The following is a 72,089-nucleotide window of genomic DNA, read 5'->3' as shown; positions in this document are numbered from 1 at the left end:
ATGAAAACTGTCATAAAAACATCCTTTTTGTGGTTACTTACATTAATGAAGTTGTATTTTCAATTCTGTTTTTGAAGTTCAGAATTTTTGCATTTCCTTGGCTACCCTGCTTTTAATACTTCCAAAGCCTGAATGCTTCTACTGCCTCTTGGGGTTGACAGCTCTTACAATCAAATGATGTACGGCTGGAGCCATGAAGCAGAACCAACTGGCTTTTGGTGGGCCCGATGACAGAGTTGAGTAATTTTTGGCAAGCTCCAGGAATAAAAATGTAGACTGTATGATTTTTTGAAGGCAGAGAGAGAGAGAGAAAGAGAGAGAAGCTTAATTTTTTACTGTATTGTCGAAGGCTTTCACGGCCGGAGAACGATGGTTGTTGTGGGTTTTCCGGGCTGTATTGCCGTGGTCTTGGCATTGTAGTTCCTGACGTTTCGCCAGCGGCTGTGGCTGGCATCTTCAGAGGTGTAGCACCAAAAGACAGAGATCTCTCAGTGTCACAGTGTGGAACAGATGTAGGTCCTTTGTATCTACTCAGGAGGGGTGGGGTTGAGCTGAGTCAACCTGTAAAAGTTTCCCAGGGTGTGGAATGCTAATGGCGGGAGGCTTCACTGTATCCTGAGGAGGTTCTTTTGCATATGGATTGGTACTTGATGTGCTAATCTTCTCTGCAGGGCTATTGTCAGGGATAGAATGTTTTGTTAGCCTGGTGTTTTTCAGAACTGGCAACCATGCTCGATTCATTCTTAAGGTTTCTTCTTTCCTGTTGAAGTTTTGCTTATGCTTGTGAATTTCAATGGCTTCCCTGTGCAGTCTGACAAAGTAGTTGGAAGTGTTGTCCAGTATTTTGGTGTCCTGGAATAAGATACTGTGCCCTGTTTGAGTTAGGCTATGTTCAGCCACTGCTGATTTTTCAGGTTGTCCAAGTCTGCAGTGTCTTTCATGTTCTTTTATTCTTGTCTGGATGCTACGCTTTGTGGTCCCGATGTAAACTTGTCCACAGCTGCAGGGTATACGGTATACTCCTGCAGAGGTTAGGGGGTCTCTACTGTCTTTTGCTGATCGTAGCATCTGTTGTATTTTTTGGGTGGGTCTGAATACTGCTTGAAGGTTATGCTTTTTCATAAGCTTTCCCATCTGATCAGTAATTCCTTTGATATATGGCAAAAACACTTTTCCTGTGGGAGACTGTTTTTCTTTGGTTGTTTGATTCATCCTGGGTTTGATTGCTCTTCGGATTTCATTTCTGGAGTAGCCATTTGCCTGAAGTGCGTGGTTTAGATGATTAATTTCCTCATTGAGAAAGTGCGGCTCACATATCCGTCTTGCACGATCCACTAATGTTTTCATTATGCCTCTTTTTTGTCGGGGGTGGTGATTGGAGTTTTTGTGTAGGTACCGATCAGTGTGAGTTGGTTTCCTGTAGACCTTGTGACCTAACTGAAAGTTTGCTTTGCGGATGACCCAGGTATCCAGGAATGGGAGTTTTCCCTCGATTTCTTTCTCCATGGTGAATTGTATGTTCAGGTGTATGTTGTTGAGATGATTCAAAAACCCCATCAATTCTTCCTCCCCATGGCTCCAAATGATAAATGTATCATCCACAAACCGGAACCATACACTAGGTTTGTGGGGTGCTGATTCTAGAGCTGTTTTTTCAAAATGTTCCATGTAGAAGTTTGCTATAACTGGGCTGAGTGGGCTCCCCATGGCCACCCCATCCATCTGTTCATAGAATTCGTTGTCCCATTGGAAGTAACTGGTTGTCAGGCAATGGTGGAATAAGGCTGTTACATCCTCTGGGAAAATCTGATTAATAAGTGCAATAGTGTCTTTTACTGGAACCTTGGTAAACAGGGATACAACATCAAAACTGACAAGTATGTCTTGTGGATTGAGTTTCAGAGAACTGATTTTGTTGATGAAATCTGCTGAATCTTTGATGTAAGCCGAGGTTTTCCCGATGTGGTCCTGCAGGAGATCTGCCAGATGTCTAGCTAATTCATATGTCGGTGAACCAATGGCACTCACAAAATCTGTCAGATTGATGACAGATTGTCATCAATCTGACAGACCGTCAACTCTCACCAGAAGAAACCTCCATCTTGGCAAAGGGAGGAAACTTTGCAGTCACCCCCACCAGAATTCCTGTGGAAGACATCATTGCAAATGTAGAAGCTGCCATTCGTCATCTACCTGAAGAGGAAGCTGAGGAAATAAGAGGAGAGACAGCCAGGATTCTACGAAAGGCAAAGCTTCCCACCAGCAATATAACACGCAAAGAGAAAAATGCCATCAAGACCCTCAATGCAGATCCAGACATCATCATTCTACCAGCTGATAAAGGCAATGCTACAGTGATCATGAAAACAGAGGAATACAAAAAGAAGATTAAGGAACTCCTGGACCCCTCCACCTACAAAAAACTAAAACGAGATCCCACTTGCAAAATCACCAGGCTAACAAATGCGCTGATCAAGAATTCCTCACTACATCCCGACACGCACAGAAAACTATGCAAGACTGAAGCACAGCCACCTAGACTATATGGACTCCCCAAAATACATAAGGATTCAGTCCCACTCCGACCCATTGTGAGTGCCATTGGTTCACCGACATATGAATTAGCTAGACATCTGGCAGATCTCCTGCAGGACCACATCGGGAAAACCTCGGCTTACATCAAAGATTCAGCAGATTTCATCAACAAAATCAGTTCTCTGAAACTCAATCCACAAGACATACTTGTCAGTTTTGATGTTGTATCCCTGTTTACCAAGGTTCCAGTAAAAGACACTATTGCACTTATTAATCAGATTTTCCCAGAGGATGTAACAGCCTTATTCCACCATTGCCTGACAACCAGTTACTTCCAATGGGACAACGAATTCTATGAACAGATGGATGGGGTGGCCATGGGGAGCCCACTCAGCCCAGTTATAGCAAACTTCTACATGGAACATTTTGAAAAAACAGCTCTAGAATCAGCACCCCACAAACCTAGTGTATGGTTCCGGTTTGTGGATGATACATTTATCATTTGGAGCCATGGGGAGGAAGAATTGATGGGGTTTTTGAATCATCTCAACAACATACACCTGAACATACAATTCACCATGGAGAAAGAAATCGAGGGAAAACTCCCATTCCTGGATACCTGGGTCATCCGCAAAGCAAACTTTCAGTTAGGTCACAAGGTCTACAGGAAACCAACTCACACTGATCGGTACTTACACAAAAACTCCAATCACCACCCCCGACAGAAAAGAGGCATAATGAAAACATTAGTGGATCGTGCAAGACGGATATGTGAGCCGCACTTTCTCAATGAGGAAATTAATCATCTAAACCACGCACTTCAGGCAAATGGCTACTCCAGAAATGAAATCTGAAGAGCAATCAAACCCAGGATGAATCAAACAACCAAAGAAAAACAGTCTCCCACAGGAAAAGTGTTTTTGCCATATATCAAAGGAATTACTGATCAGATGGGAAAGCTTATGAAAAAGCATAACCTTCAAGCAGTATTCAGACCCACCCAAAAAATACAACAGATGCTACGATCAGCAAAAGACAGTAGAGACCCCCTAACCTCTGCAGGAGTATACCGTATACCCTGCAGCTGTGGACAAGTTTACATCGGGACCACAAAGCGTAGCATCCAGACAAGAATAAAAGAACATGAAAGACACTGCAGACTTGGACAACCTGAAAAATCAGCAGTGGCTGAACATAGCCTAACTCAAACAGGGCACAGTATCTTATTCCAGGACACCAAAATACTGGACAACACTTCCAACTACTTTGTCAGACTGCACAGGGAAGCCATTGAAATTCACAAGCATAAGCAAAACTTCAACAGGAAAGAAGAAACCTTAAGAATGAATCGAGCATGGTTGCCAGTTCTGAAAAACACCAGGCTAACAAAACATTCTATCCCTGACAATAGCCCTGCAGAGAAGATTAGCACATCAAGTACCAATCCATATGCAAAAGAACCTCCTCAGGATACAGTGAAGCCTCCCACCATTAGCATTCCACACCCTGGGAAACTTTTACAGGTTGACTCAGCTCAACCCCACCCCTCCTGAGTAGATACAAAGGACCTACATCTGTTCCACACTGTGACACTGAGAGATCTCTGTCTTTTGGTGCTACACCTCTGAAGATGCCAGCCACAGCCGCTGGCGAAACGTCAGGAACTACAATGCCAAGACCACGGCAATACAGCCCGGAAAACCCACAACAACCATTAATTTTTTACTGTTTCTGGAAACTGGTCCAAAAGCCAAGGGGATAAAAATACCTCCACTAATCTTACTTTTCATTACTTTATTCTGCTACATACTTAAATTTTGTTGTTTCCAACTCTGATAATACAATCCTAACCATCTAAATGCATTGAAGTCAATGGGTTTTAAGGTTGTAACTCTCTTTAGGATCGTTACATTGCAATCCTAAACAGAGTTACTCCAGTCCAATGGGCTTAGATTGGAGTAACTCTGCTTAGGATTGCACTGTTAAATGCTACAAAGCTGCTGTTTATTTTTACTACAACAGATTTGGAGAAATGATGTGGCCTCACCCAATCTAGATACCTTTTCTTAAAAAAAAAAATCTGTTCTCATAATACCAGAAGGGTAGCCATGTTAGATTGAATTATGAAAATGGAGATTTTAAACTGTCTAGCTTTGGTAAGGCTGCATCGTTCCTCCAGATTCCAGCTCTAAATCAGTTTGCCATTTTCTATCCAAGCTGCTAATGCAAAAAGGCATTGTGGGGCGGGGTAGCACATGGGGTCTGAACACATCCCACTGACCCCACACTGAGGACTCAACCAGCTGCATTATATTTAGCACAGTGATTAGAGAATGAGAGGCGTGTCAGGTGCAGCTGCTGCCCAGGGGTGGGGGGAGAAGAGAGGTGCTAATTCGCTCAGTCATGGGTTGGGAGTGGCAGCCCAGGTGCCCCCCGAGATTCTGAAAAGGACAGAGCTGTTGTTCCGATGTGCTGGTGTCCCCACTGGGGCCTCTCACCTGACCCCGTTACGTAATGACTCATTAGCAACTAATCCTGCCACCTGTCCTGGCCTTGAGGGGACCAGAGGCACATGTTGCGGCACAACAATCCGTAAGATTGCACATTGCAAGGGCATGTGCAGTGTTGCTGCTGCAGAAGGATGTGCTATGTTCTTCATTTCTTTCCCAATTGTCATTGTGAATGTATCAGTTCTCTCCTTAAGGAAACAATCAGAGAAAGGCTGCACAAGAGAAGCAAGAAATGTTAAGGGGAAAGCCTCATGGTGAACAGCACGATCTGAGTCCAGTGGCACCTTGGAGACAAACAAGATTTTCAGGGTGTAAGCTTTCAAGAGAGTCTTTTTCAGAGGGTCAGAGCTCCCTTCTTCTTCCCTTCTGAAAATCTTGTTGGTTTCTAAGGTGCCACTGGGCTCAAATCCTGCTGTTCTACTGCAGACCAACCCGGCTACCCATCTAAAAAATGTCAGCTAGAAGCTTGATGCAGAGAGCTAACATTAAGATCAAGTGTCTAGTTCTCATTTCTGAAACTCCCCAAGTGGCAGTCAAATTAACAAGAAGAGTTGGATCCAAGATTTTACACTTGTGGAAAGGAGAGGAGGGATTCCCTTTGACCACTCAAAAAAGGCTATGCTGGGGGGCAAGGAAAGCAGGGAAGCAGGGAGAGCAGGAACAACCTGACCAACTGTGCAAGATCTTTGCTGAGGATGGTTCTTCCCCTTCAGTCTCAGGTACATTGTAAAGCCTGGGTAGGGCAAGAAGCGGGAGCTAAAGGTCAAGAGCTGAAGGGCAGCTGGCCCTTTGGCTCTTAGCCTCCGGTTTACAGCTAAGGCACTCAAGCCAGCTAAGGAGTTCAGGAGGACTAGCTGGAGATGAACCTGTTTGTTTCCTCTGTTTGCTTGCTGTGGGCTGGTTTATTCATGTATGGTTGTAAGCTACTTTGCCTCCTTTTGTCAGCAAAACAGAATATGAATTCTTAAATACGAATGTACATACACATATAAATCAGGGAACCTGCATGGCCAAAGTCATGTGGAACATGGGTGGCTGTAGGGAGACAAGGGTGAGACATGGGTGAGACAAGGTGAAAAAGCTGGCTGGATCCAACCCATAATCTATGCTATTTCCCTTGGCCATTTTCCTGTCAGCCCTCCCTGCCCCTTCACCATTATCTCTTGGCTTCTCCCAATGTTTCCCTCCAAAAGCATGAATGATCCTCCTCCCCTCTGTTCACTGGGCTGCCTCCCCTTCTTCTTCCCCTTCCTTTCTCAGCTGAATCCCCACAACAGTAGATATCACCCTGTAGTAATCATTTGCCTCCTGCATTTTCCTGTCTATCCCTGCGACTAACTTTGTCATTGCTGGCCTCTCATATCTCTGCTGTAGTCTGTCAAACCAGATGACAGGCTGTAGAGCTCATTTCCAAAGAACCAGTTATTGAGCCCTGAACTTAAGTAGGTGAAGAAATAATCAAGAAGAGAACATCTCCAAGCTTAATGAAAGGTCTAAAGTAACTGCCCTATCCCTGTACTTTGCCTTTTTACGGAAGAGGGCTTCCCAAACAGAATATGTTTTTCAGACAGACTTCAGCTCCAGCACCTCTCATTTTAGAAATTCAAGCTCTGTTGAGGAGTATATGTGGTGGTTGCTTAGTAACCCTCAAGTGGTTCCTCCTGCAAGGAGACAACACCACCTCACTGGGGCCAATAATGTGCCAACACTGCTTCTTGTGAACCATATTCAAGAAGACCAATTGTACCAGCCCTAATTAAGAAAACATTCAAAGGACATGGCCACTGGAATGAGGTACAATGCCGTAAGCGGTACACAGAGTGAGAAAACAAGAATCCCAATGAAATAGCTACAGCTGGGGGGCATGAATGTCTTGCCTCTCCTGCTGCCCCCAAGGCTAATGCCTACGCAGCAGCTGCTTGGGCCTTCTTCTGGTGTGTTGTGGAACGTCCTTCTGTCAACAGGCCTTCACTTGGCGTGGCCACATAGGTGGCTATTTACAGTCCAACACTTCTATTTTTACTTCCTACCGCTCTGGCCCTGTTGCTTTGCACTGCCCCTTAGCCGTTTCATTCCTTCTCACAGCTCCTAGGACGTCATCAGGAAGAATGCTGCTATCTCCTTTGCGATGGGACAGGGACGCCAGCACTGGCCTCAGAGGTACATGGTCCCACACAGGCAATTATGGCCTTACAAGGCAAAAATTGTCTACGCTGCAGAGCTCAGAGACAAGAGAGGTGGAAGAATTGCCGCAATACTTCCTTGAGTAGCCAGCCCCCATCAGATTAGGGATAAAGAGTAACCAACCATTGGCATCGGGGATTAAGGCCCCAAGCAAGTGATGAGGGACCTGTGCATCTGTAGGTTTGCAAGCATCTGCCCTATTTAAGGCTGCCAACCTCCAGGTAGGGCCTGGAGATCTCCTGGAATTACAACTGATCTCGAGATGACAAAGACTAGTTCCCCCTGGAGAACATGGCTGCTTTGGAGGGTGGACTCTATGGCATTAGAGGTACCTCTCCTCCCCAAATCCCATCTTCTCCAGGCTCCACCTCCAAATCTGCAGGAATTTTCCAAGCTGGTGCTGGCAACCCTTGCCCCATTTCCCCATATTACGACTGATAATCAAGGGATCTTTCTTTTCCTTATATTAAGGCAACACTGTCCAGAGGCATAGACTGTTACATTGCAATCCTAAGCAAAGTTACTCCAGTCTAAGCCTATTGGAATAAATGGGCATAGACCAAGGTAACTGTGCACAGAATTGTGCTGTTAATTGTTAAAGCACCAGAAAATGGCATTTTGGATTTTTTTCTATAATAGATTTGCTATAGCATAAACTTTGGTAAATTTACCACTAAAGCCACACCTAGCAGAATTTAAAAATTGATGGCTCATAACCACACATTGATCAAATCCAGCTTCCTCTCCATATTCCCAGAAATTAAGCTTTTTACTTTTGTCCTCCTAACCTTCCTGGAAGAGAATCCAGGAAGGCCGTTTCCACATGTCTTTCCCTCGCGCAAAATTGCACAAAACTCACAGAACGACGGCGTCTTCATGGTGTGATTTCCCGACCTGATTCCATTTCATGGTGCGATTTCTGACATCATTGCACCACAAAATGGAGTCATGACAGGAAATTGCACCATAAAGATGCCATTGTTATATGAGTTTTGCACAATTTTGCTCAAGGGAGAAAGATGTGTGGAAATGGTCAAAGTCTCAGCCAACTCAAATATAATATCTGCATAGCTACTGGGTGAATTGACACTTCTCTTACCCATCTTGTCCAGGGCCGAATCCACACTTCCTTTTTGTTTCCGCGCCTTTTTTGCAAGCAGTGCGCTGTTCATGCAGATACTCACATGCTTTCCCATTCCGCGTGTTTCCCACCATCACCGCGCCACAATTGCGCCTTCCTTCCAAACCATGTGATAGTGGCAGAAATCCATTTTCTCCCCGCCTTTTTTTTTTTTGGCACAGTGCAGAAAGGTCAGTTTACCGGTAAACCAACTGTAGTGAGCAGCGGTTTGCGCGGGAAAAGAAACGGTCACCGGAGCATGCGCATGTCACACGGAGACCGTTTCCCTACTGTGTCCTGCCATTTTTAAGAGCGCAAGGAGTCAAGCCGAGCAATCCTGTATTTCCAACAACGATCGTCTCCAGTAAATGGCAGGTGCGGAAAACAAATATATTCCTGAAAGCTTAGGATGCAGGTGGGAGATTCTACCATGTGCGAAAGACAGAATGCATCATCTCGTGGTGTCGCGTGGCTGTGCTGCGAAGCATGCCAACCACAATCTGAGCCATCATCACAAATATCACACTCTGAGCATCCATGTTGTTAACTACTAAAAGCAGAAAACCACTCTGAGCAGCAGAATTTCCAGACAATGGTTGTTGCGGGTTTTCCGGGCTGTATTGCCGTGGTCTTGGCATTGTAGTTCCTGACGTTTCGCCACAGCTGTGGCTGGCATCTTCAGAGGTGTAGCACCAAAACAGACAATGTTTTTAATGTGACAATCTAATTTCAAATTTGCTCGCCATACCAACCAGCCAATTGTTAGAAAGTGGTCTGTGATGAGCAAAAAATGACCCAATCAAAGATGAGGGGGAGGGTACATTGCTATTTCTTAAAAGTCGGAATATCGGTATACCGGAAAATTGACCTTTTTTTAAAAAAAAAAAAGGGAAGTGATGTGCACCGTCAATTCAGACGGCGGAGGATGGAACCGCCCACTGTAACGCTTTATTCAGTGGCATGTGGAGAAATGATTGCGCCATGAAGACGCACTGGAAGGGTGAATGTGATGATGCACAGCATGGTAGCGGAATGAACCTGATTGCCACGACTGCGCAAGATAAGCGGATGGATTCGGCCCAGATTTTTAAACAACAGGCAATGTGATCAAGCAGACAATGAAAAAAGGTTAAGAAAATCTGGGTTCATGCCTTACTCCTAACTATCAGCAGCCATATTTGGGGGTAAGCTTTTCTTTCTTAGCTGTAGTTTCCCATCTGTAAAATGGAAATAAGAGTGACTTACTTCATAGGAGTTGTTGGATAGATTCTTATCTCTCTCGCACTCATTATTTTGATTTATTTTTAATTTCATAGTTTAGGTATTTAACTTAGTTGCCTCCAAAACCATATTGTGAGAAGGTGTAAGGTATGCATTTTAAATATCATTGATGGGTAGGAGTGTTTCCAGGTTGCTCTGATGTGGTTTTTAATGTAGGGGCTAGAAGTAGTAGTTACACAGTAAAAAGATTAATTTTGGCTCTCTAGGCTGTCTGGAAAATCATCCTATAGTCTATCCCACAATCCTAGAGCATAGTGTGGGCTATGGCTGAACAAAAACCACATGAGCAGAGACACTGTTTTCTCCTCTTATTGTTTGCCTTGCTCAACTCTGCTGCTGGAAATAAGTGCTGGGAATAAACTCTCCTCTGAGCATGAAAGTGGGCATGTGAAACGCTTTGCTTTCTTAGTGAGGCCTCTTTCTCCAGTCTGTTCAACACCCATCAATCTCCTCAGAGTGAGTAAACAAATTAACCCAGCAAGCAGAGGCAAGCGGGTACACGGAAGTCTTTGCGGGCAAATGACCGCATGCCTGACCTTTCCAGGTGCTGCTAATGTGGTGTCAAGTATTAATTACCCTCCAATGAGGCCAGAAGGGTAAGGCTGTCTCTTTCCAGAGGGAATGAGGGAGGAGGGACAAAAAGAGTCCTTTGGGAGGGCATATTTTGCAGTTTGAAATATGGTTTTATTGGTGTAACAAATTAAATAGATGTTGAAGAATATGAAAGCAGCAGATTGGGTAAAGCTACAAGATGATCGCTGTGAGCTGCATAACCCAGGCAAGTCCAATCTCATCAGATTTTGGAAACTAAGCAGGTTCAGCCTTGGTTACTACATAAGATGATCTCTGTGAGCCGCTGGGCCAAACTGACAGTCAAAGCTAGTCCTTGGTCAACAGCATTCCCATCATGGTAAAGGTTCATGGGAAACCATAGATCATCATTGGAATCCATTTTCAGTGCCATGGATAAATCTTGGACCACTTGATTGATTAATTCATTCATATTTAAAAAGAGCTTTCTGGAGCATGTGCAGAGTGTAGTTCTCACTCCACCAAGAATCACAAGTTGTCTCCAGGGATGTCGAGAGCCCCTTGGACCTTTAGGAAGTGATTCCTTCTGGGAATCCCTGCACATGTAAAGAAAATTTAAAGGAGAGGGACAGAAGAGCTCCCAAATTCTTAGTAGAACAGAGGAGGGAAAAATCTTCTCTAAGAATGCGTGGTTGTACTCTTTAACATGGGAAGGGCTCTTTTGCTGGGGCAAAGCTCTTGCTTGGGATTCAGATCAAGAAGCAAAAGGCCAAAATGAGCAATTATGGATTCCTGGAGAGGTAGTTTCAGAAACTCCAAGACTGCAGGGATGGTGCTTGTTGCTCCCTTGTTTGCATATGATACAAGATGATGCTGGTGAACTATCTGGCGTCTTGGGCACCTACAGCAACTTCTGCCCCTCTGAGCAGCTCTGGCTTACTGTACAAATCACAGATCTTCAGATCTGAGAGCCAGTTTGGTGTAGCAGTTAAGAGTGGCAGAACTCTGCCTGAAGCCAGCTGGGTGACCTTGAGTCAGTCACAGCTCTTTTAGAGCTCTCTTAGGCCCATCCACCTCACTGGGTGATTATTGTGAGGATAATAATAACACACTTGGTAAACCACTCTGAGCATGGAATTAAGTTGTCCTGAAGGGCAGTAAATAAATCAAATGTTGTTGTTGTTAAAAACTATGGCTAGGATACATTGTGTATATAAATACTCCTGTTCATGGTGAGCTTTTCTCCAAATTGTTTGGGAAAAGTTATATATTTTTTCAACCACTTTCCTATAAAAATAACTTAGGTTCGTGTAAAAACAGGGGGTGGGGTGGAATAGATATTTAATATTTTTATTTTAAAACATTTTAAACATAAAGTAATATTATATGCAGCAATAAAATATGAAACAGCACATAGTCATCAACCTAAATAAAACCAAGAAGACAAGAGTATCCTTAGTGACTCACTGGAAAGGCCTGGCGCTGGCAAGGCAACTCTACAAAAGTGTCTTTCTTTCCTTACGAAATTAAAAACAAAGCCATGTGGGCATTCCAGCATCGAACGGCACAACTGACAAGTGCTGGAGATCTAGAAGAGATAAACAGAATCTTTTCCTCCCCTCGTTCCCACAGACCCATGGTGGACAATGAATAAAATCATCTGGGTTGAGTAATTTTAATATCTTCCCTGTTGGGTTGCCAGCCTGCCTTGCCTGAAAAGTGGGGGATGGGTGGTTGATAGGCAGGCAGAGCCCCCCAATCCTCCTGCCTGGCATGTACTCCAGAGGCCCCGATGACGTCACTTCCAGTTGAAAAGTAGACACTACGGGGTTTCAGAAGGGCTAAAATTAGCCTGATTTGGCTCCACTGAGACCCCATAGCTGTAGGGTTTTCAGGTGTCCGCTGGTGGCAGGCAAACTCCTGGGGGTTTGCCTCATTGCCAACTGATCCACCAGCAATCAGCTAGAGGTGGCAAGCCCCCCGGAGGTCATCCACCGTTGGCAGACACCCCAGGAACACGTGTGGTGCAACAATGTCACTTCTGGAAGTGATGTCATTGAGCTGGCCACAGAAGTGCTCATGTGCTTTATTTGGGGCTGATTTTGGCGCCAAATGGGCAAAACTGACCCTGTGCAGAGTGTGGGAGCATTCCCATGGCTGGCATGATGATGTCACTTCCGGCAAAGGCCAGAGCACATGCGCGAAGATGGAGCATGCAACAGACACGAGGTAAGGGCCAGATCCTTCCCACTGGGAGGAACCTGTCAACCCTATGTAACTGTCACTTTTCAACCAGAAGTGCATCATCGGAGCTTCCAGAGTGCATATGTGCACCATTTCCCCAAGTACTACAGTGGCTCCTGGCCAGGTGACCAGGGCCAGGGTGCAAAAGGGTAGGGGCTGGCATCCCTACTTCCCAGCATGTTTTGCTTCTCAGATATATAACATAGAGTTGCCAGGTCTCCATACCCTCCTGGTGGGTGGGTGGGGACACAGTATTCTTTGGCATGGACATCTTTGCCCATGTGATCCCATGTGAAGCACAATGATATACTTCAGAAGTGAAATTGTAGCGCTCTGCCAGAAGTGTACCTGCTACGTGCTTGCTCAGTTTGCCTGCTGGTGGCAGGTGATCATTGGGCAGCTTGCAACTTCCCACTAATCTCTGAATGGTGGGCAATGGGGTAAACCACTGGGAGATCGCCCTCAACCAGCAGGCACCTGGGAACCTTAGTAACCTTTCGAGGCCCAAAAGCACCCCTCACCAACTATAGCTAGTCCAGGACTATGATGAAGCTTTCTATGGTAAAAACTTCAAGCTGCCTTGATAGATTGCTGAATAATGTTGAGAATTGGCCAGTTTAGAACTTTGGTGAGGCTGCCAATGTGAATGTGCAGCCAGATATTGCAGACCCTAGAAGTCCTCTAACGTACCCTCCATAGGATCAGGTAGGCTATAGCCAAGGCAGTCCAAAGCTCCCTGGAACAACTCCCAGATCTGGAGACATAATGAAATGATTTTCAGGAATTTAATGGAGCCCCTGCTGGCTTTTTCATGTTTCTTCCCTGGCCAGTCTTGGCCCTGGAACTGATCTTGGCTAATTGCACAGTCTTTCTTGGGAGGGAAGTTTTAAACTGCAGCCATCCCTTATGCTGGTCATTTTGTGATCCATGTTCTGCATTCACTGCTCCTTATGTCTTGGGAGTAGGATTTCCATCTCTGGGTTTGGAAATTCTTGTAGACTTTGGGGGTAGAGCCTGGGAGGGTGGGCTTTGGCAAGGGGAGGGACCTCAGCAAGGTATAATACCATAGAGTCCACACTCCAAACCAGCCTTTTTCTCTAGGGGAACTGATCTCTGTTGTCTGGTGAACAGCAGGGCTGGATTGAGGGGGGGCAGGGGGGTAGTCTGCCCCCGGCGCCACCAGGGAGGGAGCGCCGGGATCAGCAGCCAGCTGGCGCGGGCAGCAGCGCGGGCAGCCTCGCAGCCCCCCGCACTGCCTTTCGCCTGCCCCGCAGGACAGGGGGTGGCCGGCTTGCTGCGCACCCCCTATCCTGCAGGGCAGGCAAAAGGCAGCGCGGGGGGGCTGTGGGGCCACCCGTGCCATTCCCCTGCCCCGCAGGACAGGGGGTGGCCGGCCACCCCATGTCCTGCAGGGCAGGCGAATGGTGCGGGTGGCCGTGCTGCCTTTTGCCTGCCCTGCAGGGCAGGGGGTGCACAGCAAGCCGGCCACCCCCTGTCCTGCAGGGCAGGTGAAAGCAGCGCAGGGGGCCGTGCTGCCTTTTGCCTGCCCTGCAGGGCAGGGGGTGCCTGGCAAGCCAGCCGCCCCCTGTCCTGTGGGGCAGGAGAAAGCAGTGTTGGGGGCTGCGAGGCCGCCCGTGCCATTCGCCTGTGGGGAGGCAAATAGCACGGGCGGCTTCCCAGCCCCACACGCTGCCTCCCACCCTGCGTGATGATGTCACCGAAGTGATGTCATCACACAGCGCGGGGAGCGCACGTACGCTGCGTGCGCACGCGAAGTGGCCGGCCAACGGTTGACCCGGGCGTGGGCAACCCTAGATCCGGCACTGGTGAACAGTTATAATTCCAGAAGATCTCCAGGCCCCACCTAGATTGTGCTAGATTCCAGCCAAACAGGTCATGGCCGTTTCCACACGGCTCCCCACTGCTCATAACAACCCGGAAGATTGCGCAAAAGACGCAGAAGATCATGTTTTCTCACACGAGAAAACGCGATCTTCCATGTTTTTTGCGCGATCTTCCAGGTTGTTACAAGCAGTGGGGAGCCGTGTGGAAACGGCCCTTGTCTGGACTGTGCTTCTCAAAACTCTGGTCCAATAGATGCATTTATTATAATTTTATCCATTGTTTTCCCCTCAGGAAGGGTTAGTAAGGGGGGCACGTTTGGTTGCTTGCAGGGGAAATTCAGGAAAGGAATTATTTTCACTGTTGTTTGGGGTTCTGTGTAGTTTAATATTTGGTTTGTTTTGATTTTCTGCCTTTCCTTTTCTGTGCTTCTGAGCAGTTTGTTTCTTGTTTTTCATTGTGGGCTTTTTTCTTAGTTTGTTGGCTTTTTTGGCTGCCTTCTGTTAGTGGGTTACCTGTTTTTCACCTTTTTGCAGAGTAATTAGTGATTTGGGGGAACATCACTTTTTTCATTATTTAGGTTTGACTGGACCCCCTTTCCTTTTTAAAGGTTGTTTTAGCTTGTACTGTATTGGGGCTTTTAATATTTTAAAATAGCAAATATTGAACTGGAAAGTTTTAACAACTAATACTAAAAACTAAATGTATTCACAATAACTAAATTTGGTTTTTAAAAAACCTCTCCACTGCAGAAAACAAGTGACCATTTTCACAACTCTGCTACAGAAATAGGTCTACACAAATAGAAAATTAGCACAGCAGGAAGAAGGCCATGCTAGTTTTCTAGCTGCAGAATGTTTTTTCATGGAGAAAACATTCAAAACTTATTATTACCCAACTGAAATCAACCTGTACAGCCTGCTCTACCGTCTCATTCTACTGCTTATGTAAACCAAGCCATATAATGTTCAGCAAATCTCATAACAAAGAATGAATGCATACTGGGAAAGGACCAGCATCATGGGGAGTGACAGTAGAGGGGTGAAGAAAAGAGAAGAAAGCACAGGAAGTAGGGTTGCCATCCCAGCTCTGGCAACCCACAAGAGATGGGGAGGGGCACAGAGTCATGACCATCGAGTTTCAGGTAAATCCTAGAGTACTGTGCCAATGTGGTGATGTAACTTCAGGGTTCACACTGAAAATGACGTTGTGCTGTTGGCATGACACCAATTCCCCCTCTCCATTTTGCTCCTGTTGGTTCACTGAGCAGCAGCCAAGTAATGCGGGCCCGGGCAGGAGGTCTCCCGCTGTGGGGGAGGCCTGGCAAACCAGGGCCGTTTCCAGACGGCTTACCTGCACCCGGGACATCGCTCCACGTTTCGGATTATGCCCGGGAAAACGCGATATTTCGCGTTTTCCCCAGCACGATCCGAAACGTGGCGTGACGTCCCGGGTTCAGGTAAGCAGTCTGGAAACGGCCCTGATGGGAGTGGCCTTGAACAATATTTCATAGCTTCATTGGGAGGCTTTCCTCTAAGGCACTCCAGTTTCTGACAGCTTTCAGGAATTCATATTTTTGGAAGGCCTTTAAAATTGCCCTTACATGTAGGTTTTTTATGCAAAGTCAAGTCCATTGCTTCATTTGATTATTTTAGCTAAATGTTTAGTTCAGGCAACTCACAGAAAGTCAGCCTTTTTATTGCTTGTGTTTTGACTCTCTGGCCTGAATTCTTCCTTTCTTCCTCATATTTCCAGTCAAGTTTGATAAATACTACTTAAGACTTACAGGTCAGAGGATTAGAGGATGGATGGATGGACAGACGGACAAAAGAAAGAAAAGAAGAAAGAAAGGTTCATTTGATTCCACTGGGCAGGAGCCAGTCAGCTTTCCCACTCAATCTCACCCACTCCTCCTTACAGCCACCATTGCACATGGTTTTGTCCATTTATAGCCTTTTTGGGAGGTCAAAAGGGATTCCTCCTGCCTTTTTCACCAGCACAAAAACGGGTTCTATCCAATCCATTGTCTATTGCTTTTCCAGATGAAAACTGGACTCTGTTCAATAGTTATGGATGAGAGGAAACATCCACAAGAGCAATTTTCCTTGTCTTTTTCACGACAAAGTTCCCGCTTCTACACAAAGGATCCAAGGCCCTTTCCTTACCATTCAATAACCTAAATCTGCCACATTCCTGTCTGTTTTCTGTGCCACCCTTCTTTGTATCCCAGGGGGCCCTCCTTGAAGCTATTAATATCTATAATTAGGCAGGGGGCTTGGCCATAGCAACTAGGTGCCTCCTGTTTGAACATTAGACAACTCCATTCAATACAATAATACTCTCCTGGCAGAACATAAAGTTTGTGTGCTGCCAAAGAGCCTGTGACAGCTCATACAGCCTCCAGAAATAGAGCCCAGGAAATTTCCACTGCTGAGAAGCCCAGATGTGAACAGGAGTTGGGGAGTTAGTATTGGAAACCATCAACTGAGCACCATTGCATCTGGATGACTAGATCCAAAGGATGATGAAGAACCTGTTGAAGAAGGAATTTTGGAAGCATGTAGCTTATCATTGTGAGAAATGCATCATCTGCTAACATTCCCTCTTCTGCTAGCTGTTCAAGGGACAGGAACCCTCAGAATTTGTCACTGAACACTGGGCATACCACTGGGGGATTCTTTGGGTCAGTAAGGAATCATCCAGACCCAGGAGAAGGAAAAGATGAAAGGAATTTTATCAGAGAGATTTGTCTGGGTTAATCCTTCCTGGATGCCCCATCTTCTGACTGAGAGACAGTCCATCTTAGATGAGATTTACTTATGTGTTCAAACATTTATACCCTGCTTTTCCCTTGGGGCTTAAAGCAGCTTATAATTCCAAAAATAAAAAAACATACTAAATCAAATAAAATGGCATTAACTCTAAGAAATTGTAGTTTAAGGTCCTTTAAAGGCCTTTGCAAATTAAACAGCTTTACAAGGCCTCCTAAAAACATTTGAAGATGGTACCCTACCTCCTCGAGACTGTTCCACAAGGTGGGAGTCCCTATAAAAAAGGAATGGGCTCTAGTAAATGCCAAGTAGGCCACCTTGGGTCGGGGGGGGGGGGAGAGATAAAATAGGATGTGGCATGTTCCTCAGTGATGAAGAAGAGGCATTGCTACTCTGAAGAATTCTTCTCTTGATTGTTCCTAGTGGATATATTAAATTGAACAGGTTTGGGGATCACTGGTTGAGTGTAAATCCTGGACTTCATGCTATGGTGATCTGAATATATATGAAGTTCCCTTATATGAGTGGTCCATCTTGCTTAATATTGTATCTTCTGACAGGTGAAGAAGGATCTTTCCCCAGCACTTGCTATCTTAACTTTAGGTGCAGATGCATGAGATTGAATCTGGGACCTTCTGCAGATAAAGCAGATGCTCTGATCCAACTCCTCCCTCAGCTATCTAAAGGTGCCCTTTGACTGGAGCTCAGACTATACTCGTCTCCAGTGCCTAGTTTCTCAAACTGTAAGTGCTGGGGTTTGGACCATGTTGCTCTCTGCTCTGGCAGGTCTTGCCTCCTCCCCGCAGTCTCAGACATGTGACTGGTTGTGGTTTCTTAGTGGTGAAGAACATGTACACTGCACATGACCATTCTCACATTTCTGGGAAACTGAATACAGACACCAGAGAAGGGTGGGGAATGAAAGAATATGTTATGTGGGCCATCTAGCCATAGCTCGCAGCATCCCTTTCTTAGCAGCTCCAGGAGCAGAGTGTTTCCAGGTGAAAGTTAAAGCCAACTGTGGATTTACAGGTGTGCTGGTATGTATGCACCAGAACCCAGCCCAAGCATGGTGGTGTGGGTAGAATCTATGCATGGCAGCTCAGTCCCGTTGCCAACCTAAACCGGCATTGGAGGAAAGCGTGTCAGCAATCTCAACATATTCCCTTTCCCAAGGCAGATTAACTGTTCATGTCACAGTGCTCTGTCCCCCCTTCCAGGAAGTGTTTTTCCTAAAGCTCGTGACTGGCATCCCTGCGCATACAGCAATACAGGAGGAATACAATGTCATGGAGCCAATGAAGACGTTCAGACTTTCACCTAGGGGGAAAAGGAAGTGTGAGTTGCACTTCCTGCTTTGGGTAGCTGATTAATTTTCAAAGCGGAACTTGAGGAAAGTGGTGGAAAGTGAAAGCCCTGGAGGGTGAATCCCTTACGCTTTCTCTCATCCCCAAAGTCTATCACCAGATATGTAAAAGGGGAAAGCAAAACTCACAGACCTTCCAGTAAGCACGTAGTGTTTGAAATCACTCTGAAATGGCATGCCTTTCTAAAGATTGCATGCGGATTTATTCAGCTAAACATAAATACATATCCTTATTTTGCAAAATGAAAAGAATACAATAGGTTTTTTTTAAGCCTGCAAAACTCCAAGGGTGGGAAGAGATGCACTGTGCACAGCCAGCTTCTATGTGCTCATACAGCCTAAAGCACAATGTACTGCAAGAAAAGATTGCATCCAGTGAAAAAAATTATTTACGGATGTGTTACGGAAACAAGCCAAGCCACACGCTGCCATTTCTCCCTGTCCCAATTACCTGTCATTTCCCAATTTTTCAAGAGGAAAAATCCTTCTAATTATCAGATGTAGCAATCAAACTCTGAATGAGAGCAAACGCATATTACTATTTTTTTTTAACTTATATGCATTCTAGGATTTTTTTAAAAAGTCTTGCTAGCTATACATGAAATGTAACTTCTACTAAATAACAAGAGGGCATAGATAGAAGAATCATTTTTTGGTAATAACAGCTGCTGCATTTCATTAAAAATACAATTTGTTCTTAGCTAAATTTGTTATATTCTTTATTGACAACTGTTTTTCAGCTTTCCCTTCCCTGTGGTTTCATATTTACACATTACAGCCCTTTTCTATGCATGTTTATTCAGAAACAAGCCCCATCAAATGCAATGGAACTTTCTCCACAGTATGTATGCGGAGAGAGAGAGTCAGACGGCCTCTCTCTTTTTGTTTGTACTGAAATTCATTTCATTCTGTAGATATACATCTATTTTAATTAACTGGCGTATCCTTCATGAGAACCAGTGTGGTGAAAACTGCAGAGCTATGTAAGAATTTATTTTTAAATAGAATTATTTTAAATATTTTAAATGTTAACATTTTAAGTTAATATTTTTAAATTCTTTAAATTAAAGAATTATTTAAATATTTTAAAATTTAATTTAATTTTAATAATTTTGTTAAATAATTTTTTAATAAGATTATTTGGATTTGGCATAAACAGATTTGTTGTTCATAAATATTTGTGAGGATCACTGATACAGTTTGAGAACTTTTCAAATGTTATCTGTATCTCCCCCCCCCCCTCTTGTATTCTGAGTTGGTGTAGAATAATGTGTAAAAGAATGAGCTGTGAACTGTGAGGCTCCTAGTTCGCATCCTGTCCCTGCCATAAACTCACTCAGGCAAACTATTTCTGGGTCTGTTATAGGAGGATAACAACACTGGCCTACTTTATAATAGTGTTGGGATCGGAAGAAAATATACCTAAAGTATATCTATCTTTTTTGATGCAGATAGTAGTGTCTTTCCATTGTCATTTTTTCCAAAGCTTGCTTCTGACTTCAGAGCTGCAGGGGGGGGGGCGGGAAGGGTGTGTGTGTTCCAGTTGTTCTAACATTTTTAAGTAACCGTAACAAGAAGTACTTAAGCGCGATTTTACAGATGCAAAATCCAAGCTGTTGCGTATCAAGAAAGTCTTCCAACAGCTGTGGAATTTTGAAAAGCATAAAGAGAGTTGTTCAAAGATTTTAACTAGGGCTAAAGTGAAGATGACACGCCAACTGATTAGCTCATAAAACTCTCTTCATTGGCAAATGGTGACACGAGCTGGGCACCTGGCTCTCTTGCTCTGCCTAGCCTACAACTAGCAGGGAAAATGTAAATCAAAGGATGACAAAGTGGAACGCAAAACATGGCTGAGAAAGAAACAGGAGACTTGTGGCCCCTTAAAGACTAACTAGTTCCCCTCTCCAAATTTTTGTAGATAGGACTTGGTCAGAGGTGGGTCCTTCTCACCAGTTTCACTGATCACCGCTAATATTAGACTGAAACAAGACATGACAATTTTTAACAAGTCAGGTCTCTGGACCCAATTACCTTTCCCTGCAGCCACATCAGAGCTGAAGAGATTTAAAGCACTGCAAGAGCAGAGTTTGGCTGACCACAGCCTCCCCCAACTTAAGCCTCTCCCCATGTCATTTTCCCAAACCAAAATGGCCTGATTCGCATTATATGTTCCATTTTGGAGCTGCATGTGCAGTATTCATTCTTTGTATTTCTCTAGATTACATTTGAATGTTATATAATTACCTCTTACGAGGCTGCCAGATCTCCCACAATAGTGGGGAACCTCCAAGTGGCAAACCCTGACCTCTGTAGAGCAATGGGGCGGGGTGTGTGTGTGTGTGCTAAAAATTACCATTGGTCTGATTGTGTGACATCAATTCTGGGGCAACAAGATGATGTGACTTCTTCTTGTTGGCAAATGCTCTGGGATTCACCAGAAACTAGTGAATCCTAAAGCATTGTGCCTCACTTTTGAATTCACCCTGCAATGTTGCCACCATTGCTATGTCACTGTCCAGATACAACCTAGTGACAAAGGGTAGCTTTAGGAATTGCTGGAAACGTTATGGTTTTACTACAGAGTTTCCTGTGATTCCTAGAGCTACCCTATGTTATTTTGAAATTGTATCTAAAACTAGCATAGTGACATTGGCAATGTTGGCAACATCACATGAATGCCCCCTTGTCCCCACCCCCAGCCCTCCTGCTGGTTGCCAGATTTGGCGTGACAACCTGTTGAACCCTAATTGTCGGGAGACAGAAATATAGCACACATAGACTTTCTCCCATTACTTTGTCTCAGATTTCTATAATACAAATATTTATCTGTTTTCTTTCCTTGTAACTGCCATAGCTTCCCCAAATAATCCTGAAAATCACAGTTTGTTGAGGTGCTGCAAGTTAAGATCCTTCCCCTTTTACACTCTACCTTCAAACTGGGAATTCCCAGGGAAACTTGGGAGTTGACTGTTCCTGTTATTTACCTGCACTGAGAATAAAAGTTCTCACTCGGCTCAGGAATCTCATCAGTTCTTCAGCCTTAAAATCAAGAGGAACTTGAGATGTACAAATCGATGTATTAACTTCCATTGCGAAGGGTGGAAAAATTTCCTTCTGTTTTACTCCTCAGATTGTGTTTCCAACCCAGAGAACCTTTTGGGGAGGGCTGGACTAAAATTGTTGGCAGAAGAGTATGGCTGGCTTTGCTTCTGTGCTTTGAACAACCATCAGCAGAGGTTATTCCCAACTCCACTTAAAAGCACAAGAGCAGGGACTGGTGACAAATATGGCAACCCTATTTCCTCCCCAGCCGTTGAGAAGAGCCTATACATGCCTGGCTAAAGGCAAGACTTCTTTTAGCTGTAATTAAAAAAATATGAAAGCAACTGAACTGACACATGAAGCCAGGGAATTTGCTGTGTCGCAGTATAATCTACCAGGTAGTGTAGGCAATGCTTATTTTGACGCAGGCCTCTCCTTAGAACTTGTTTTGAATGTTGCTTTGCTGTGGAACACCGGAGAGTTTGTGCTAAGTATGGAGAGTCAGGACATGCAAAGTATTATCCTTCACTCTGTATGCAGTGGACATGCTTACTAAAGCTTCAAAACCCTTGATATAGTGCCTCAGGAATCTCACCAGTTCTTCTGAGCACCATTCCCCAATGTGGCACTTTTCTGGTCTGATCTTTCTATTTTTCAGAGAAAGTTCAAGGCAGGGCTCTAGCGTTGCCAACAACCTGAAGAAAAAAAATGTCCTACCCTTTTAATAGAGGTCATGATGCGACATCCCCCCATGGGTCAGTAATAATGATGACTCGATGTTTGCACAGGGGAGGACTACCTTTACCTTTTAACTCATGAAAATGGGCATCCAATTTTTTTTTTGGCATGGAGGCAAATAACATTGTCTGGTAAAGCTAGCGGCGTGACTTTGGGTCAGTCACAGCTCTCCAGTGCTCTCTCAGCCCCACCCACCTCACAGGGTGATTATTGTTGTGGGGATAATAATAACATACTTTGTAAATCACTCTGAGTGGGTGTTAAGTTGTTCTGAAGGGCGGTATATAAATCGAATGATGTTGTTGTTGCTGTTAAATAAAACCTGTTAAAGGGGAAAGACAATTTTTTTCCTCAAGGCAGTTGGCAACCCCACTGTACACCCAAGTTGGTCTCAGTACAAAACTTGCCATAGGTTAAAAGAAAATGAAATTTTTATGTTAAGGTATACTGGAGGGGTATGGCTCTAGTGTCAATGGTGGCTCAGTATGAAACCAAATGTGACTATTTAAAAAAGAAAATGAAAGCTTTAAGTTAAGGGTTAGGTGGGATGCTGGCATAATAAGCAGGGCTTTTTTCGTGGGAAAAGAGGTGGTGGAACTCAGTGGGCTGCCATCGGAGAAAATGGTCACATGGCTGGTGGCCCCGCCCCCTGATCTCCAGACAGAGGGGAGTTTAGATTGCTCTCCGCGCTGCTGAGCAGCGCGGAGAGCAATCTAAACTCCCCTCTGTCTGGAGATCAGGGGGCAGGGCCACCAGCCATGTGACCATTTTCAAGAGGTTCCAGAACTCCGTTCCACCTCGTTCCAGCTGAAAAAAAGCCCTGATAATAAGTATGTGATCATGGGACTAAAGGTCCCATAGTTCCATAATCTGAGAAAGAGGAGGGATAGAGGTGAACAACCAAGTGTGAACCATGTGCAGATGTATGCCACTACACTAAAACTATCATATCAGCTATTCCTGTGGTATATGTGTTACTTATTGAGAGACCTCATGTGTGCCACTTTTGACTTTTAAAAAACCCTCACAATAACCGATGTTTGGGCTGCAGAAACTTTACAGATTATTAATCAACATGTCAATTATCAGTAACGTTAAGTAGCATTTTTTCAGATATACAGATGGGCTTTCTTATCATGGCCTCTTTGTTGATCTCTTGCTCTGGATTTTGACATAGCTTGGCTCTTTATTTATAAAAAGTTGCTGAAACCTTGTTTAAGAGTTTCTAGCTTCCTCATTCTCCATACTAACACTCTTCTACCATGCTTGTAAACGAAACTTCATTGCCTTGTAAAGTAGGGCATGCCCCTAAGCTGCAAGCGAAGAGGAACTCGGCCAGCCATTGTAAATAGCTGGGGCAGCTGCAGAGGGTGAGCCGACCTATCATTCCCAAATGTTACAAGGCAGGTTTACAAGATGATCTCCTCCCACCACAAATATACTCACAGACCCTAGAATGTGTCGCACTAGGGGGTTGGCTCTTGGCCCCATCATTTTTACATGGTTAACTGAAGACTCTATGTCCTGATCCTGATGTTGCACTACATCTCTGCTCAGGCCACTCCCAGCTGGCCCTGTGCTCAGTTGTTTTTTGCTTTGGGGATGGTTTTTGTTTTAATTTTCTTGGACTCTGGTTCATAGCTCTCTAGTCCTTAGTGGTGGAAGATGTTCTTAATGGCAAAGCCTCTGTTCTTGGATATATGAAGTAATGGCAAGGAAGACATGACATTAGAGCATGTGACTTTCCCTCATCGCCAAGAAATAGCTACTAAGTCCGATATGAGAGCTGGAAAAAGTTTGCTCTCTACAATTCTTATAGGTGAATTTTTGATGTCAGATCTCCAGATATTCTCTGCATGCTCAAAGTACTTGCCCAGTATTTTCTGGCAACGTGATATCTGTATTTGACCCACAGTGAGATCAATGTGGCAGTTGACGATTGACAGTATTTAATAGTTGACATGCCATGTATATCACATGCTTGTCAAGGTAACATGTAGTCTGCATTTTCAAATTATAGGGGAAGAATTTAAGGCTTGTTTCCTTTTTAAATGACTGATGTGATACATTTGTAATAAATTGCTACAAGTTTACAGAGGGCATTTCTCAGGAATGTGACCCTGTATGGTGACAGCTGGTATTTACCTTGTCAGCAGAAAGGTTCTCAAGTTTTTGGCCTGTCCTTGACAAGGTAAATACTATTTGTCACCATTTGGAGGCACATTCTTTTCAAACTGTACCTCTATCAAGAATGCCCTGCTTCTGTATTCTCTGGGCCAACTTAGGTCTGAAGCAGTAAACCTGTGTCTAGTCTGTACTGATTCTGCTAGGGTACTTGGATTCAGTTGCCAACTCTAATTTGGGAAAATCCTACAGAGTTAGGGGCAGTGGAGGGTGGAGTTTGGCAAGGGAAGGGAGATCAGCAGCGATGTGATGTCACTCTCAGACTTCCTTTTTCTTCTAGACTCTATAGTATACCATAGAGTTCACCCTCTGAAGCTGCCATTTCCTCCAAGGGATTGATGTCAGAACAAAGGTAATTCTGAGAGAACTCTGAGGTTGGTAATTCTAGGCGCTGGATGAGGTATTCTCCATTTTAAAGGAAAAGAACACATACACAATGTTGTCAGCACTCAAAACATGTCACATTTTGCTGCTTGCAAAATTTTAGGGCCCTTCCAGATGATTCCTTAGTGATGGTACCATCAAACAAAACAGCAGAGTATTTCACAAAAAGTACCAGCTGATAGTCTCAGTCTAGAAGCGCCCATACTTTTAGATGCTTAGAAAGGACATAAGTATTAAAGATATAACAACAAAAACAACAACATTTGATTTTCATACTGCCCTTCAGGGCAACTTAACACCCACTCAGAGCGGTTTACAAAGTATGTTATTATTATCCCCACAACAATCACCCTGTGAGGTGGGTGGGGCTGAGAGCGCTCCGGGAAGCTGTGACTGACCCAAGGTCACCCAGCTGGCTTCAAGTGGAGGAGTGGGGAATCAAACCTGGCTCTCCAAATTAGAGTCGCAGCACTCTTAACCACTACACCAAACTGGCTCTAGTGAGCCAATCAATCCTTAATAACAGGCCAAGAATTTATACAGCACTTTTCAAGTATTTAAAGTACACCATGTGCTTATAGACTTCCTGAGCTGTGTATTAGCCCAGGTTAGCCTGACCTCATTATATTAAAGATATAATGAACCAATCAGTCCTTAATAATAGGCTGAGAATTTAGAGCTGCCAGGTCCCCTTACCGTCCTGGGGGTGGGTGTCCTGGCACACACCTATTGTGCACACTATGCCCCCATGTGCTCTCAATGTGGTGCGATAATGTCACTTCCTGGAAGTGACATCATCACGCACCACTCATACACTCCCAGTACATGCAAAAATGTAATTCTTGGGAGGAGTCCTGGGAGTGTGCTAGGAAGGCCTGTTCCCTTGCCTCCCCCACTCCCACACACTGGCCAGATGAGTGGTGGTAGGAGGCAGGTCCCCCACTGGGGGACCTGAGATCCCTATGAGAATTAATATCAGGTATTCAAAGTACAGTATGTGCATATGTACTTCCCAAGCTGTGTATTAACCGAGCCTAGCTCGACCTTGTCAGATCTTAGGAACTAAGCCAGGTCAGCCCTGATTAGTACTTGGGTGGAGACCACCAAGGAAGTCCAGGGTTTCCACACAGAGGCAGGCAATGCCAAACCATCTCTGTTTGACTGTTGCTTTGAAAACCTTACAGGCCAGGTCACCATAAGTTATCTATGGCATGACTGGCATTTTGCACCAGCAGTGATGATTGAGGGTGGGGACAGTCCTTGGGGAATTCGAAGGCAATTTAGGGTATGAGTAGACCAAGCATTAAAATATGAGCTACAATACTTCTTCCCCTCCCCACATGAAAGATGAGCCTGGCTTCCTCCTGCCTTTAGAAAGTAAATGACATCTGTACCAATGATGCAGTTCAGTTCTCTGTCTAGTGCTTCCTACCATGCTTGAGGTGGGCTGTTTATTCATTTAAACATTTGTCACCCCCACTCCCACCACAACACATTTAAAAAGAAGAGACATTCATGGCATTAATGGCCATGGATTCAGTTTGCCCCAGCTCCACATCAAAGCAAATGGGACACGAGACATTATTGGTGGGGGCTAAAGGATCTCAGTCAATTAAGGGAAGAAACAGAAAGCTGTTTTGCTTACCTTCATCTTCTCCCCAGTAGGCATTTTGCCATGGTGACTGTTGCACCCTCCCTCCCAAGGTATAGCATGGGACTGGCTGGTCGCCATTATGGGGCTGAGCAAGAATTTTTGTGGGTGAGGGGTGTTCATGGATTGTAGTCCTCTTTTTCACCTGCTGCATGCTGCCTCTGGGTTGGGAGTCATTTCATAGTTCTGGTTGAAATATTGGTTAGGCCACAATTAGTTGGCAGGAATAGGGTGAGTTGCTCAGGGTTAATTGGCAAATATCTTGAGGCATCAGGGTGATTGGGTGTGTGCTCGGAACAGGCCATCACATGTCATGCAGCTGGGTGGCTCTGCAAAGGAGCACTCTGGGTGCTGATGAGTGACAGCTCTCAAGCCTGGTAGGTGCCTTGCAGCCCATCAGGGGAGGTGGATGAAGCTGGGCACCTCTCAGCACAGAATGGCTGTGCAGGCTAGGATAAACAAGGCCGGCGATAACTGCTGGCAGAGTTTGGAGCCAGGGTGAACCTGCCTGGTGGGTGCCCCAAGCAGTTGTCTAGCGCAGGCTGCCCTCAAAATGGTTGGCTTATTTAAAAATGCAACGATATAGATCAGCCATTTAAATGAATTTAAATAATCAAAACTGGTTGAACTCAGTTGTCTTTGTCTTTATTGTGGTCAATTTGATATTGCAGACTGTTTTAGTGCCACAGGGTCACTGCTGTGGGTTACTATTATTTCCATTTACAGAAAGGCTGTGTAATTGCACTTTCAAAAACACCTAATAATAACAATTACAGCAACCACTGTAATGTGTCCAGGGATTTGAACCTCGTTTCTCTTGGCTTGGGGGGTTGATTCACACACACATATATCAATCAGTGACTAATCTCTCTGTCAGTGGATGACTCACAGAAGAATGTGCAAATTGCTTCTACTGACAGCATTGCATATAGGGTGGTGTCACATGATGGTCCATCTCTGGTGATGGTGGGAAATTTATTCAATGTATTTATTGAGGAGATCTGTCTCCCTGGCTTTTGATAGTAAAAATAATACTCAAGGCGGCTTCCATTGACAAAAGACAAACAAGAAGAAAGGATGAAAACTTTTTTTTTAAAAAAAAGCCAAAAGCAGCATTATAAACAATAACAACTACCTTTTACAAGAGCAGCCAGTAGAAATCCTAAACTCAAGATAAATCAGCCATCGTCAGCTGTAATAATGAAATCTAGGCGAAAACCCATGAGCAACAAGCACATCTAACAAAAGCAACAATAATCGCAGGGACAGGGAATTGTATGCAAACCAGACTCTTGATACAGCTGTCATGGTGCCTTACACCAAGTCAGACCTGGGCCGATTCCAGATGACTAACCTTAAGGCGCTTCATGCCACCCTCTTCCGGATCGCGACGGGGAAAATGCGAAATATCGCATTTCCTTGCGCATTTCCTTGCACGATGACGCGCAAAACTCGCACGAGGAAACGCGATGTTTCACATTTTCCCTGTCGCGATCCGGAAGAGGGTGGCATGAAGTGCCTTAAGGTTAGTCATCTGGAATCGGCCCAGGGCTTTTTTTCAGCAGTAACGCAGTGGAACGGAGTTCTGGCACCTCTTAAAAATAGTCACATGGCCGGTGGCCCCGCCCCCTGATCTCCAGACAGCGGGGAGTTCAGATTGCCCTCTGCGCTGCTGAGCGGCGCGGAGGGCAATCTCAACTCCCCTCTGTCTGGAGATCAGGGGGCGGGGCCACCAGCCATGTGACCATTTTCTCCGAGGGCAACCCACTGAGTTCCACCTCCTCTTTTCCCAGAAAAAAAGCCCTGAGTCAGACCATTGCTTGCTGTGACAAGGTAAATAAAATTAATAAATTTTAAAAACTAATGTCTTAGGCAGAGCCCTTTCCTAGCCCTCCTACCCAAGATCCTTTCATGCCAAGGGTTGACCTTAGGACCTCTTGCAGGCAATGCGAGTTCTCTGCCATTGAGAGCTGTTGTGACTCCTCTGCTAATGATGCATGAGCCTCTAGGAACCCACCATAAACCCAATTCTCTTCTCATCCATATCACTTCAATCACGTTTTTTTTTTGATTCTCACATCTGCCTCTCTGCCTACATTATACCCAAATTTTTGCCTCTTCATGGAGGGGGGGAATCCCCTTTAGTCTCAGGCAAGGCTGCCCCCCCTTGCCTACAGGTGAAAGGCTGGGAGTTAGCAGAGGCACGTTGCATTGTTGCCAGCATCTCACAGCCCTCCCCTGCCTATCTTTGGAAGCCAGCCCGGCTTGTGTCTGAGCCTGTGACATATGTTGCCTTCTCCTCAGTGGGAGAGATTAGAACTGGCCAAAGCAGCCTTGGCTTTTTCAATCACAACCGTCAGGCTGAGCACAGAGAAACTCAGACTGTTTCACAGCTCTCTGCAGACCCAGTGCACACAGTTTGGGCCACGGCAGAAACAGGAGAGTCGGCACCAAGAACGATGACACCTGGGCAGACGGATGCAAGAGCCCTGGAGAGAGAGGGAGCAGCTAGAGAATGGTCGGTGGGTTTCTTTCCACAACACCCACCTGTTACATCACCGGCCCAGAAGGGCCCCCCAAACCAAGGTAAGGACCAGAGGAACACTTTTATCTTGTAATAGAGATAAGGGGAAGCCCTACCCTCACCTTCTGTATCTCTCTGTCTAGGCACAGTGTTCTATTTTCTATAACCAGCTGAAACTGATGTAGTTGCAAATGTTTTCATTCCATAGAACTCTTTGAGTGACACAGGGCCAAACTACAAGTGACGAATGACACTTGAACGGCAAGTGGATTGAGTGGAGGGCAAGTGAACAGGGAGAAATACACTTGCCGTTCAAGTGTCGTTCGTCACTTGTAGCTTGGCCCTGAGATATCTCTTTGCAACTTCATAGACTGCATATTCTTGTTAAGATGTCAGTGTCTGTAACGTATTCTGGGAGAAAATGATGTCTTTTTAAAAAAGTTTGTGTGTTTTCCATTCCTTCTTTTTGAACAAAGATGTTTGAATGGTGGGTTTCTGACATTTTTGCCCTTAATCCTTAGTCACCAGTGTAAGGAGTAAATGCTGTGCAGTTAGCTAACAATTTTGTACCCCTGGATGTGCTGGACAAGAAATCACATTAGTGATTATGTTGCACAAATGATTGTCTTGCACAAATGATCACATAATTAGACATGGTCATGAGAACGCTCAAAGGGTGTCTGTGATGTTCACACATCCTACCAGTGGTGTGATGCAATGACTGCTGCATTGTAATAGTTAGATAGGACTAGAGGAACAAACCCCCATGCTGCCATGAAGCTAACCAGGTAACCTGTGCTCCTTGCAGGAAGGGTAGAATAAAAGTGTAATAAAGGAATCAAACAAATAGTATATTTATTTACTTTCTTGCTGAGGCTCAAAGTGGATTACAAAATTAGAAAACCAATGCAATAAAGAAAAGCAGTATAAGGCATACCATGACAAATGCAATCGATTACAAAATGTAGAAAACAATCCCGTACAAACAACATAATCCTATAATTACAGTACAAAAAAACTACAACCCTGTTCGCTTTATAAAGGCATGCAATTCCATTTACTGTAAATGTATTCTCTTTATAAAAATGTTCTGCTGAACAATTCCATTCCAATTTATATATAGTGCATCCTTTTCAACCACTGGAAATGCATAGAATACAGCTTGATCCTATGCATGTTTACTTCAAAGTAAGTTCCAAGGATTTCAATAGAACCCCCGATAAATGTGCACAAGCTTGCACCCTTTGATGCTCCAGAATACCAATGGAAATGCTACATTTGGAGACCAAATAACAGATGACTTTTCTGTCCACAGTTCATGACTGTGATAGCAAAGTCTATTTCATTTGGCACTGATATTTAAAAGTAAGTTGAACTTCTTTATGTTAAAAAGTTCAAAACTGCCAATGGTCACTTTCAAAATATCAATGCGTATCAACTAGTCGCTGTTGTTGATATGAAGTTTGAAATTGTTAAAAACTCCTACCCAAATTGCCAACGAGTGAATATCTCTATAAACGTAATATTGTTTGATTTAAAAGTCTTGCTGCACAGGGCAGTTGAGGTTTTAAGGGCCATTTCAAACCCGTCCTTCCTATTTACCATCGGCAGTATTGCAGCATCATATTTAAAAAGTCAGCAAATTTTGTATATTTAGGTACCCCATATTTTGAGTCAAAACTCAAACCACAGAAATTTGTTAACTGATGCTCTGTGCATGCAATGTTTATTATCATTCCTCCCTGTTACTGTTGTTTCACCATTTCCAGCCTTCCTTTCTTCCCACCCTCATCCCCTGCCCCATGATCAAAGTTTAGACTGTAAACTCCTTGGAGTAGGATTCCTAGGATGTGAAGCATCTCTATGCTCTGTAGAGGACTGTGTACACCAATGATGCTGCATAACAGAATCATTGAGAGCCAGTATTGTGTAGTGACTCTCAGTGTATTGATCGACTAGGATCTGGGCAACTGAGATTCAATTCCCCACTCTGCCATGGAAGCCAGCTGGGTGACTTTCTGCTAACCACATGCTCTCAGAGTAGAAATACATGTTGTGTGTTACCTGGGGATTCTCAAGTGCAGGATTTGTACGTGTGCTCCTCAATTCCTGTGCAGGCTGTTCTTGCTCAGTGCTTATGAACAAAGGAGCTCCCTTTATGTGATTGCATCTGCAAGTGCAGAGGGCAAAGCACCAATTCAGTTTTGCTGTGAGAACAAGTACTGTAGGGTCCTTTGACTTTCCAATTTGCATTTCTTTAAGGTGTGAGAAAGCGTCAAGATCTGCATTTCAATGAATTGAAGTGGGAGGTGGGGGAAACTGGGATACTTTTAGCAGTTGAGGAAGGACTGGCATTGAATGTATAAAATAATAAACAAACAAACAAAATAGGCGACTGCAACCTTTAATGAGTAGAGACAAACCACATCAAAACTCAGAGCAAGTGATCAACTAAAAGCAGTCCTAAGAAAGCCCATTTGCATCACTGAAAATATACAATTTAACATTACTGATGATTGACATGTTGATTAATAATCCATAAAGTTTCTGTAGCCCAAAGACTGGTTGCTGCATGTCCTTCAGAAGGAAGTGGCTCATACACTATGCAATAAATGTTCACAGGAGCATGCGGTGCAGTTGTTTTAGCGCACTAGTATAGATCTGTGCATGGTTTGCACTTGGATTGCTGGCAACGGCTCCTTTCCCTTTCTGTACAGCATCTTACGAAGCCCTTTAATCCCATTAAAAAAATCTTTGCCTGCCGTTCCCGTCACATATGGGTTATTCTATCATGCCACCTACCCCTTCAATGTACTTTAATTTAAAGCTCTAGTTTTCTTTTTAAAACAAGCAAATCTGGTTTCACTCATTTGACTCATTTTAGAGTCACAAGTTGCAGAGTCCTCATGTATAATATAGTAAAGACAAAACAACAACAATAATTTATTCTTTGACTTTTATATCATTTTAAATGCTGTTCTTATTTTAATGACTGGGTATTTTATTTGTTATTAGTGTTTTTCCTCCCTCAGGAGCCTACTTGACTGAGGGTCAATAAAACTTATTTAAATTAAATATGTCAAATAACCATATAAGAGTAGGTGCTTGCACAAGGGAACTAAGATATGATTTCTCTCTCTTCCTGTGTTCCCATAAGGGGCTTGTTTTCATTTTACATATCTTGCAGAAATAAATAATTAGAACAAAAATCGGGATTCTATGGAGAACTAAGAAAGCACTACTTGCTTTAATCGGCAGGCTATGTTGATAAATATCACAAAGGATTGGATTTAACCAGCTTTTCTGCTGGTGAAAATGAAGGAAGGGGTCCCCTTTGACTATCAAAATGACTATATGGGGGATCATGGGACGTTCATGGGCAAAACTCATATGCCCTGAAGGCTGTGATAAGGAAGAGAAAACCAGTCTGGGCTCAGTCAAAATGTTTCAGTCTACCAGGGGTAATCCCCATTTTTTGATACTTGTCCCTGATTTTTACTTTACTAGAGTTTTTCAGAGTTTTGTTCCCTCCCTTCAGACAGAAGGAAAAACTTTAAGTGACAAATGGGTGCTTCTTGTCTACCTCTCTGTGCATACGGGCATAAACTATAAAGTTGCATTCACAGGGAGGTTTATTTCCAAACTGGAGCACTTTTTAAATTTGAGCTTCATGCTGTAATCATCCTCTTTCCAAGTTTCTCCCCATCCTTATTATGGTTTTTCTCAAACCTGTTTCTGATATTTTGGGAATGAATGCAGTCCAAGCATATTAGCATGCCATCTGGAAGAAATGGTGCACATTTTCTTGCCTTACAAAGTCCTGCCTATATCAACACCATTTTCTCACCCTTTAGCCTCTTACAGCTGCCATTTTTCCTGCATTTGTTTTCTGCTGAACCACTGGGCGGCTTAAAGAAATCAGTAATTGCTATAGTGTTATAACAATATAGCACTATAGCAATTACCTTCTTTTTATTTCAAAAGCAAGCTCTCTGATGGCATGGTGTGTGTGTGTGGGGAAGCAGGTAAAATGGCGTCCGTAAGGGGCTGATGGAAAAAAAGCATGCAGAAAACTCCACGTTTGGAACCTTTGTAGCCATTGCTCATGCCCCTGCATTTGCAGTGGTGATGAAAAGCAGCAAGGACAATCCTCGCCGTGCAGTGCCCAGCCTTCCATTTCATGTTTCACAGCTGCCGAGGTTTATTTTGAACAGCTGATAATATATTACAGACAATTTCAGGTGCAAAACAGCAAAGGCTTCTTTATGACTGTAAATCAATGGGGGGCAGGCTTGTAGAATGAAGACATATAGCACTCTGCTGGTGGAATAAAGCCACCAGGTATGTGTAATCACGGACAAGTGGGTGATGGAACTTGGGAAGTGATCCAGGATATGAGAACTGGGGTGCTACCAGTGGGTCCTTATTTTTTCTGTGGAATGTTAGAGGATATGCTTTGACTGTGGGGCAATTGGTCTAGCAGGCAAAACTCCCACAGATACCTGACAAACGGTTTGCCATCCTTTACTATACCTCCTTCACCCTGCCTACCAATTTCTTCCTCCTTCCCTGATGCCTTTGCTGAATTAAAATGGAACAAAAGCAGCTGTGTAGGATCTGTGGGGGAGAGGAACTTTAAAATTGTTTTCTTGTTATCTCAATGGAGAGAGGAATACAGGACCCTGTCCCTAGCACGGGGAGGAAGGGAAAAGCTGGTAGTTCATCCCTCCATTCAGATTGCAAGGAAAAAAATACAGAGTTCATCTCTTGCGCGGCTTTGTCTTTGAAAACTGCCTCCCCATGCTAGGGACATAACACTGTTTTCAACTACAATGCCCAGGTAAAATTGCATCCCCAACACATTAAAAACACATGTCTGGCATCACTTGCAGCTTAGCCCTAAATTGCCAAGTCTTTTTTGGAGGTGTGGAAGAAAACGTCTGATTGGAAATCAAATCAAAATGGGAGGGAATAATTTCTACAGTACAAAAGTAGATCGATTTTAACTTTCAGGGCTTCTCCAAAAAATCAAGGGAACTGCAGTTTTGTTAGATATTGATGAAGATCTTTAGCTCCTTCCCACTTCCCAGGATCCCTTTGGAAGAAGGAATGACTATTAAATCAGTTGTCTTTAGTGCATATCGCTCCCAAAGAGAGAAAGACAGAGAAACAGACGTCAGAAAGAAGACCCCCACTTCTTTTCATTCTCTTGTTCTTCCTCCCGTTTCCTTGAGTCATTTCAAGAGAAGAAAGGTAGAGAAGTGAGACTGATGACGGAACACCACTGTTAAGTGAGAGAGGATCACATTTGGGCCTAGAGCCACCATTTCCCAACTTCTGTGTTGGAGTGTCTGTGCATTAGCTATATTTTTCAGGGCTCAATAAATATTAATTTAATGAGCATTCTCTGGGAGCAGCCTTGAAATTGTGGAAAGGGGACATAGAGATACTTGACAGGAATCAACAGACATAGAAGTAAACAAAAGTTTGCAACCCTGAAAATTTATTTGCAGTGGTTGAGAAAATCCTGACTTTCCTGAATGAGACAAGTGGGAACTCTGATCCATTTGTTACAGTATTTTTAATGGACCATAACATGTACAGGTGGACCCAATTCTGACTGGAACCATGTTGCAGGGAACATAGTTCAACCCTTCCACCCGTGCTCCCTCTCGTTCTATTAGTAGTTCCAGAAAGGGAAAAAAGTTAAACACTGGCTTTTCCCTTTCTTGAGCTAGTCATAATGTATTGGAGGGGGGTGGGAATCAGTTTTGATTGGCAAAATCATATTATTTTGTTTATGCAGTTTATTCACAATAAAATAGTTCATAAAACACAATGGCTTGTTCGACAAAACCATACTAGGCTGAACCCTTCCTCACTAATCCAAATCGCGTCCCCGCAGAGCTGCAGTTCTGCCTTCTGAAAATGCTGGGAAAGGGTGATTCTTCATCTTCAAACTTCTTGTTTAGTTAGGTCCTTAAATTAATATGTGAAAACGTGGAGAATACATGGTACTGTATAGTGCTGCCCAATTTTATCTTCAATCCATGCATCCAAGACAAGATTAACTAATCAGTCGTTTCTAAAAAGACAGATACTGGGGCTCAACTCTTGCTCTAATTCATCACCACCCCATCACTTGGACGTTAACTCCTCTTGAATATCGCGTCAGGACTGAGGTAACTACGAAATGTGCTTAGGGGCACTTCTCACACGTTCCAGAACTGAATCCTAGCAGTTGTGGGGATAGGCCTTACCAAGCTGTAACACAAATTAACTACTGCAGGGTGCATTTAGATTTATTGTATTGAGTCATGAGACCTCGCCTGCATGACATCCAGTCTGGTGTAGGGGTTAGAGTGTTAGTCTAGGATCTGGAATACCCAGGTTCAAATATTGCTTTCTGCCACAAAGCTCACTGGGTAAATGTGGTTCACTTTCTCTCTCTTTCAAGCTGACCTACCTCACAGGATTGTTGTTGGGGAAAATGTGTCTGTGGGAGCCATATATGCTACCCTGAGTTCCTTGGGAGAAGATTGTGTATGTGTGTGTATGTGTCAGTGGGGGGTGGAGGTGGGATATATAGATGTTAACCAAGACTACATCTTTGAAAATGAGCAAAGGGTTTCTTGTGAGTAGAGGGTGATGGGTTTAAAATTTAATACTTTGCCTTCCAGAAGCTTCCACTGAAAGGCCAAGAGGAACTAGCTGAAAAATAACCCCATTTCTCCCTGAGGGTATTGAATCTTGGCAGTCCAAAGGGAAGAAGAGCCAACTTTAGTTCAAGAATCCATCAATAAGAGCCGAGCGAGGAAGGAGAATCTTGTTGCTGTGGGACGTTGTCAAAGCTAAATGGCTAATTGGGACCAGAGATGGATTAGACATATTCACAGAGGCTCAATCTATCAACACCTAGTAGCTATAGTGGTTCAAGGGAGATTAAACTGATGCTTTGGTCTCAGACAGCTGGAAGCCGGGAGGGAACAAAAGCAGAATGGGAAACCAAGAGCAAGAGAGGCAATGTGTTTATCTTGGACGGTCTGGTCTGTGAAAAATACTGAAAGAGAGCTTTCCTATCACAAAGGTCTCTTATTCAGGCTTAAGTGTTCAGAACAAAAAATAAAACAATACAAAACAGTTATCAGATGTGCAAGTAGATGGTAGCTGCCTGGCTGGACCAAGGAGCACAATGACAAAGCGACACTGACTGTGTTTGATTACAACCAGCAAACATGACATTTCATATTAGTTTGGGCTGGAGATGAGATGCTAGTTATTTAAAATAGCCTGATTTTGCTTAGAAGAAACAGTTTACAAAAATGTCCACTCAAAGGGTTCATAACATTCTCTCGCTGAATTCTTTTGCTGTGTTCTTTACGTGGGGCCCAATTTTTCTCTCAACAGGCCCTTTGTAATGCCTTTCAGCTGTCCCCAAACATTCCTGTCCTAAAGAACAGTTTCACACATCAGGTTAACACATCAGCATGAACTTAAAAACAGTTTTTCTCACCACTATCATCCATGGGAGAGTGGGGGCAGGACGATGTCCCTGTTTTTGTAGAATCGTTTGCTGATCCATCAGGCAGGTGGCTGGCACTTTTCCCTACTGGTCCAAACACTCTCCAGAGTTCTTGTGGTCTTGAGGGCTGGGCCCACAGAGTGCGAGATTCTGCCTCAGCAGGAGCTCTAATATCGCTGTGCAAGAGCAACCCAGCACCCAGCGCTCTGTCAGCAAGGTTATCACTGGAAAAAGAGTAAATCCCCCCACCCCCAGGAGTAAAAGGCAGTGGCACCCTTTTCTCCCTCCCTATGTTTGTTGAGTGATACTGCAGCTATTGCCCTATAGAGATCTTAACTACCTAATAAAATACCAAGGCATCCATTTCTTGAAGAGAGAAAGCCAAGACAGGTGTGATTTCTAAAATCAGAGGAGCGGGACATTCAAGCCTGCCAGAGGGCAGTCACAGCCTTAACCCTTCTCTCTGTCCTAGGTGAAAAAAGGGCTACTTGTGGTTACTTGGAAAGCGCTTTTTTCTTGATTGCTGTCCTGTATATTGAGGCTGAGCCTTTGGTGCACCTCAGGATTCTACAGACTTGCAAACACCAGCTAAGTGATGGGCTGCTATAGAAGTGCAGCACTATATTTTGGAGAGAGATGCCACTTCCCCCTCTCCCAATCAAGCTCAGGTGACAGAGAGTCACAGTTGCAGATGCATCTGATGAAGAGAACTGTGATTCTAGAAAGCTTATTCTACAATAAAGTTGGTTAGTCTTTAAGGTGCTACTGGACTCTTTACTATAATGAAGTGCAATCGGTTCTGCCTTTGGAGAGACTTAAGAGGATTCAGCTAGGTATAGAAACTTGTGGCCAAGTTATTAACAGAGATATGCTGTAGTGAGCACATTTCTTTGTTGCTCAAAGATCTCCAGTTTGTTTTCCGATTGTGAGTGCTGACTTTTAAGGCCCGAAACATGTAGCTAAACAGAGGATGACGGAGCATATCAGAAATACTTCATCCATATGAACCTGCCTGACTGTTGAAATCATCATCAGAGAAGCTTGTCTGCGTCTGCCTTTGGAAGTCAGGCAGATGACCACTGGGAAAAAGTACTTTTCTATGATGGCGCCCATTTATGGAACTTCTACCTTGAGAACGTTCACCATAGAAACACCAGACAAAGCTGATCTTCAAGCTTTCAATGGCTGTTTTTTTCTGTTCCCTGCCTAATGTCCAGCTCTTTTCATTTTCTACTTTATATTGTTTATGGCAAACTGTGATATAGTTCTGAATGATGTTTTTAAATGCTGCTGTCGATGCTATGAATAGCTCCTGCTTTTACATGGGTTATATTGTTTTTACTTTGCAGAAAGAAAGGCAGTGTACCCTTTAAAAAAAATTAATTAATTAATAAGGTATATTTTTACTACTGTGAGTTGTCTTGAGAGCCTGTTGTAGACTGAAGGTTAGAAATTTAAACAAGCAAATATACTATAAAACCTCTATGAGATGTCCTGAGCTGAGGGAGAATAGGCCAAGGCTATGTACTCAGCAAGCTTTATGGGGATTTGAACCTATGGGCTTCCCATAGCGAAGTTCAACTCAATAGCCACCTCATCCCAATGGTTTAAAAATATATATTAATTGAGGAGGGTCAGCATTACTGTGAGATGAGGAATACCAAGCAATGTTTCTCCCTTCAAGCAGTCCCTGTAGAATTAGATCCTATTCAATGCTGTGCGCTAACTTCCACACCAAGAAACTTGCAAGGGGAGATAATCGGGATTGGGCACAGAATGAGGTAAGGACTACAAAACATACTTGGCATTTTCTGCTATGAATCATTGGTAATATTAGCTGCTGCAGACATACCTCATGCCTCAGAAGTTAACTTGTCGGTAAGATTAAAGGGCATACGCATCTCCCGAAGAGAATATTTCAAAATTTCTGAAGCTTCAGGTGATTTTTCTACCTTGAGTTAATTACTCAGGAATCTTGATCAAATATTACTCCCTAGTCTTTTAAAAACATTAAGGAATTTTACAAAGGAAGATGAAGAAGAGAGTTTGGCTGCGGAGGGTTAAGGCGGTGACTTCAGGGAGTGTTTTTCAGTGCTATATACGGTTTCTTGGCTGTTGCTGAGTTAGCAGCAAATCCCTATGTTATGCTTGTCCTCATCGGTGCGTTTTACAGTGCTGGATTTGCAAGCTGACTCATTGCTGCTGGGGGCGGCTTGTTCTCCCAAGAGAATAATGCACCATACAGCTGGGGAGATGGCCAAACCCACCCTTCCATCTTCAAGATGTTCCTAGTCTTGTGATGACCCTCAACTGGGAGTATCAAGAATCTGTGCCTCAGCAACAACAAAAGACACTGACCTGCTGCTCATGTGCCTTGTGATCACATGGGAAGCAAAATCAGGCAACTGTGCTTCCAGATTAGAAATTGTAGCATTCAGTCAACCTTGATCCCATATACCTTTTTTTAAACAAACGTTTCAGCCATATGTCCATTTGGTCAAATAGGGGCCAGACCAGTTCTGTATATCCTGCTCCATGTGCCAGACGTATATCTCTACCATTGCCTTTCTTGCAGGGATCACATAGGAGATAAGCAAGTGCAAAGGATGAGATGCCTCCAGGCCACCTTAGCTCCAGAGAAATGCTCTTTTTTTCTGATCTGGCATGATTTATTGGGGGGGGGGGTTGCCTTTGCCTTTGGTTCATCCCTGTTAGACTCAAGCAGGAACAATTTATTATATTATTTATTTATTCTATTTATTTATTTACATTATTCATAGTCTGCCTTTTTTCACTGAGACTCGAGGTGGATTACACAGTATGAGTTAGTACAATTTGAAAAGAATTTCAGTAAATATTTAATAGGGTATATACATGCAAATTTGCAAACATTTAAAACCAGCAGAAATCCAGCGCAAAATTTTAAAAAATGCTGAAACAAAGCTTAAGAAATTCCAAGCATGATGTATTAAACAACACAGAAACTACCCAGTAGGATCATCCTTACACTAACAGAGAGTACGTGGTAGTAATGTCTATAATCCCTATCTCTTTATTGATGCATCTCTTTGAGACCACTTCCTTACTGTACAGCCCTCCTATCTGAGAAAAAGCTCTTTTGAATGATTCAGTTTGCAGTTATGGAAAGCCAGGAGAATGGGAGTTTTCCTAATTTCTTCAGGTAGGCCATTCTATAAAGGTGTGGGGGGGCACCACAGAGAATGCACATGTATAGTTAGCTGTTGATTTTGCCTATGGGCTGGTATTTTAAAGTATTTCGTTGCCACAAGTAGGTACGTTTCCTCCTGTGAGAGCAAGCTGAAGCCCCAGTGGCAATTCCATAGGCTCAACTCGGACCTGGCTAGCATGGGCCCAGGAGACACTGATGCACTTAGCCTATACTTGTTGCTTCTTCTCACTCTGCCACCAACCGGGAGTGATCAAAGCCCCAAAATGCAACGGTGTCTTCCTCATGGTGTTGCCCCAAGCAGCTTGGGCAGATAACTCCAGGGCTTTCTTTGAAAAGAAGTAATGAAAAGAGAGTTTTGTCAGAAATTGCTAAATAAGCAGACGTGTGGAAGAAAAGAGGGAAAAAATGAAAAGCGGTCTCTGCTCTTGACATTTGTTGGGTATAGGAAAGTATTTAAAAGAAGAATAGTAAATGTTTGAGAGGAGGTTTTAAAAGGATTGAGGACATTTTAAGGACTGAATTGAAAAAGTGCCGAAACTCTCAAATCCAGATAAGAAACCTCAATATGTTCAATTGTGAAATCAAATTTTGAAGCTCTCTCAAGCCCCACCCTTTTAAAATCTTAAGACTGTTTCATATGTGCTGCTTTCAGTTGTGAATGGACCAAATCCATCATTTCATGCATTCTGCTTCTTGAACAGCCTTAAACTCCACGGTATCCACAACAATCAATACTGTAAAATAGAGTACCTTAGAAGAATGTACGTTTCCATTTTGGTTAGAAATTTGGAGGCAGGAAAATGCATGTTATTCCTTCCCCACCTCCTTCAATGCATTTCAGTTTAAAAAATAATCTTGGAAGCAGCCTACAAATGGCCACAGGGCCACGAGGCTGGTGTGTACTGTGCAAGAAATTAACAGTATAGAGTAGAATAAATGTGGAAAATTTTGACACTGCCAGCCTCAGCAATCCTTTCTCTCCCCTGAGCTACAGATCTGTATTTTCCAGTCTGCTCCGGCCTGCTCTTCCCAGGCACTAGTTTTGTATCTCACTTCTGAAAGGTCTCGTTGGGATCTGAATCTGCAGAGTCATTTGCTAACATACAGGCAAGCGGCATGAAAGGAATGTCCCCCTGCAGTGTGCGGGATGGAAGAAAGATGCCACTGTGCTGGCTCAGATTCAGCTCCCAGCAGCCCAGCTGGTTGCTTGATTGGCCCTGTGCACGGAGAGGTTATTTAACAACCCTTCCCTTCCCACATCTCTAGCCTTCCACAACGCAAGCGATGATGGAGGGTTGGATCCAGCACTAAATTTCTATTTGCGCTGGAGCGCGTGTCAAATGGAAATACGATAAATAACTGTGGTAGCCATTAGCACCACATCATTCAAATATCTAATTCTCTAAATGAGCAGAGGAAGTAAGACCAGCAAAGTAAGTCACAGTCCAGTGCCCCCACTCAGAGCTGGTTCCAGATTTTGTGGGGTCCTGGGCAGAGAGTGCTTGAGAGCCCCAGGAACAAAGGTTTTGCCCCTCTCCCTCTGGCAGCTGCCATGCCCCTGGATCACATCCTTCTTCCTGCCCACCCACCTGTCTTCCCCTCCCATCTGTCCACCTATGCATTCTTTCCCCACCAGCTCACTCACTCATGAGACCTCCTACTACTGACACGCCAAGTTGCACATACTGCATGCATGTCCTTACCCCAATAATTCATGTGGCCAGTAGTACATGTGGGAGGGCAGAGGGGATGGTAGCAGTAGACTCTGCTGGAAGCCCTGGGCTCTGGCAACTGCCTCACCTCAGGATGAATATTCAAGCAAATCTGGTGGAACTGCCCCTCACCTTACTGTCAGTGGATCTGTTAGAAGCTGCTTGACTCCCATGCTTCATTGGAACACCTGCTTGGAATTGCTGTCTGTCATAGGGTGGTTTGATGTTGCTATCGATGTCAAGTTAATTACTTACACTTTAATTCAGAAAGATTTAATCTATGTGTTCAGATTTATGCTAGTTTTCAAATTTGTGGCCACTGTACTCTATTGTATCTGTTTTCACTGAATGTCCTAACTGTTGATCATATTGTATTTTTGCTCTGTGAATGTCCTAGCTATTGATTATATTCTATTTACTTACAGTATATAATCCATCTTGGATCTCGATGAGAAAGGTAGACTATAAATAAACAACAATAACAATAATAATAGGCTTTGAGGGCATACAGCTGTTATTCTCCATTATTACGTTTAGAGACACTCAAGCTTGGAAAACACCAGATTTAACTTATTGTATTCTCTCTTGCATTTCCACTTGCACAAGATATTGTGCATCCAGTTTCTGGGCACTATAATATAGAGGGAGGAAAGCACTAGATATTAACCAACATCTTGTGCGTGGCCCAGCCACAAAAGCAAGAATGGGAGAAATGGGCTGAACTAGAAGAGAATGGAAAGTGCCACACCTGCAACTAGGATACACATCTTAAAAGGTGTACACAAACTGTGACCCACCAACCCAAATTCACGTGGCCTCCCTGGTGTTTGGCCATGCTGCTCCCTGTTCTTTGTGTCACAGGCTGGCAGCATACCAAGAATTTTAGCAAACTCCCAGTGAGTCACATTTGATGAGTCGCAGTTTGTGCAGGTTTGGCCCCAAATCATTAGCAAATATTTTCCAGCGGCTGCATTGACCTTTGCAGGTACAAATACAGTGCCTGGACACTGTGGGAAAACCATATTTGGTTTGTAGAAAAAACTGATTTTAAACGAACAGTTGGAACAGGCTTTAGGAAAAAACTGACTGTGTGATGTCTACCTATATTAGTGGTTTAGATGTAGTCTTGTAAACTTTAGAGATTTCATTGATATTCTTATTTGATGGGTTGGATCCAGCCAGCTTTTTTCACTCAGTCTAGCCCAATTCTGCTTTACTATTACCCCATCCCACACAGTTTTTATCCTTAAACACTGGATAGGATGGAAAATAAACAAATCTACAACATGCTGGGTGGGAAGGCAGCAAGGGATAGTTCCATCTTGTCAGATCTTGGAAGCTAAGATGGGTTGGTACTTGGATGGGGAACCATCAAGAAAGATTCTGCAGAGGAAGGCAATGGCAAACCACTTTTGCTTCTCACTTGCCTTGAAAGCCCCTCGCAAGGGTCTCCATAACTTGGTTGCTTGCTACTTGATGGCACATTTGTACGTACAATACGCCGATCCCAAGAAACACAAGGGCAGTTTTGCTCATGTGTTTTTATCTGAAGACTGAACAGCCAAATGCATAAACTGTCTCCACGGAAACCAAACTGTGATCTAAAAATTCTGTCTCTCTTTGCCTGTCTTTGATGGCTCATTCACACATGCAGGTCATTAGATGGTGCTACAAATGTGATGACCATGCAATATCAATATCTAAACTTCGGCCTGCATGTTGCCACTTGCGACGGCCATTTTGTATAACAGCTGTGTATCTGGAGGCTGCTTGGAATGATTCTATGCCAGAGCTCCCAGCTTGTGGTGAACTACTACCATGCATAGGATTTGTTTTTAAGCCTGCATTGGGAAGTGTCAAAGAAAGAGGAGGTTTCTTTATAGTTCTTTAGTGCTTGATTCAGTTATTGGCACCTCTTTTCTCAACCTCCATTCTCCCCACAGGTACAGTTAGTGAGCAGGACACCAGTTCAGCTACGAACCTGGATGAGGATGAGGACAACGAAGAATTCCTGGAGCAGCTCATGTCTCTGACCTCCCGTGGCTTACCACAGATGGAGATCGAGGAGAAATACAGCATGGCCAAGGAGCTTGGCAGTGGCTCTTACGGAAATGTCCTGCTGGTTCAGCACCACGAGAGAGGTGCATATGCATATCTCTTCTACAGATTTAAAGTGGTTTGAGAATCACCCCCTCTTCCCAAAGAACTTTTGGGAATGGTAGCAGTGTGAGAAGGGGGGTGGGATTCGCTAATGGATGCTCTGTCAGTTCCCAAGTGTCCCCACGGAAACCATGCAGTGGTATAAAACCAGTATAAAACATAGCCACAGATCCAGAGGTCCTGCTGTGTTCTCTGTCATCATCTCTTAATAGGATGTTATTTACCAGGTGATATTATTTACCTCCATTCCATGGAAAGCCTCAGTTGCCTGTTCCCATATTTAAGCATCTATTAAAGGGTCAGGACACTTTTCTCCAGGCCTGCTGGTAACCCTAAAGTGTGCATGGGAAAGGGGCATTCTTTGTGTGTGTGGCATTAAAGGCCAAAATGTCTAAAGATGTAACCTTTTGGCAAAAGAACTGGGGACCACCAGTTCAAAGGAAGTTACTAGTGAAAAAGTGAAGCAAACCAGAATGGTCAAGAGCATCCTCATTTCCAAACAGGCCGGTTCTAGATTTATTGAGTCCTGGCTCTAGAATCAAAAAGAGGTTCTGGGGTGAAGCAAATAGCCTTGGCTGTGGGTCAATTGCAGCTCAGCCCAAGCTGTTTCCTGGCTCACAAGTCTTGCAATTAATTAGCTCTGTCATCCCGGGCATGTGGGCAGCTGCCAGCAAGCAGGTGCTGCACTGACTGTGCAATGAAGAACTTCCAGGCGAGGCGCAGCAGTCAGAGCAGCAAGATGGCCAGCCTTGCAGCACAGGGTCTAGAAGCTGTAGGAATAAGGAACAAGGAAAGAGACAGCCTTGTCAGCACAAATGTGCAACATAATGCCAAGGAGGACAACAGATTCGGCACAGAGACCCAAGTCAACAGGGGGACAGATGCGTTCTTCTCTGTCACCCAGATGAGGAATCCTCTATGGCTCAAGTCAACCTGCTTCTGACCTGGAAGGCTCTTCCTGTCATTACCAAGCATGTAGAAATTATTTATTTGGACTTCCTTTTGTCAAAGTCCATTAATGAAAGCCACAGAGTAAACATCAGGAAGACTCCTGTGGCTTCTTATAGACTAACGTTTGGTGCAAGTTTTTATTACCTGCATCCAAATATGGACTAATGTGTACAGTTTCCATCTCCCCATCTCAAAAAGGTTATCAGTGAGCTGGAAAAGGTGCAAAAGACCACCAGAATGAGGAAACACCTGGAAACCCTTCCCTATGAGGAAAGGCTACATAATTCAGGGACCTTCCCTTTAGAATAAAGAGACAAGGGGGAGTGGACATGGTTAAGATTTATAAGATCATGCATAGGGTACAGAAAGTGGAGAGGGAGAGAAGGCAGCATGGTATCGCCTGATCTCATCAGATCTCAGAAGCTAAGTGGGGAGTCAGTACATGAATGGGTGACCACCGAAGAAGACTCTGCAGAAGAAGGCATTGGCAAACCACCTCTGCTTCTCACTTGACTTGAAAGTCCCTTGCTGGGATCACCATAAGTTGGTTGTGACTTGATGGCACATACACACACACACAGAGAAAGCAGATAGATACAACTTTTTCTGTTTCTCTCCCTGTATGTTCCCCGGAGACTGCTTCGATCAGAAGATAAATGTTTACTGGTGGTCCCCAGCCCTAAGGAAGCCCGCCTCACTTCAACCAGGGCCAGGGCCTTTTCAGTCCTGGCCCCAGCCTGGTGGAACGCTCTGTCAATGGAGACCCGGGCCCAGCGGGACATATTATTGTTCCGCTGGGCCTGTAAGACAGAGCTGTTTTGCCAGGCGTTTGGTGGTTGAAGGGGGCGGTGCCATGTAGGCCTCCCACCTTTGGGGTGGGTTTTTTTCCCCCACCATTGCACCTGGTTAATTTATTTCATTATTGTTTTGTATTTTGATTTTAGTATTGTTGTTTTCTTGTTTTTATTGATTTTAACTTGTTCACCGCCCAGAGCCCCTGAGGATGGGCGGTATATAAATTGAAATATAAATAAATAACATTAGAACTCATGAAGAACCCAGTGAAGTTGATGGCAAGAGGTTCAGGATATACAAAATGAAAGTACTTCTTCACGCACACATAATGTACTTGTGGAATTCACTGCCAAAGGATGTAATGATGACTACTGGCTTAGATAGATTTAAAAGGGAATTAAACTTATTTATGGAGAATGGGGTATTCCAACGGTTATTAGGCACAGATAAATAAATGCAACCTCCACCAGTTGTTGGAGGGAGCTGTGGGCTTCCTGGGGACATCCAATTGGCTTCTGTGGGAAACAAACTGGACTAGATAGTCCCTGAGTCTGATCCAACAGGGCTTTTCTTATGTTCTTATCAGTAGCCCGATCCCAAGGGCTGGAAGGTCAGATGCTGAGTAACTAAGTTTCTTGGAGGCCACAAATGGTCACATCCCTCATTTCCTCCACCTGTCCTAATACAAGAACCAAGCTCCTTGATTTCCTCTCACTCACTGTCCATGCTGGACAGATGTTTGATGTACAAAGATCTCAATGCTCATCAGCTCTCCTATCCTCAATCTTTATTGTGTTAGCAAAAAGTCATAGTAACAATAAAAAATGTCCATCAAGATAAAATTTAAAAATAAAATTTCTGGATATTTTCACAGAAAATGTTAGGATACAAAATCATAAATATCTAATAATAAAAACTTGAATATCTTATAATGAAAACATCATACAATCCAAAGGCCAATGACTCAGAGTAGAGCAATTATGGGTTGGCCATGCTTGTGTCAGCTCATCTCATTGTCTTTTTTACCTTTATGATGCACTGACAAACCTTGCCATTTGGAGTAATGGATTTGTTCCTATATGACAATAATAAAACCAATTTCTCCTGGTCTGACCTTCCTGGGAGATGAGATATATCCGCTGTGCTCAACCTTAAATGTACTCTGGTTTCTCTTCAGATTGTATAAATCTTTCCTATCCCTATACTTACTTGCTGATCCTACAGTCTGTTTTTCCACTATTCCATTATAAATCTCAGATTGTCCTCCCGCTCCTCATTCTAGTCAACGATTAGCCTTTGTAAGACATCTCGGCATGGATCATGCACATTCTGTGTTCACAATAGTGCCTGACACATGTTGATATTATATGATTGTTAAACAGAGGATCTAGGAGTATTACTGCTGCTAGTGTGACTGTGGTACCATGGTGCCCCCTGTTGTCCAACCACTGAAGCCTCTTCTTATTGCTTGCAGGGACTTCAATGGCACTGAAGCTGATGTCCAAGGAAAGAATAGGGAGACGGGAGTTTCTCCGAGAATATTGCATTGCTCTCTGCCTTTCTTCACACCATGCACTTCTCAAAACAACCGGCATTGCTTTTGAGACATCTACACATTATGCCTTTGCACAGGAGTTGGCGCCAGCTGGGGATCTCTGTGCCATCCTGAACTCAGGGGTAGGAAGAGGGGCAAGGGGGACTTTGTGGGTCCTAAGAACTCAGGGGCATCTCACAGTGCAAGTGGGATGACAGTATTTGAAATGTACAAAGAGGAAAATTACAGATGAAGGCTCAAGACAGACACAGCCTCACAAAGAGGCTTTCAGCTTATAACTATACAGTAGCAGTGACAGGGTTGGATGGTGCCAGGGTGCTGAGCTGTCCAGTTGCTTGAGATGGTTTTCAGTTTATCCAGCCAGAGGATGTGGACAGGATCCTTGGAGGTTTGAGAGCTGTTTGTATGATCCTTGTCCTTCCTGGTTACTTACATCTGCCAGGGAGAGGCACTGGCTGACTGGTTCCAAAAGGTAGTTAATGGCTTCTTGAGAGAGGGAGTGATTGCCCAAGCCTTGAAACAGGCTGTTCAGTGTCCACTTCTAAAGAAGCCTACCTGGATCCAGGAGACCTCAGTACCTACAGACCAGTCTCAAATGTTCCATTCTTGAGAAATGTGATCAAACAGGTGGTGGCTGGACAACTTCAAGCTTTCCTGGATGAGAAGAATTGCTTGGATCCTTTCCAATCTGATTTTAGGGCCAGTTATAGGAATGAAAGAGTCTTGGTTTCCCCAGTGCATATTGTGCACCAGGAGATGGGCAGTGGGAGGGCAACTGTTGATCCTCCTTAATCTCTCCATGGCTATCGATACCATTGATCATGGTCTCCAGTATCTGTCTTGACCATCTTTTGGGATTGGAATTGGGAGGCACTTTTTTGCAGTGGTTCTGGTCCTACCAGGAGGGTAGATTTAAAAAGGTGTTGCTGAGGATTGCTGCTCAGACCCTTGGCTTTTCGTCTGTGGGGTCCCTCAACGTTCCATCTTGCCCACTATGCTTTTTAACATCTCCATAAAACTGATGGGTGAGTTGGGTTGGGTTATCATCATCAATATGTGGGTAACACTCTGCTCTGTCTCACACTTATGGCTGATCCCAGGGAGGCTATAGAAATCTTGAATTGGCATCTGGAGGCAGTTTGGGCATGTTTGTGGGCTAATAAACTGAAGGTTAATCCCAACAAGATAGAAGTGAAACTGCTGAGCAGGAGGTCTGACATGGAATTTAGATGGGGTTCTAGGTGGGGTTGTTCATAGGCTGGGGGTGCTATTGGACAGACCTACTGCTGGATAAGCAGTATCCATTAGTGTGACCAAGGTTGTGACCAGGAGTACCTTTACCAGCTTTGACTAGTTAGCTAACTGCAGCCTTTCTGAGAAAAAAAGATCTGGCCACACTGGTGCATTCCCTGGTTACATCTTGAATAGATTACTGCAATGCACACTACATAAGGCTGCCCAGGAGAAGTCTTTGGAAACTTCAGTTGGTGCAGAATGCTGCAGTCAGGATGTTGACTGGAGTGGGTTGTAGACACCATTTCACTCCAGTTTGGGCCCACTTACACGGGCTCCCAATTTGTTTTCATGCACAATTCAAGGTGCTGGCACTGCCATTTAAAGCCCTATATGGTTTGAGACCAACATATCTGAAGGACTGCCTATATTAAGTATTGAGCCTTGTGCTCAATAGTGATTTCAGCCAGCAATGGTTTCAGCTCAGAGCAACATGTTTATTGACAGCCAGAACAGACAGACAGACTACACAAGCCCAACGTGAGCCAATATATACATGCAAACCCCATCCCAAGAATAACCAACAACCAATAGTAACACTTACCCTAGAATACCATCATTTGCATTAACTATATCCAATGTAACATATTTACAGAGCTGTGGTTGGACTTTATTGTATAAAGTGGATTGGATGCAGCTGGCAGGAAAACAGCCAATCGGAATGAGGGCTTTAGGAGCCTAGGCTCAGACTGAAGCTCAGTCAGTACATAACACTCAATGAACCAACAGACATTAGGGGCCTTGCTAAGCCCTAACTCAACCCAATACATAACAGCCTACTTTCTTATGAGCCTACCCAACCACTAGGACCATCTTCGGAGGCCCTGCTTTGGGTGCCCCCAGGGAGATTTGTCTGCCCCATTCTGTTGCCCTCTTCCACCAGTAGGTGAAGGCTTCTTTGTTTTGTCAAGATCTCACTGAGAGATCTCTGTCTTTTGGTGCTACACCTCTGAAGATGCCAGCCACAGCTGCTAGCGAAACGTCAGGAACTACAATGCCAAGACCACGGCAATACAGCCCGGAAAACCCACAACAACCATCTTCTTTGTTCTGTTTGGCATTCCCTCAGTGATCCCTCCTTCCTGCCTGAAGCTTTAATTCTTGTTTTCATGTCTTTGGACGTATTTTAGCTCTGGTTTTAATTGTTTTAATGATATGTGTATTTGGGAGGGGTTTATTTTAATGGTTTTAAATTGTGATTTTATAATATATTTTAATTTGTTTGCTGCCTGAGTGGTCCTCGTGAGGTTAGAAAGATGGGAAAGAAATAAGTAACATAAAGCTAGGCTCCTCTTGCCTTTGAAGTTGAAGTGATAGAAAGAACATAACAGTGTATGGTTCAGCTCTCATTTTTGCCAATACTCCTTACTTCAGCAGGGTCTGTTCCCTTTCTTTGTGCCAGATGTATGCTTAACATCATCATCATCATCATCATCATCATCATCATCATCATCATCATCATCATCATCATCATCAACAACAACAACAACAACAACAACATACTTTGCTTTATTGCTACGGACACTTTGAAAAAGAAAAAAACAGCTGTAGAGCTGAGTGGGGGAGGGTGGAATATTGCATCACAGATACCAGCCAATCAGCAACATTCACCGCCAGCTTTTGCTGCAATTCAGGGCTCTTCCAAAGCAGCCCGACTTAAAAAAAAAATAAAAATAAACCATAGATCAGTCTTCACCCTAAGTAGAATGGAATGATTTTGTGTCTCTTCGGGAGCAGGCTGGAAATAAAGATCGGGGTTAAGGGTGTTTGATGTATTTGGGAAGCAAGAGGGTTGGAGGAAAAAGTCAGGGCTATGACCTAATGGGTGCTGAGAAGAGCTTGGTGTCAAGAGCGCCTGTTCACTGGGTGACTTTGCTCATCTTAAACCTTTTCTGTTTTTTCTTCCCACAGGAGGGCATTCCTGAAGTGCAGCTGAAGAGGTGCGCAGCCCAGTTAGCTGAGGCACTGGATTTCATGCATGGCAAGGCCTTGGTGCACCGAGACATAAAGCTGGACAACGTGATGCTGTTTGACAGCGAGTGCCGGCTGGTGAAGCTGGGTGACTTTGGCCTGACAAGACTGGAAGGCACTCCAGTCGTTGCCATGTCTGGCACCCTGCCTTACTCACCACCTGAGTTGTGCCTACTGGAGGGCAATGAGACTCTAGCGCTGGACTCCAGCCTGGATGTCTGGGCCTTTGGGGTGCTGCTATTCTGCCTCTCCACAGGTTGCTTCCCTTGGGATGTGGCAATGAGCCCAGATCCTCAGTTTGAGGACTTTGGTGTCTGGCAGAACCGTACAGTGCCAGGGGAGGCTCCTGGCCTGTGGAGAGGCTTCACCACCAATATCTTGGGTATGTTCCGTCGCTTGATGACAATCGACCCTGATCGGCGCAGTCCTGCTATTGAAGTGCACAAGTACTTGCATCTGCCTTGGCGGGTGGACAGCTGTGGAGCAACACAGGGCCCTCAGGGTGATCATCTCAAGGGAGCAGATTCTGGTACCTGCCTCAGGGGCCCCACAGGGGATAATAGTGACCTGGTCAGAGGCACCCAGGAAAAATGCCCTGGACTGATCACCACAGAGAAAACACATGCCATACAGATGGATCCTGGTCTTGGAAGCAACCACAGTCTACAGGAAGGCTCCAGATTAGCAGGGGTTGGCCTCCAGCCTTGAAAAAGGTCCCAGGTGAGAAGATCAGACTCTTCCATTATGGGCCACAATGACCTGAAAGGCTTGAGTTAAGAAAGAAGAACTTAGCAGTAGTTTGACCAGCTAAGGGGATAGTTTTTAGAAGTATTGAGCAATGTAGTGCCACCCTTCCCTCTAGCGGCTGAAAAGGGCAGAGTAGCACTGAGTAGACCTGCTACCTCAACGAGAGGCCTGGTGCACAGCTAGGCAGTAGAGATAGCCAGTAACCAACATGAAAAGACATGGAACAGATAAAGCCTTATGTTTTGTGTATTTAGCAAGGCCAGTGTAACCTGGTGGGCAATAGTTCCAGAAGTTTCATACTAACTGAGGCAATCACGGATATAGGATTGCAACTGTGGGGAGCATGGGAGATGGAGTCCACCAGGAGATCACTTCTGGTTTCAGAACAGGAAATGACACCACAGCACTCTAGGAATTTTCAAATCTCTATTGTTTTGGGATTTGAAAATCCCTAGAGGGTCATGACATTACTTCCTGTCCCAAACCAGAAGTGATGTCCAGGTGTCAATTGGTTCTATCTCCCCTGATCTGTTCTGTTGCTTCACTGAGTGAAGATGGGAGATGAATTGTGTCAGTAAAGGTAAGTGGCAATCCTACATCTAGAGGAAAAAAGGTAAAAGTAGTCCCCTGTGCAAGCACTGGGTCATTACTGACCCATGGGGGGATGTTGCATCACGATGTTTTCTTGGCAGACTTTTTACGGGTGGTTTGCCATTGCCTTCCCCAGTCAACTACACTTTACTCCCAGGAAACTGGGTACTCATTTAACTGACCTTGGAACGATGGAAGGCTGAGTCAACCTTGAGCCGGCTACCTGAACCTGGCTTCTTCCAGGATTGAACTCAGGTCGTGAGCAGAGTTTGGACTGCAGTACTGCAGCTTACCACTCTGCGCCACGGGCCAGAGGGCTGTGATCCTAATTCTGAAGTACAATGTGATGTATGAAGGCAACTGGGCCTCCCTTTGGGCTTATATCACTCAATTACACAGAAAGAGGAAGAAGTCACTTCCCTTCTGTCCTGCAATCAGGAAAAAAGAGGAAACACAACTAAAACTGTGTGTGTTGGGGGAGAGAAACAAAATGGATTTTTGCTTAAGGCTACACTATAGCTTGAGCTGTCTGTGGTATCTAGCAGAGAAATATGATACAAACATGCTGTACTAATGGATGTCAGTGATTAATGCCAGCGTGGAGTGTTTTATAGGGACTTCTTTTTAGTGCGTGCCTCAGTGCAAAAGTTCTTCAGCACAAATTGTAGCATGGGGAGTTTCAAACTATTCCTTCACCTATATTTGTTTGATTTTTAAAAAAACATTCTTAACTTTATGGTGCATACATTTTCTACAATCTTTCCAGTCAGAGATATCTTGGCAACTCCCCTCCCTGCTTCTTCTTATTTTGAATTCTTTAATAAAGACTTCCCCCCCCAATGTTTCCCATTTCCCCCATTTTTCACTGAAAGTTCTTGCAAATTTAGCAGTGGATTAAAAATGTATACTGATGTTGTGGCTATAGGGTAGTCCTAGAATGAGGCAAAGTGAGGTGACTGTTTCAGGTAGAAAATTTAGAGGGCCATAAGAGAGTAGAAAATAGGCATAGGTGGTATGCTGCTCAATACCACAGGAGGTTCTGTGCAAATCCCGCTGCTGGCATGGAAATACAGAAAATGGACTTTACTGCTGTACATTTCAACAAGTCTCAGGCAAGACAACTTCTTGGTGGACAGTGTTAATGTGTGTGTGTGTGTGTCATTAATTTTTTTAAATTGTTTCAGGCCTCAAAATGCATAAATTTGGTACAATTAGCAGAACTCTAAATCTACCCCCACAACGCTAACACCCAAGTTATTGCAAAATCAAGGAGTCTGTCTTAAACAGATAGCTGCATTATGCACTTTATTAGAACCAACAAAAGTCTCACAAAATCATCTGAATCACAAAACTTTGAGCCACCTTTTGAATTCTCTAGAGTCCTTTATCAGACTAAGTGTTCAGTACAAAACAAGGGTGTGTGTATAAGTCATAAGTCATGGTAACATGGCCTGAAGTGTGCAGATGGAAAATAGGATGTGCTGCGGATTAAATTGGATTTGTTTAGATTATGCTAGGTGCAAAACAGTTTGTCATATTGTACAAGTTGCTGGAACAAGGGAGAGGGAAAATAACTCTCTTTCTCTTTGTGAATATAAAAGGCAGCTGTATGGCAAATGTCTTTCCAGCACTCACGAAACATAGAATAGTGTGCATTAAGAAACAAAGGAGAGCCCTGCTGGCTGAGGCCTAGGGTCCATCTGGGCCAGCATCCAGCCAGGAAGATGCCTCTGGAAGCCTATATGCAAGCCATGAAGGAAGTAATCATTTTCTACTGTTTACTTCCAAGCAACCAATCTTCAGAAGTACACTGCCTCTAACCTGGAGGTTCCATTTAGCTCCCATAACTAATACATGTGGTGCGAATGCAACCTTTGGGAGCCTTTGGGTGCTTCCTCTGAAAGATGATGGTTTGTTAAAGAGCTAAATAATTATTTACTGAAGTTGTGCATGTCTACTCTGGAGCAAATCCCACTGTAGTCAATGGCACTTACTCCTAGGTACGTTTGCATATGACTGCACTTTGGTGGCTACAAGAGTGAAAATACTGTATTTAGGAAAGTGAACAGGAAAGTGAACAAGAGTCCTGGCACAGGCTCATACACTCTCAGTGTGTTGCCATAACAACCTATTGCAAAAAGCAAGTATTGTGTGGATAAAGCTAATTCTGAACCAGCTGCTGACTAGAATTTAGTTCTGGGACATGAGATGGAAATAATAATAAAGTTCTTTTTGAGCCTGTGCAGAGTGGTTTTTCTTTCACTGCTGAACAACCATATGGGGGCAGAGTTTTTAAAATAGCCTGCTTTTCTCTCTCATCAGGGACCCAAGGGGGCTCTTCACATCATTCTCCTTCTTCCAATTAATCCTCACAACAACTGTGTGAGGGTAGGTTAGGTTGGGAGGTTGCGATGGGACCAGGGTCTCCTGGCAGGTCTCCATGGCTGAGCAGGGGATTCAAACCCAGTCATCCCAGGTCCCAGTCTGACACTCTAACCACTATGCCTTACGAGCACTCAACACAACAGGATGAGGGTTTTAGGTGGACTTGGTCCTAGGGTTGTTATTGGGGGGGGGGGGTTCTTTTTCTGAAATTCACTTTTTTAGATATAGCCATTGGTTCCTTTTATTTTGTTCTTAGATCAGGGTTTCTTGTCCCTTTCTCTTCAAAGAGAAATCAAGATGCCCTTTTGTAACATCAACCATTTTAGTAGCTTCATGTTACACATACCAGGGTGCTGTAGCAGGAAGATAGGGAAGACACTCTACACAGTGAAATTCTGAAATTTTGCAGAACCTCCCTTCTTATCTCTCCTTCCTTCAAATTTTGATTTGATAAAACAGCAATTGATGAGCAACTGACTCCAAATGCATAAAAAGATGAAGAGAAAACTATTGTTGGATTTCAGGGAAAACCTGGATAAAGAGGAATTTAGAGCAGTTCTCTTAACAATCCTACTTGGGCCCCAGCACTTCTCTTAGAATTTAAACACTGACAGTATCTAAAGAATACTAAAGAAGAGATTGCTGCTTTCCCTCCCAAATGTTGGTGGTTTCCACCTTGAGCATTATTGAGCCAAAAAGCAGCTATGGAGGGAACACCCCTTACAGTAAGTGGTTTCTCCTATTAAATATGCTGCCTCAGAGTCAGGACCAAAGGCTTGACTTCCTGAACCGACACTATCCTTGCCTTTGATTTTAAAGGCAAAAGAACTGGGAGGAGCTGATGAGGTGTCTTATGCCTGGGCAGCAGCTCATTCCGCTAACCACAGATTTAGAACCAAATAAGTAGAAATATAACTAGTAGGATTGCCAGCTTTTAAACTGGCACCTGTATCTTTAATATCAGTTTGATCTGCAAGCAATTATTCACTGATGTTATGTAGCTTCTTGCCACAAAAAGCTTCAACTGCCGGTTCATTACCACTCATTAAACTGCTATTAAAGGGACAAGGCATTTCCCCCTATCCAGTTGGCAATCTAAGGAGTATCTTAAATTTATAGGAAGCTTTGCTTAAAAGAAACCTTTTGAATTTTCCTTTCCAGTCATAAAGCCTCATAAACCACACCTGGCAAGGGTAAACCCTTCTGCCTCCCTCATGATAGTGAAGAAAGGCTAGGTCTTGTTGTCTATTGGCAAAAGCAGTTGTTTTCCTGCCTCAGAATCTAGAACTGCAACATCAAAACAAGGCATTTATTTAATAGTAGGAAAGAAAATAACAACTTGGAGTTCTAACTTATTTATATATGTTGGGGGGGGGGGGACAACACTACACAGGATTAGACCTACAGTTACGTCTCAAAATGCCAATGAAAAAACCAGGTTTGTCTTTAGGCCTTACCCACAATTGTAAAAGGTCAGGATTTTCAGTGGTTGATGTGCATATTTCTCCCTTTTCTGGGGACCAGCCATATTGGTTCAGTAAGCTGCTGAGAAAAGTGAATCGCATACCAGAATATGTCCAGAATATGGACATTCTCCAAAGGTCCAGTCTCAACCCCTTCCACGGGACACTAACAACTTTCTACCAGGCAGCCAACACCATTTGAGGTCTCCCAGGGAACACTGTCCTCCCCACGGACCTTCTTCTGCTCCCTCAGCCATTCCTGCTGTTCCCATGTTACTAGGCAGGTCAATAGAGATGTTCTATTTCCTAAGAGCAATACAGTCTGTGGAGAAACTCCATTCTGTTTGTGGAATTAACTTTCTATGGGCTGCAGAGGGGAGGGGCCAGTTCTGGAGTGGAATGTGCTTGGAGGGAGAGCGAGTCAGTGGGAGTTGGAAGTTGACGGTGGCTGAGGAGTTGAGGGAGAGATGGCTCTGAGGGGAGAGGTAGATCTAATGTAACCCCAGGTATCAAAGGATTGGGCCTGCCCTACACAACATCTAATTAGGGCATGAGGGAGATAGAGTAGATGTTTCTCTTTCTGTTTTATTATGCCTTTTGTTCACTGTATATTTGCCTGTGTATAGTTAGAAGTTAAATAAATGATTTTTGGAATTTATGAAGGAAGAAAGCTCTTCTGTTCCACATAGTTTCCCAACCGCTTGGGCTCACTACCAGAGGAGGGAGGTTAGGAGGCTGTCCCACCTAACCAGGACCCCATACAGGGACAGTGGTAGCAGCAACTACCCGGAAACAGGAAAGCCCCTCCAGGTGCCTGGCCAGAGGCAAAAAGAGAGGGGTAGGCAGAGCAGGGTCTACCAGTGGGAGGAAAGGCCCTGTTTTGCCACACAGTCTTTTTCATTTCTTAAAAGGATACATGAGAGAAACATGGGAAATACTTTCCATCCTAGTCATTGCTTCAAGATGGAAACACAGAATACCACCCCTTTGTTTCCCTTATCACAAAAATGAGAGGTTATTAGGGAATAGTTGAAGGGGGAAATCAGCTAGCAAATGGGGGTGCCTGACCCTTTCCCCTCAGCTGTGATACTTCTCCATAAATGCTCTCTCTCCTGCATTTACAATAACTCACATTAATGTATTTAGGAAACAAGACTTTCACTTTGAGTCCAGTGGAAAAAGATTTGTGTGGGTTTACATTAGAATATGGAGAACCACCAAAGTAAAAGAAGTACATTTTAACAAGCTTTATTGTGAGAAAGAATACAAATCAGATGTAAAATATAAATGCAAGTCACCATTCCAGCAACTAATCTATTCTATTTAATTGGCCAGAATGACAATAGCAAATACATGACAATAGCTTGTGAGTGACAATAGTAGGTGTGATTGGATTAGGCAGAATATGCAGAGGGGTAGTAGGTGTGGAGAAGTCAGCACTGATAATCTGAAATCACTCAACTTTCCAAGATATAAGGACAGATGGACTCACAGTCTAGCTGTATCTGAAGAAGTGAGCTTCGACTCATATAAGCTCATAACCTGCTTCCAATTTTGTTAGTCTTATAGGTGCTACTGAAATCTTGCTCTTTTCTACTGCTACAGATAAATATGGCTACCCATCTATCTTAGTTTATCACATAATATGCTATTTGTCATACCAGGATTCTGATTGATATGTCAGCACTTGAAGCCTCTAAAGGTACATTTAAATATACTTGAGCATTTATGTTATTGATAATAAATTCAACAGTGCCATGAGTTATTAGGTATACTGGCTGATACGTCTTCATTACTAAGTGACAGTTACAAGTTATAAAAGTTACAAGAGCTGACAAGAACTTGGGGGTGGGGGGACCTTCTCATGTATAAACAGTCATTTAAAAATCTATCCATTACAATCCAAATTTGCAGAGGAGTTAGCCATGTTAGTCTGTAGTAGAAAAATAGTAGAATCCAGTAGCACCTTTAGGATTAACCAACTTTATTGTAGCATTTGACGAAGCACCTGATGAAGAGAGATGTGGCTCTTGAATCCAAATCTGAAAATTCAAAGTTTGGGCTCCAAAGTTGGCTGCCTGCATCGAATTTATGAATACAATTTGTGACTTGATTATGTGAGGACAAGATATAAGTTTCATAATTTCTCTCCCCAACTCACTTTTAGAAATCATCATGGCTAGATAATATCTACACTTAGTTGATGCTAAAGATTTTATGGCACGTATCTCTATACTACATATGAGCTACATATTAACAAGGCTTACCAAGTCTCAAGCACTGTGGTGTGAATGGATTTATGTAAGTCTATCATAAAAGTCCCACCAAAGCCCCCATTCCACTTCTTTACATCTTCTCCTGCCCACTTGCCTTGTGCTGGCCTAAAATGCCCCTCAGTTTATCCCAGAAGGCAGTCTGGGCAGCTAACTCCTTAGGCCAATCAAGGTAGGTCTTCCTCTTCACCAGCTTGGCCAGACGATGATATGCTGAGAGCTGGTGTCTGGGAACAGGTTCCATGAACAACAGGATCAGTGTGTCATTTTGCTCAGCCACAAGACGGTATGTGGCGAGGCTCAGCTCCAGAGAGCACCAGTGGCTGCCCAGGGCATTGTGGCTAATCACACAGATGGTCTTGCGGCTGCTGTAGAGGCTTTCCATGATATTGTCCACAATGGCCTTGCCTACCACAAAGTCCCGGTTGTGCAGACAGAGCTTCAGGAAGGGTGGTCCATTCTGCTCCAGGTTGGGCACCAGGTGCTCTAACACCCACCCCTGGTCTTGGCTGCTGTAGGACACAAAGGCATCATACTCAAACCTCCGGTCTTTGTTGTGATCCAGCAAGCCCTTCCACCAGGCCCTAAGCATATAGATCAAAAAAATGAAGTCTGAGCCACACGTGGCATTCAGAAGGGGGAATGAGATGAGGAAGAACAGGAATGAGAAAGTAACTTTAAAGAGGAGGAAACCAGCATTCTGGTTACAGTTCTGCTCTATGAAGGGCACAAACTTTTGTTTGTTACGCCTCCATATGACATCCAAGCAGTCTGCTTGCTCCAGCCCAGATACATAAATCCCTTTTCCCCTTGTTGACCAGTCAATGAGCCAGGCACTGGAGCAGTCACACCTGAAAGTGACATTGGAGAAATGTAAGTAGCGGGGATAAATGTGCTCCTCTATCTGGTCCTGTATGTCACTGTCAAGTGCAAGGAAGTCTTCTTTCTCCAACACAAGGACCCTGAGGTTCCTCTTCCTCTGGAAGAACACAGCAGAAATGTACCTGATCTTGGAATTCACCACCCTCAGGACTTCCAAGGAGGGCAGGTCCATAAAGAAGTACTGAACCTCCTCTGGGGAATCAGGCAGATTGTGCACCTCAAGTATCTGCAGCCTAGACAGGTGTGACAAATTGAATGTTTTTGATGAAAAAATACCATCATTGTTAGCATACTTATAAATAAGCTTTTCAAGCAGGGGGAATTGTTGATGGAAGGGCTGAGAGGATGTACATTCGTGAAGAGCTGGTTCCCAGTGGAGCAACTGTACACTGGGAAAGAATGAACGATTCTTGGTATTTTGGAAGTTATAGCATCCACTTAAAGACATATTCTGCACTGAAGCAAAGGCAGTGGTGACTGTGTTGTGGAAGAAAGTGACTAAATGTGTCTCCAAACCAAAGGTTGTCACATTAGGTAATATAAAATAAACCTCAGGGAATACCTTATATGAGCCTATTTGAAGGTATCTTAATAAGGTCAAGTTCTCAAAGGCCCTATGGCCAAAGTACTCGATGTCATTATCACGCAAGTCCAACGAGGTCAAGAATGGCAGGTTGGAGAATGAATCAAGATATAGATACTTAATATTATTATTCTTCAGATTTAAAACCTTGATGTTGTTGAATCCTGAGAAGGCCAATGGATCGATCTTGTTAAGGCCACACCTGTTGAGTGACAGCTCCTGTAAATATGGCAGGCAGGAGAAGGCAGATGCTGGGAGAGTGGTGCCATTGTTACCAGAGAAATCCAGGACCTGCACGATGGAAATGAAGTTCATTGTCTTGTACACTGCTGGGCAAAGTTCCCAATGCAGACGGTTACCAGAAAGGTCCAAGAGCTGGAGATGGGGCAATTTATAAAGAAGCAAAGAATTTACATACTCCAGTTTATTCCCCTCAAGCACCAAACTCTTCAAAGAATGGCAGGCTGGAAGCTCTTCACCAACAAAGCTTTTGTAGTAATTCTGGGACAATGTCAGTGAATGGAGGGTGAAATGGGCAACAAGAACACAGATTGGACAAGTCTGATTCTCATGCAGTAGGTCGATCTCCTCCAGCGAGAGGGAGTCCAGCTTTTCAAAGCTCATGAGCTCACTAAAAGCTAGAGGGATTTGGCTCAAGCTGAGGGTCTGAAGAAGACTTCCATTTTGAGCCTTAGGATTCATTCTCTCCTTCGCAAGCCAAGAAGCAGACAGAGCAAGGATTGGGTAATTAGGATGTTGCCTTGACGACAAAGAATAGGGAAGACTCTCCTTTTTGCAGTTCTTCACTGTCACATAAGGTATTGACTTCAAAGATGGAAAGATGCTGAGCAGCTCAGAAAAGTTCTGCATACAGCAGTTGGAAACTGAGAGGGACTGCAACAGACTTGGAAATGCTATCCCTCTTAGCCCTGTCAGATGGATACCCTTCATGTCCAATGCCTGCAGCTGGGGTAATTGTTGGAAGACCTGAGTGGGGATGGAGCTTTTGGTGCAGCCCACATTTGAGTGATGGATTGATAGATACTGGAGCTTGTCCAGACCTAGGAAAGCCCGGGGTAAGATGACTGGTGTTTTTAAGGTGATGCTCAAGTAACGAAGCTCTGGAAATGACAGGAATGCCCCTTGGTATAAGATGTGAATGCTTCCTGATAGACAGAGGGCATTCACCTGCTCAGGGACAGGAGCCAGATCATCTGGCAGGGAGGTGACATTACTGCAAAGCACAACCAGACTAGTATCCAGATCAGAGGGACAGAGCGAGAGGGGTTCCGATGTATGTGGCTTAAGCCAGCCCTCAGCAATTTGACACTTGTTGGTGAGTAATGCCATGGATGAGGGTAGTCCCAGAATTGAAAGGAGTAGCAAGAGACATGCCATTCTTCTGTCCCAGGAGTGGTTTGTATAAGAAGGATTCATTCCACCTGCCCAAGAGAAGACAAGAGTCAGGTACTGCTGAAATGCAATGATCTGCTGCTTTCATTTTTACAGAGATGCACTATGGCTCAAAACTTAAATAGGCAGGCAACCTCCTTTTTGAAATGTAGCAATACTCAAATTCAATGTTTTCCAACCTGTTTTCCCTAAGGTATTAGAATTACTTATATTTCATTTGGTAGCAGAGATATTCAGTCAGAAGTATTTCCCTCAATGTGTGGTAAGCATATCTTCAATTAAATTGTAGAAAACATAGAACTTAGATGTATTGAGATAGATTCCGTTCTAAGTAACTTTTTGTAGAAGAAAGAATGAATCCTAGTCTAAAAGAAAGCTGTCCCTATTTGGTATGGCCAGTTGTTCCAGCACTACACTTGCATGTTGGTATGTGGATCAGGCCTTTGAAAAAGTGAATCTTCCTCCTTGGAAATCCATGAGGCAAGAGAGAGAAACCCTCTCAATGGAGACAAGGAGAGAGGCGGAGTCGGGAGGTGTTCTTATTTCAGACAACAAGAAGCCACTTTCTTATCAGGAAAGTAACACATACATAGAGATATGCAGGATCCCCCAATGTCTAAGGCATACAATTCAATTATTACTAAATTATTGTCATGGAAATTCATTTGGAAAGAGTTGATATAAAGATAGAGACAGAGTATGTGCAAGAGCTTACATAACTTTAATAACAGCAATATTTGGAGGGACTATTTGGAATGTTTCACGTTTTTTCAAAACTTTTATTTATTCCACAATTTCTTGCAGAATTCTAGGGTTCCTTGGAACTCTGGTTGGGAAACACTGCCCTAACTGTTGCAATGTTGCCAATTTGTCCGTCTGTCAATTGCGGTTTAAACTTATATGAGATTTTATAAACAATCCCAAACATAATTTCACCATGAATTCACAGGAAGATCTTGGCAATTCACTCTCATTCTACTCGATTCCCTCATAGTTAACAATCTCTAAGTGACAATAATGTGGTAAAATCAAACTGACAGTCGTGATGGTGAGGTGCAGCCACCTCCAGGTGATTTGTAGACTGGGTGGGTGGTTGTGGTCAATTCCACAGCCAAGCAGAAGTTTTAATTTACCACTTCTTTATACCTCAGTCAACTCTTCTAAAACTTTAAAAGATTCTCCAATCGCAGTAGTTATCGTTTGCACTCCATGCCGGCTTTTTCTTGGCAATGTTAAATTTCCTTTATTTAAAAAACCGTGAGAGTGGAACTCAAACTGATTGGTTCTATGTGGATGGGCTTAAAAGGTGTTAACCCTCAGACACAGTATTATAATTAAATAGAAAACAGAATGTTTTTTCCAGGTTAAATGAAATTAGTTATTTCAAAATATGGATTAAAAGCAGACTTTGCCTTTAAATGGGAGAAAAGATAAGGCACTTTCGGACTTGAACACATATAGGGCAACTGGTGGGAGGTTTGGGGGCGGGGACACGGGGGACATGACATTGCTACATCACTTCCAGGGAAAACCTGGAACTATACTGGCTTGGAAAGTGTTTCACCACATGTGATTCCATGTTAGAGCGAGTGTTAAACTACGCTGTGGAATTAAACGCCGAGCTGGTCAGAGAGGCAAAAGCTTTATTTGAGGAAGTTACATACTTGAGGGAAAGGGGGAGAGATAGACCCTAGCTATCTGACTACATCTTGCAGAGACAGAGAAGAAGTGTGTCAGGAGAGAGAAGAAGCAGGATATTGCCCTGTTTAGCCCAATAGGAGACAAGACAAGGAAATGACCCCCAGGAAACAAGAGAGGTGCTACTCTCACTGTCCTAACTAAGTGATCCTTGCTGCCCCCTGCATGGTAGGCTCTTCTTACTTCTTGCTGCTGCAGTACACCAGACATTGTTATTTCTAACATTCCACACTTTCTTGACTGTGCAATTCTGCATTAAGTAACACATTTTCCCAATATATCTTTCCTTTGCTTTCAGAATTCCACTTCTAGTGTCCTTTTCCTCTGCATTGTTGGCAGATGTCATTCAGCCTAGGTCTCTCTTGGGGAACTGCTACTGCTTTTTCCCTCCAAGGGAAAGCTCTATCAAATAGCCTTCTCCAGCACATAAATAAGTACACAGAGATCCCCTCTCTTCCCTCCTCCTTGCTTACCATTCCTTTGCATATTCAGAAGATCAAGGTCACCCTCATACTGTCCTTTTAGTGGCTTGCAGAGCTGCTTGTAGGAACAACATTCTGCACAGGAAACCTGCAGGTAAAATGTCTTGGCATTCCCCTCTAAAAGCACTCCAAGTTACTGTGCTTTCACTATTACCAGTTGTAACGCACTTGTTAAGGAACAAACTTTAATGAAAGGTTTCCAAGTGGTCTTGAGCACAGATCTTTAGAAAAGTTACTAGTTAAACAGTCTGCTTATACCAAACAACAACCTGAACCACACAGAACCAACCCAAACACTCATGACACTATCTCTGCATTTGCCTGAAAACTATATGACAACAAAAGAACAAAAGGAAATTTACCCCAAATTTACCTTGGCTAAATCTTGGGAACAAGGGACAGGAATGTACCGAATCAAATCCATTAATAGGGAAAATATTCAAGTGAGGCAACGATGCCCCCTTATGATAAAACTACTCAGTGTCACAGAGGTAGGAGTTCTCTACTTTACATGCAAGGAATGGGGAATTTGAACTAAATTTGAACTGTTGAGTGACTAGTTAGAAGCAGGAATGATAAAATAACTACTTGGCACCTAAGAGGATAGTCTGAAATAGGAATTCGCAGCACATTCGCAGCACATTCAAGGTAACTGCTAACTAGCAGGACAAAAAAAGGAAGTGACATTCTGACTTGTAGAGGAAATGAAACAAACTATTGAACAGCATAGGTTGGATCCAACAATGGAATTTCAGCCTCAAAATGATACCTGGCCAAAACATCAGAAGTCTGGCCAATTATGTGTCCCAGTTCTCTTTACTACAGAATAAGGGATTCCTGGGTGCATCTTTTGGGATGCTCAGCACTTGAATAATGTAAATGAAAATAAATTACAGCCCCAAGCAAATGCTTGCTTTGCTCTTGACATAAGGCCAGCACTAGGTGATGTTGGAATATAGCAATGTCTACTAAACAAAGTAGAAGAAGAGAAGAAGAACTTGCAGGGGGCAGCAAGCTCTAAATAGACAGGAAGGTAGAGGGAGCACTTTCTTTCTAAAGGGGCTTTTCCTTGTCCGTCTGCAGAATGCTAACCTTAGCAGTCCTTCTAGTCTCTACACTACACACTCTCTCAAGCAAGTTAGGCAGCCAGTTTGGTGTAGTGGTTAAGAGTGGCAGGAATCTGGAAAACTAGGTTTGATTCCCCACTCCTTGACTTGAAGCCAGCTGGGTGACCTTGAGTCAGTCTCAGCTTCTCTGAACTTTCTCAGTCCCACTCACCTCACAGGGTGATTGTTGTGAGAATAATAACAGCCCACTTTGTAAACTGCTCTGAGTGGGCATTAAGTTGTCCCAAAAGGCGGTATATCAATCAAATATTATTAATTTATTATTATCTCTCCATTTTCCTATCCAGATTGTCAGTTAATAAAGCTTTTGTTAATATTAAAATCAGTTCAGTGTCCTGACTGCTGCATTCTGCCAACAGTTGGGACCATCAGTTTCAACAGCATAGTTGTAATATGAAGTTAGACATCACCCTATTAATGGAATTTGGAGATGGGATATAGTAGCATGGTTCAATCTATGCCATTTAATAGAACTCAAACTAGGGGGGCTGGGTTTAAATGTGAGCTCAATCATACAACCAACTGGTTGACTTTGGGCAGTTTTATGGCAATTTCACAGTACTATAATTACAAGCTGCTTTTTAATCAACAGTCAGTAGCATCTGAAGGATACTAGAGGGTTTTGCCCAAAAAGAACATGCTAAAAACAGACAAGCACTTTGCACTCTTTTAAATTATCCCTATATTTTTTTAAAAAAAACTAAATTGTTCCTACTCGATTATAAAAAATGTATTTTTGTTGTTCCTGTAGATGTTATTTATACACAACAGTAAGGATCAACTTGTATAAATTGCCCCTAATGCCTTGGATGAACAGTGGGATGCATACACACGCTTGTCTACCCTGCAGCCTTATATAAGTTCTGTATCCATTTGACTGTCATGGCTTTTCCCAAAGAGTTCTGGGAATTGTACTTTTGTCAGAGCGCTGAGATCTCTGTCAGACATCCCTAACTCTCTGCACAGAACAAAGGCTGTTCCTGTCGACTTCATCATTTTATCTGACGGTTGACCGGTCATATGTACCTGCTTTTATGAATGCAAGAGACAAACATGCCTATTTGTGCTTAGCCTTGCACCTTTGTAATATATCAAGTAAAGTGGAACCAGACATTGTCTAAGCCGATTCTCTAACAATATTTTGCGCATGGCTGAATAGCCATTAACCTGGTTCCACAGATATCAGTGGGAGGTTCCTTTGAGTAGATTTAGCTATCTAGCTCACAGCACTTCATGGAGAAAAAACACCTAACAATTGGGTGCAAAATGGAATTTATTAATAGGACTATGTATTTTCAGCTTTAAAAAGTTCGTCAGTAGAAAATGTTCGATTCAATTTCAGTAGAGAATGTCAGTTTCAAAAATTACTCAGATATGTAACCGTTAACAAAAGATTCTTGTAACAAACCACAGACCCTGACTTGAATAGTCCAGGCAAGCTGGATCTTGTTAGAAGCTAAGCAGAGCCAGCCTTGGTTAGTAATTGGATGGAAGACCTCCAGCAAAGACCAAGGAAGCAGAGGCAGGAAATGGCAAACCACCACTATTAGGGCACACCCTACCAGGGGTCGCCATATGTCAGCTATGACTCTCCACCACCGACAGACCACAAAAATCTTAAGAAATAACTGAGATGACAATTGGGGGTGGGGGAGAATACTGGCCAGCTTCCATGCATTAAAAACCAGTATGAAAGATGGATAGTAGGCAGGAAAGCTTTTCATACCTGGGCAAGAAGCACTGATGTCTGCAGATCCAGGTGTGACATAACAGCAGAGTCTGATTAAAGTGGCAAGATATTAAAAATACCTGTTGACATCTCTGTGATGTAGGAATGGAATCCCTGGACATTCTCTTCCATCTACCAACTCATCTTACCGACTCCTCTTCCCAAGTTTCCAAAGCAGCAGCTTGAACTGAACAATTTTTTTTCCTGATAGAGGGTAGATCATTGGTAGATCCCACTACATTTCCTCTTCATCCAACACATCCTCTTTCATTCTTGCTAATATGTGTGCAGATGGGCAACACCCCACTGCTCTGTGTCCACTGAAATAGTGGTATTTTGCTCAGTCTACTGAACAAAGGGCCCTTGAGTTCAGGGCTTTTAAAATCCGTGCCTGAGTGCCTCTGCTACTGATTGCTCACCTGTCCCTGCTGTTCTCTGCCTTGATTTATTTCTATATAGAAAGCAGAGGCAAACAGCTGCTATTTTCTCTCCTGCAGGATATTTCATATACATTTATTGTGATTTCTTGCCAAAGAAAGGTTGGACCAGGATTTGTCCAGGACCCAGGCTCCATTTTTTTTTCAGTTCGACAGCTCAACCTTGAAAGTTGGGGTCAAAGTTTTCTTAAGGGGTTTTCTGCAGCTCTTGTGTTGCTTTTCAGTGACAAGAAGGAACTTGAGTGAATACAAGAAGCATTTGCTTGGATGATATCTGCCTTTTGGGGAAAACATCTCTCCATGCAAACCTCTCTCCATACCCTACAGGTAAGGACCTGGGACTGGAGACCTGTACCTCCTTTTGTTTTTGTTGACAGTATGCACTCCAGAGCGCAAAATGTGTGAATATAAAGCTGTAGACCATATTATTTAAGTAAAAGTTGCGAGATCTGATTATATAGGTACAAAAATGAGGGGACAGCCACCCTGAGCTCCCAAAGAAAGACTGGGATCCAGCCAGGGTTCTCATTCAATCTTGCTCAGTCTTCTCCCCTCCTACAGCCCTAGTCCAAATAGCTTTTGTCCATGCGGATCTCATGATCCCCAACGTAGTCTTTTTGGGTGGTCCAAGGGGGGTCCCTCTTCCCTTTTTCACTATCAAAAATGGTAGCTGAATCCAACCCCCAAAATAATTCCTCAGTTGTATCTTGCAGAGGCCACTTGGCCCCAGAATGCTGTAGCTACAGAGACCGTGGGAAAAATCCTAAGGGAAATGGGGGAGGTGATCAGGAGACTTGATTTGGGGCCCTTGTCACCCATACATGATGGCATCAATCCTGGGTCGGGCTGGAAGCGACATTACTGTGTCCCCCGCAGCAAGGATCCCGCCATGCAGTAAGTCTGGACAGGTACCAGCCTTGTTGTCACTCTAGTCCCCCCTCTCGGTAGAGAAAGGGGAAGAGATGTACCGTTGTGCAGACTGAGAGGTGGGGGACTACAGTAGTCAAAGTTTAGAGGTAGAGCTTGTGCAGGAATCAGTCAGAAATGTGAAGTGCACATTTAAAGGCATTCACAATGCACTCCTTTAGCCTGCTTAAGAAAAAAAACCTTCCACCCTTCCACCTACTACCTGCTTTTTTTCCAGACATTGCTATACTCATTATTCACAAATTAGAACCAACAATTGGGTTGTTTATTAAAAGCTATTTTTTAAAAAAATGTTTGACTCCACCTTTTTTCCTACAAGGACACTCAAGATGGCTAGCAAGCGATAAAAGCAATATAACCAAATAATGTTTTTTTTTAAAAAAATTACTAATCATTCCATTACTAATCTGCAGAAGATAAAACTATGCATGGGACATAAATATAAAAGGCAACTGAAAAAATATTTTAAAAAATAAACTAAACAATTACCATGCACCTGACCCATTAACATCTGAAGGCACGTAGAGTGGAAACTAACTTGATTTCCTAGGGCACACAGAACCAGTACGATACAATGGTTAGACTGGGGAGACTCAGACTGAAATTCCTCCTTACCCATGAAACTTGCTGAATGACCTTTGACCAGTTACTCTGCCGTAGCCTAAGTGACTTTAAAGGGTTGTTCTGAGAAGGAATTGAGCTATGGAGATCCTACCCTCAGCTTCTGTCTCAAGGTGTATGCACCTAATACCTCTCAGGCAATGATGAGTGTTAGAGCTAGGCAGGATGATTTCTGTGGGTGGAGGTAGTTTTTAAAATATCCAGTTCCCAAACCATTTCCAGCTTCAAAGATCAAAGTCACCACATTGTACAGGTCTTGGAAATGGACGACAGAAATGTCCATCATAATGATGGGTGAATTGTGCATGGAAACCAATTTGTACATTGCAGTGGTCTTTGGGTATATACCATAGTTCTCTGCCAAACCAGTTGTTAGTTCTCTAAGTGGAGCTTGCAGTGATTTTTTTAAAAAATAGCTCACAGACCCTCCCCCAGTTTGGATGGTGCAAAGGAAAAGGCTTAACTCCCCCCCTCCCACACTATGGCCCTGATCCAAAACAGACTCCACCCACCCACCTGCTCTTTAAAGTATAAAATGCAGACAGCTCCATCCATTTTTAATTTTTGGTCTGGCCTTTTAAAAGCTACATCTAGAACCTGTTGCAACCCTAAAACTGAGAGGCTCCAGAAGCCCTCAAACTGGGCTGCCAACTATGATTTGGGAAATTCCTGGAGATCTGGGGGTTGAAAGCCAGTTTGATGTAGTGATCAAGAGCAGCAGGACTCTAATCTGAAGAGCTGGGTTTGATTCCCCACCCTTCTGCTTGAAGCCAATTGGGTGACCTTGGGTCAGTCACAGCTCTCTCAGAGCTCTCTCAGCCCCACCCACCTCACAGGGTGATTGTCTGAGGATGATAATAATACACTTTGTAAACCGCTCTGAGTGTAGCATTAAGTTGTTCCAAAGGGCAGTGTATAAATCAAATGTTGTTATGCCACAGTCCACCCTCCAAAGCAGCCATTTTATTAAGGGGAAATGATCACTGTCATCTGGAGATCAGTTTTAATTCCAGGCATTCTCCAGATCCCACCTGGAGGTTGGCTAACTTACATTCATAAGTTGTACTATGGTTGCATGCTTACAGAGACAGTTCTCTGTGTAGCTCTCATTGCTGAGAACACAGAGGCAATGGCAGCAGCAAAGGAGAACCCACATAGCAGTTTTCCTCTCATTTTCCTTATATCAGTCCCCTGTATTCACTATTTCTTCTACACACACCAGAGAGCTTTTAAAAAAATCAGAAATTGCTAGATCACTATAGAGTTATAATGATTTAATGATCTCTTACTTCTACTAATTCCTAGCTTTCATTTTTTAAAATAAAAAGTAAACCTCTAGCCCTTTTTCTGTGAATAGATTGTGAGAATGTATCATTATAATGCTATAGCAATATAGCAAATCCCGGTGTTTCAAAAAGTTCCCTGAGGCCTTGTGTGTTCCTTTTCAATATTGCATTCCCCACACCTCAGCATAAGGCCACAATTCTTCACAATGCTTGTTTTTCTTTGTTAGGTGATCCAGTGAGATGATCTAACCCTTTGTTATGGAGCAGAGAACAAAGCGAATTAGACAAACCATTGTACCAGCTGTCGCCCTATTTTGGTTGGGATTACCTATTTGCCTTGCCTTGCTGAGTCAAAATTGCCGACAAATTGAAGGGCCATTGCGGACATATGTGAAATATTTCTCCTTCTGCCATCCTCCTGTGAACACCAGTCTGGTTGTTCAGTGCACTAATGTGACTGCCCTACCGGAAGATATCATTCACATCCCCAAATGGGTCCAAGCCTTGTGTCTAACAGGGAGCATTAAACAGTTGAAGGAACAGGTTTTCCAAGCATTTCCAGAACTGTGCTATCTGAGACTCCATTTACTACAGACTCTTGTGATATCCACAAGGGCATTCGTGGGTTTGGGGACACTGCAACACCTTTTGATAGTACATGGACATCCAGGATCTTCATGTATCAACATCACCATCCCACCTGATATGCTGCTGCCAATACATTCGCTGCAGACATTGCGCCTTGAGAATATTTGCCTCACAGGACAAAGAGGGATAATGCTTCCTAGCCGCTTGCAGTCACTTTCAATTTTCTTCTGTTACCAAATTCCACTTTCTGAGTGGCTCAAAATCTTTCCATCGTTGAGGATGGTATCTCAGGTGACTTTACGCAACTGCAGAAAACTATATTCCTATTCTGTGAGGCATAATTATAACAGCTCAGGTCAACCTTTTGTAACTCCTTGGTCTCTGAAAGAGAAAATAGGCCCCGATGGCCAAAACAGAAGTCCTCTCCAGTCACTGAAACTCCAGTATTTCCACCTGACTCTCAGGGACCTTCTCACCTTAGGAATAAAAGAACTTGACTCCCTTTCATTGGAGAACACAGCTCAAATAAAAGAGAACCAGACTTCCTCAGTCTGCCCTCTAGCCTCCCAGTTCTCCCTCCGCTTTTTAAAATTCTCCCAGAATTACTACAAAAGTTTTGATGGTGAAGAACTTCAGGCATGTGTCTCTTTGGAGAGTTTGGTGCTTCAAGGGAACAAAATGGAGATTGTAGATCCTTTGCTTCTATATAAACTGCCCCATCTCCAGTTGCTGGATCTTTCTCTAAATAAGCTCCATTGGGCCCTATGCCCCACAATTTATAGGAGGATGAATTTCACCTCCAGGCTGCAGATACTGGATTTCTCTAGTAACAATGTCATCACCACTCTCCAGGTTGAATTCTTCTACTGCCTGACATATTTACAGAAGCTCTCACTCAACTCGTGTGGAATTCAAAGGATTGAACGTTTGGCCTTCTCTGGGCTCCACAACCTTAAGGTTCTAAATCTGAAAGGAAACAACATTAAGTATCTAGAAAATAAATTATTTTCCAACCTATCCAGACTGGCCTCCTTAGACCTTAGTGGCAATCCCATTGAGGTTGTGAGAAAAGACTTCTTTCACAATCTGGACATGCTGAAAGAAATCAGTTTTGGTTCTCTGAAGGCTGACTTGGATGTGGAATTTTCATTTCTAGACCTTAAAAAGTTACAAATTACATCCAAATCTAGAATTAGGTTCAGGGGAGAGAATATCAGTATATTTTCAACTCTGGAGAAATTAACACTCGGCTGTCACCAGCTTACGGTGGATTCATGCAAATTTCCGCTTTTTCCTCAAATGAAGGAAATATCTTTGACAAGACTTCATAAAGTAACAGTTTTCTGTAACGGTTCTAGACCTTTTTTGCATCATTTTCCTCTGCTTGAAAATTTTGACTACAAAGTTCCACCAAGGGGTTCCCCATGGACAGGATTCAACTTGTCCCATTTATCAAACCTAAGGACACTAGTGATTGTCAACCTTGGTATTACATTGAAGGACATTTCTCAAGATGATGCCCAGTACCTGTTCCAGAACCTTGCTAAGTTAGAAATAATGCACTTGATGTCTTCAGGTCTGGAATACATTTCAGCTGTTTTATTCCAGGATCTGAAGAATCTGCGTCTCCTTATTCTGGAAGATGACTTGCTTCTTACATTGGACAGTGGCTTTCAGAATGAAATGATGCTACTAAAGTACTTGTACCTGGCCAGAGTAACTTTTGGGTGCTACTGCTCCAACGCTTGGTTTGTTGACTGGGTGTCAGGGAAGAACGACCTTTATGTAGCCATAGATTATGAATTGAGTTGTCAGGAGTTGATAACAGCAAAGAAAACTAAAAAATTCTTGCCTTTTGTTGAGCAGAACTGCAGGGTAAAGACAAACTTGATCCTCTTCATCATCACTTCTTTTCTGCTCTTCTTTCTCATGTCGTTTCCCCTGGTTCATGCCTGTTGTGGCCCACAGCTTTTTTTCCTCATTTACTTGCTGCGAGGTTGGTGGCACAGGCTGTGTGGTGAGATAGGGAAGGGGAAGAAGTTTAAGTATGATGCCTTTGTGTCCTACTGCAGTCAGGACCAAGAGTGGGTGTTAGAGCGCCTGGTGCCCAATCTGGAACAGAAAGGACCATCTTTCCTGAAGCTCTGCCTACACAGCAGGGACTTTGCAGTGGGCAAGGCCATTACAGACAATATTATGGATAACCTTTACAACAGCCAGAAGACCATTTGTGTGATCAGTCAACGCTCACTGTGCAGCCATTGGTGCTCTCTGGAGATGAGCCTAGCCACGTACCGACTCTTAGCTGGGAGAGAAGATACATTGATCCTTGTATTCTTGGAGCACATCTCCAGGTACCGTCTTTCATCTTACCACCGCCTGGCCAAGCTGATGAAGAAGAAGACCTACTTAAACTGGCCCAAGGATCCAGCTGCTGAGCCTGCCTTTTGGAATAGACTGAGAAATGCTATTAAGAAACATTGTGATGTGGAAGAATCAGTGATGTGAGGGAAATGTTGCTTTGCATTTGTGCAAACCAGGTTATTCTGCAAGATTAGGCCCTTATTCTAATGAACTTTTTTTAAAAAACAAACCTTTTGTTCTTTATGCAGTTTTAAATTTCAAATGAGTTGGGATCCTGCCAGAACAGTTAATGTTGTGCGTGGCTGCGTTTCTTTTCTTTATTGGTTGCTGAATGGTAAAGTTTCACCTGTACGATTATCTCTTTAGGGAAACCTACATCTAACTCTGCCACAGCTTATATGTACATTCCAATGGTTGCCTCTCCCTTGAAAAGC

At 43.6% G+C, this 72,089-nt stretch overlaps 2 protein-coding genes across 2 annotated transcripts; both read left to right on the top strand.

The window, feature by feature from the left end:
• Nucleotides 1-28,730: 28,730 nt before the first annotated feature.
• Nucleotides 28,731-53,626, top strand: SBK3 (SH3 domain binding kinase family member 3). The gene is made up of 4 exons (XM_054993452.1): nucleotides 28,731-28,972; nucleotides 43,278-43,475; nucleotides 46,715-46,917; nucleotides 50,000-53,626. Exons 1-4 carry the CDS (start codon nucleotides 28,846-28,848, stop codon nucleotides 50,765-50,767), a joined length of 1,296 nt encoding a protein of 431 aa, XP_054849427.1. The 5' UTR covers nucleotides 28,731-28,845; the 3' UTR covers nucleotides 50,768-53,626.
• A 16,301-nt stretch (nucleotides 53,627-69,927) lies between these two features.
• LOC129339426 (toll-like receptor 12) lies at nucleotides 69,928-71,799 on the top strand. The gene is made up of 2 exons (XM_054994005.1): nucleotides 69,928-70,277; nucleotides 70,755-71,799. The coding sequence occupies exons 1-2, from the start codon at nucleotides 69,970-69,972 to the stop codon at nucleotides 71,797-71,799; spliced, it is 1,353 nt and encodes a 450-aa protein (XP_054849980.1). The 5' UTR covers nucleotides 69,928-69,969.
• The last annotated feature ends 290 nt before the right edge of the window (nucleotides 71,800-72,089 follow it).

This window comes from Eublepharis macularius, chromosome 12 (assembly GCF_028583425.1).
Source record: "Eublepharis macularius isolate TG4126 chromosome 12, MPM_Emac_v1.0, whole genome shotgun sequence".
NCBI lineage: Eukaryota > Metazoa > Chordata > Lepidosauria > Squamata > Eublepharidae > Eublepharis > Eublepharis macularius.
This window is presented reverse-complemented; position numbering and strand designations above follow the sequence as displayed.

Excerpts from the sequence above, each read along its gene's own strand:
- SBK3 (XM_054993452.1), top strand. The coding sequence starts at position 28,846 with ATGACACCTGGGCAGACGGATGCAAGAGCCCTGGAGAGAGAGGGAGCA. Across the intron at positions 28,973-43,277 it reads GAAGGGCCCCCCAAACCAAG|GTACAGTTAGTGAGCAGGAC; the intron begins GTAAGGACCAGA and ends TTCTCCCCACAG. Across the intron at positions 43,476-46,714 it reads GGTTCAGCACCACGAGAGAG|GGACTTCAATGGCACTGAAG; the intron begins GTGCATATGCAT and ends TATTGCTTGCAG.
- LOC129339426 (XM_054994005.1), top strand. The coding sequence starts at position 69,970 with ATGGAGATTGTAGATCCTTTGCTTCTATATAAACTGCCCCATCTCCAG. Across the intron at positions 70,278-70,754 it reads CTGAAAGGAAACAACATTAA|GACACTAGTGATTGTCAACC; the intron begins GTATCTAGAAAA and ends ATCAAACCTAAG.